Source organism: Trachypithecus francoisi, unplaced genomic scaffold (assembly GCF_009764315.1).
Source record: "Trachypithecus francoisi isolate TF-2019V2 unplaced genomic scaffold, Tfra_2.0 Lachesis_group10, whole genome shotgun sequence".
NCBI lineage: Eukaryota > Metazoa > Chordata > Mammalia > Primates > Cercopithecidae > Trachypithecus > Trachypithecus francoisi.
The window spans coordinates 4,561,687-4,622,634 of NW_022681455.1; the positions used below are offsets into that span (position 1 = coordinate 4,561,687).

Here is a 60,948-nt window from a genome sequence, read left to right on the forward strand (position 1 = left end):
TGCAGCACTAAGTTCTACAAGGCAACTAAAACAGGCAGTTTATAAACCCAACACCAGGCAGAACGCATAAATAATAATGATGGTTTATAAAAGCCATTTTATTGAGGACATTTTAAGCTTATTAAGAAGCAGAGACTAGTATGAAGAATCCTCCTGCATCCATCATTCAGTTTCAACAACCATCAACTTTCTACCTTACTTGTTTTATTGACCCCCCCCCCCCACAGAGATAACACACACAATTTCTTCTGGAGCTTAAAGCAGATCCCAGCCATCACATCATTTCACCTGTGAATACTTTAGTATGTATCTCTAACAGACAGGGCTTTTTAAAAATAGCCATAACAGCTGGGTGCAATGGCCTGCACCTGAAATCTCAGCATTTTGGGAGGCCAATGTGGGCAGATCACTTGAGGTCAGGAGTTTGAGACCAGCCTGGCCAACATGGTGAAACCCCCATCTCTACTAAGTATACACAAATTAGCCAGGCGTGGTGGCGGGCGCCTGTAATCCCAGCTACTCGGGAGGCTGAGGCAGAAGAATTGCCTGAACCTGGGAGGCAGAGGTTGCATTGAGCCAAGATCGTGCCGTTGCACTCCAGACTGGGCAACAGAGCAAGGCTCTGTCTCAAAAACAACAACAAAAAAATAGCCATAACACCATTGCCCCACCAACAAAACTAACATCTAATATACAGTCCATCCGTCCATCTTACACTGTCCTCAGCTCTCTCAAAAAATGTCTCTTTCCCATTGGTGGCTGATACTCAAAGGAGTGCTGACCTCACAGAGAATCACAGTGCAGAAACAAAAGGTTTGTTGTCTTTGGCCTTCTCAGCCGCAATGGCCCTTCCTACCTCCACCCTACCTGTCATTCTCTAGGCAGAACCAGGGGTTGGGGGGACATAGAGCATTGATGGAGCAGGCGTCTTAGGCATGGTCCTGACATCAACTTCTCCTCCAGATCAGCTCCTCATCAGAAAAGCCTTTCTCAGGCCGCTTTCCAGGTAGGCCCAAGAGATCAGATCACATACCTGGCCGGAAGAGCCAGCAAGGCTCACTGCAGACCCTTGGCAACTCTATGGGGCCACAAGCTTCAAGGATCTTGTGACATACTTAGGATGCACTCCCTGAAGAGCTTGGGCTCTAAAGGATGAGGGGGAAAGACACACCTGGTAATTTACATGTTCAAATAAACACTTCCCTGTTCTGAAAAGCTTAGCAGGCCCTGTGTGAGCAAATTCATTCATGCATGTGTCATGGAGAAGTTAGGGGCAGCCACCTGAGAGTCTGGGACTTTAGGTGACAAGCCAGGGCAACATGGAACAATCCTGTCAGACTTCCCTCCTAGAGCTCTGCACGCTGCAGACTAGGATCTGTGCTCAAGCTACAGGTTCTAACAGAAATAGCACCATGTGTTAATTATAAGTTTAAAAAAGGAGAGAAGAAATAACTTTGTTTAAACCTGATCTTCTCTGCTGACAAAAATGTTTTTAACACCTTTAGTAACCCTAGTTTCCAGCAGGTATAAAAAGTTAACTCATCTGCTTATAGATATTTAGGGGTTCCTCCCCATCTTATAAAGTAAGTTCTTGAGTCCAGGGGAATGGATTCTGAAGGCAGTATTGTGGGAGATTAAAATCAAAAGCCCAAAACTTACACTCTTCAGAGCTGTTTGACCTTGGGCAAACCAATTAGCCTCTTTGCTGTTGTTTTCCCACTTACAAACTGAGGATAAGACTATCTCCATCACAGGGTTGTTGACAAAGGTATAACAAGATAACATATTCTCATTCAACACACATTTATTGAGTGCAGGCACTGTTCTAGGTGTCAAAGATAGAGGCCTAAGCAAGTCAGACAAGGCTTTTGCTCTCTCAGAGCTTTTGTTCTGATCAGGAAAACACACATGAAGAGTAACAGAAATATCCAGTAGGAATAAATTCTATTCTGAGAATTTTTTAAAACACTGTGCAATGCAGAGGACGTAAGTGACTCTAGGGAGGCCTTTTCAAGGATCTGGTAACCAGCCTGAATGATAAGGAGCCAGCAACACAAAGGTCTGGGGAAAAGCATTTTAGGCAGAGGGAACAGCAAACACCAAGGATGGATGGAAGTCTGCTGTGTTCGAGAGGCAGAAAATGAAGAAGGGTACAAAAGGCGACCTGTGAGTGATATGGTTTGGATCTGTGTTCCCACCCAAACCTCATGTTGAATTGTAATCCCCAGTGTTGGAGGAGGGGCCTGATGGGAGGTGATTAGATCATGGGGACGGATCTCTCCCTTGGTGCTGCTGTTCTCATGATAGTGAGATCTGGTTGTTTACAAGTGTGGGGTGCCTCCCTCTCTCCCCCATGCATGCTCCTGTTCCTGCGATGTGAGATGCCTTGCTCCTCCTTCACTTTCTGCCGTGATTGTAAGTTCCCTGAGGGCTCCCCAGAAGCTGATGCCACCATGCTTCCTTACAGCCTGCGGAACCGTGAGTCAATTAAACCTCTTTTCTTTTCTTTTCTTTTTTTTTTTTGAGATGGAGTCTCGCTCTGTCGCCCAGGCTGGAGTGCAGTGGCCGGATCTCAGCTCACTGCAAGCTCCGCCTCCCAGATAAACCTCTTTTCTTTATAAATTACTGAGTCTCAGGTATCTTTACGAAAGTATGACAAAGGACTAATACAGTGAGGTAGGCAGTGTCTGAGTTTCATGGGGCTTCAGAAGGAGTTTGGATTCACTCTAGTGGTAATCTGAAGCCTTTAGATTTAGATTAACATTTCAAAATGATGACTATCCACTCTACTTTTCAGAGAAATGATTGGAAGGGATAAAAGGAAAAGCAGTAGGACCAGTTAGGAGACTTTTAGAGTAGCCCCACTAAGACAGGACAATGGCTTAGAGTAGGACTCGAGCGGTACAAATGGGGAGAAGTGGTCAGGTTTGGAATACATTTTCAAAATAAATCTCCTTACAAAATGTAAGGAGCAAAAGGAAGAAAAGCATGAAGGATGATTTCTGTGTTTGAGGTCCCACAGTGTGGTTAGATGATGGTGCCATTTACTGAGACAGAAAAGATGGAGAAGCAGCCATGAGGAGACAGAGAAACAAGAGTTCTGTGTTGGCGACACAAGCCTGAGATGCTTGATACACCTCTAAGTGATGTCAAGCAGGCAGATGGATTTAGGAATCTGGAGATCCAGGGGGAAATTAGGCTATCAGAAATCTTCAATAGAAAGATGGTCATGAAAGCTGAGAGTGCAGGTAGGATCACATAGGGAGAAAATGGGGAAAAGAGAAGGGGATCTAGAGTGGGGTTTTGGAATATTCCAACATTCAAAGGACAGACATTGAGGGGAGATACTGACCAGGAGCAGCTGGTGAGATAGCAGGACAATGAGAAGAATGGGACGCCATGAAATGGCATGGAATGGGATGGGATGGGATGGGATGGCATGGAATGGGATGGGATGGGATGGCATGGAATGGGATGGGATGGAATGGGATGGGATGGAATGGGATGGGATGAAATAGAATGGAATGGAATGAAATGAAAGCTCAAAAAAAAAAAAAATGCTTCCAAAAGGAAGGAGTGGTCAGTCATGCCAAATGTCACTGAAAGACTCAATAAAGAGGCTAGCAGATGGATCATGGGACTTGGCAGGTTGGAGGTCTTCATTGTGAAGACAGTTTCAGCTGAAAGCCTGACTGAAACAGACTCAGGAAAGAAGGAAATGTGGAAAAGCAAAAAGACAGCAAGACTCCCTCTCTCTGGGAGGGAGAGCAGAGAAATCAAGTGGTATTTAGACAGGCACAGAGATCAAGGAAGAGCCAAGGACATGTCAGCATGCCCTCCGGGGAATGTAGCAGAGAGGAAGAAAGTGATGATGGTGGACAAAAGGCAATTTTTGTAAAAGCTCTCATTGTGTTAATAATTTGTGTATAGGTGCATGTATTTATAATTTTTCTTTCACGTAGGGATTCTTCAGCTTAGAGAGTCTTTATTTCTGTTGTAGTAATATACAGTTACACTTTTTAATACAAAGAATATCTTATCTCCATTTGTGAGAAAATGGCCCAAAGGATAGGCTTAATTGGGTATACGAGATCCTCAGATGTGCAAATCTTCAGTCTTGAAATTATTCATTTTTAGTGTTCGGTGTGTACACCCGGTAACACACAGTCACTCCTGTTTATAACCTCAGCTTCTGGCAAGTTGAATTCCTCACAGTTCCCCAAAGGCCACATTGTTTCAGGCAGCTGTACCTTGCACCCTCACACAGGCACCTCACAGCAGTAAGGGTGCCTGACTGCTCTGGCTCTCTGATGTGTCCTACCTCAGGAACACCCTCTGGTCACTCTTGGAATCCTCTCTAACCTCTGTAGATTGCTTCTCGTTGTTTTCTTTTTCTAAAGGTAAGGTGGAACCCCAGAGAGTGTTATGAACCAAGGATTACAACTAAACCAATTCTGTGAAACTGAGGTCTGTTAAAAACAAAACAATCATGCTAAAAAAAATAATAATGTGTATGCTTGCCAAAAATATAAGCAATACAGAAAGGAATAAAGCAGAGATCAAAATTCAACTGAAACCACACCCTCAGAAACAACCATCATTAACATTTTGCACAATGTCTTCCAGAACACTCTGTAATCCTCCATGAAAGAGACCCATCCTAGGACAGAGGAATCACTCCCAGACGAATGTGTCGTTGTTCCTACAGTGGCTACCACAGGGTGCTTGCCTTGTTGTTTGTATCCCCAGTGCTTAGTACAAACACAGGCACTGTAAAGGACCCATACATTTTGGTCAAATTAATAAATAAGAGCATAAGTGGCTGCAGAGCTTAGCAACAGCAAGCATAATGCAGTTCCCTAACATCACTTACACAGCAAGAAGCAGAGACCCAGAAAGATGAACTCACCTAGCATTAAGGGAGAGGGTGGAGCACTGGAAGGCTTTGCTCCAAAACAGATCCAAATAAAGTTGCATTTCAAATCAATGCGGAAGATATATTTTTAATAAATATTGCCAAGATAATAAGTAAATAACATAAGAAAAAAAAAGGTAGGGCTTTCTTTCACACCACATTAAACCATATATAAGAACTAGAAGTCCATCAGTGTAGGTAAACATGGTCTTGGGATAAGCACAGAATAACAAAGATACAGATAGAAAAGGAAGGATCAATTGCTTAACAGCACAAAATTTTTAAGAACCTTAAAAAATTGAAAGGCAAATGAAAAAATACTTTTGAAGTATTGAATCAATAGCCTTTATCTTATATAGAATTATTATGAATCAATAAGATAAAAAGCACTAATTGAAAATAGGCAAAAGAAATGAAAAAGGTAATTCATAAAGGAAGAAAGAAATCGACAATACATATCAGATTTTATAGGACTATATGTTTAATAGGACCTAAGGTCACTAGGATTTAAGCAAAGCAAATTCAAAGAAGACATCTTTGTTGTCTACATGGTCAGAAAAAGCTTGAAAAGTGTCAGGCCTCTGAGCCCAAGCCTGCCCATATATATCCAGATGGCCGGAAGCAACTGAAGAATCACAAAAGAAGTGAAAATGGCCAGTTCCTGCCTTAACTGATGACATTCCACCATTGTGATTTGTTCCTGCCCCACCTTAACTGATCTATTAACCTTGTGAAATTTCTTCTCCTGGCTCAGAAGCTCCCCCACTGAGCACCTCGTGACCCCTGTCCCCTGCCCGCAAGGAAAAAACCCCCCTTTGACTGTCATTTTCCACTACCCACCCAAATCCTATAAAACTGCCCCACCCCTATCTTCCTTGCTCTCTTTTTGGACTCAGCCCGGCTGCACCCAGGTGATTAAAAAGGTTTATTGCTCACACAAAGCCTGTTTGATGGTCTCTTCACACGGACACCCATGACAAAAAGAATACCAATCATTGTTGATGATATTTTTTATAAAAATAGGTGTTCTCCAATGCTGGTAGGATTGTACATGGGAATAACTCTTCTCTGGGTCTACTTGGCAACACATGTCAAAAACTTTTCGGCCGGGCGTGGTGGCTCAAGCCTGTAATCCCAGCACTTTGGGAGGCCGAGACGGGCGGATCACGAGGTCAGGAGATCAAGACCATCCTGGCTAATATGGTGAAACCCTGTCTCTACTCAAAAATACAAAAAACTAGCCGGGCGACGAGGCGGGCGCCTGTAGTCCCAGCTACTCGGGAGGCTGAGGCAGGAGAATGGCGTAAACCCGGGAGGCGGAGCTTGCAGTGAGCTGAGATCCGGCCACTGCACTCCAGCCTGGGCGGCAGAGCAAGACTCCGTCTCAAAAAAAAAAAAAAACCTTTCAAGAGGGCCAGGCATTGTGGCTGATGCCTGTAATTCTAGCATTTTGGGAGGCCAAGGTGGGAGGATCATTTAAGACCAGGAATTTGAGGCTAGCCTGGGCAACATAGCAAGATCCCATCCCTATAAAATTAAAATAATTATTTTTTTAAAAAGCCTTTAAGATATGCCTGCTAATTTACTCACCATTTCCAAAACTAAGAATTTATCACAAAGAAGCATTCTGAGTTATATGCAAAGATGTTAACTGTGGTAATCTCTGATAACTGGTTTTTTTTTTCCTTTGTACTTGTTATTGTTTTCCAGGTGTTCTAAATTGAAAATGTATTTATTTATTTATTTATGTAGGACAAGATCTTGCTCTGTCACCCACACTGGAGTGCAGTGGCACAATCACAGCTCACTGCAACCTCTACCTCCCTAGCTCAGGCAATCCTCCCACCTCAGCCTCCCTAGTAACTGGGACCACAAGCACGTGCCACCACACTCAGCTGATTTTTTGTATTTTTTGTAGAGGCAGGGTTTTGCCATGTTGACCAGGCTGGTCTTGAACTCCCGGACTCAAGCAATCTGCCTGCTTTAGCCTCCCAAAGTGCTGGTATTATAGGCATGAGCCACCATACCCAGTCTTGAACTTATTAAAAAATAAATTAGGACTTCCAGGTAAAGATGACAGATTGAACACTGATATTTACCTTTATTTTCTCCCAAAACCAAACTAAAATAACAGTAATGTGATTTTTTTCTTTCTTTCTTTTTTTAATCTATTCTACTTTAAGTTTGGGGATACTTGTGCAGAACATGCAATTTTGTTACACAGGTATACACGTGCTACGGTGGTTTGCTGCACCCATCAACCCGTCTCCTACATTAGGTATTTGTCCCAATGCTATCCCTCCTGTAGCCCCCCACCCCTCAACAGGCCCCAGTGTGTGATGTTCCCCTCTCTGTAATGTGATTTTTAGCAAAGAGAACGGGGGGATGGGGGAAGGCGTAAAAAACCTTTTTTTATTTTTTTGAGACAGAATCTCACTCTGTTGCCCAGGCTAGAGTACAATGGCACGGTCTCGGCTCCCCGCAACCTCTGCCTCCCAGGTTCAGGCAATTCTCCTGTGTCAGCCTCCCAGGCAGCTGGGATTATAGGTATGCACCACCATGCCCGGCTAATTTTTGTATTTTTAGTAGAGACGGGGTTTCACCATGTTGGCCAGGCTGGTCTCGAACTCCTGACCTCAAGTGATCCAGTGGCCTTGGCCTCCCAAAGTACTGAGATTACAGGTGTGAGCCACTATGCCCAGCCAAAAAAAAAAAAATTGAAAGCTGGAAAATGAAGGAGAAGTAACTAACTGAAGCAAAACCTGAACCAACCATAGGTAAAGCTAAGACACAACCTGAATCTTTAACATCCTGAACTTCAAAGGCTCAGGAGGCAGCAACACCCAGCTCCTTTGGAAGCAGAGAAAAAGACGGGGCAGAAAACAGAAGGTTTGATTGAAAAGTCTGTTTGAGAAGCAGTTGACCCCACTAGCTTTCTTTCCCAGCTTCACAAAGGGCAGGAGCCTGGAGGCTTTTTCCCTCCAGAGAGGTAAAACCAAGCCTCTCCGGGCTGGGGAACACCAGGCAGAGATAAGGGCAGGAGTACTGCATGGAAGAAAAGGACTAAGTCAAAGCTGCATGCTGATCATCTGAGTCCCAGCCTTCCTTCCCCTCGTGCTGCTCAGAAGGCTGACCGCCAAGCTTAAATCCTCCAGGCAGAAGATTCAAAAACTCTTCTCTTGGGAATCCAACAAGTTCATGAGAAAATCATCAGACGGTTTCTTTTTTTTTTTTTTTTGAGACGGAGTCTTGCTCTGTTGCCCAGGCTGGAGTGCAGTGGCCGGATCTCAGCTCACTGCAAGCTCCGCCTCCCGGGTTTATGCCATTCTCCTGCCTCAGCCTCCTGAGTAGCTGGGACTACAGGCGCCCGCCACCTCGCCCGGCTAGTTTTTTGTATTTTTTTATTAGAGACGGGGTTTCACTGTGTTAGCCAGGATGGTCTCGATCTCCTGACCTCGTGATCCGCCCGTCTCGGCCTCCCAATGTGCTGGGATTACAGGCTTGAGCCACCGCGCCCAGCCAATCAGAGGGTTTCTTAACAAAACTGTCAAGCTGGGCCCAACACAGTGGCTTACACCTGTAATCTCCACATATTGAAAGGTCAAGGCAAGAGGATCACTCGAGGCCAGTTCACAACCGGCCGGGGCAATGTAGGGAGACCCCGTCCCTACAAAAAATGTTTAAATCAGCCAGGTGTAGCAGTGCACACCTGTAGTCCTAGCTACTCGGGATGCTAAAGTGGGAGGATAATTTGAGTCCAGGAGTTCGAGGTAATAGTAAGCCATGATCATGCCACTGCACTTCAGCCTGGGCAACATATCAAGACCACGTTTCTTAAAGAAACAGGCTGGGCGTGGTGGCTGATGCCTGTAATCCCAACACTTTGGGAGGCTGGCGGGCGGGGGGTGGATCACGAGGTCAGGATTTCGAGACCAGCTTGGTCAAGATGGTGAAACCCCATCTCCACTAAAAATACAAAAACTAGCTGGGCGTGGTGGCAGGCACCTGTAATCCCAGCTACTCGGGAGACTAAGGCAGGAGAATCGTTTGAACCCGGGAGATGGAGGTTGCAGTGGGCCAAGATCACGTCATTGCATTCCAGCCTGAGAGACAGTGTGAGACTATGTCTCAAAAAACAACAACAAAAAAACAGCCGAACTGAATCATCTTACAATTAATTCCACTGTCAGTAAAGCCCTCCACTCACCTACTACCACCAGCACCATGCAGAGCAGACTACAAACAGACTTTTGGTGCACCACTCTTAAACTGAGCAGGCAAGAATCCCAAGATAACTTGAGAAGCATTTACCCTGTTTCACTGATCTTAAGATGCATGTGTCCGAATGAACATCTCTGAAATCCACCTTACAAATTAATGGTATTACAACATCGTGGTCAGTCAGGAGGTAGCCATGATACAGCCATGCAAAATAATATCGTGGACACTTTCTCGTAGGATTAAGAGCATCAGCATCAGAGGTTCTCAGAGTCAATAAAATATGGTAATCTGAAAACCAGAGACCAAAGCAAACTGGAAAAAGGAGGTAAAAACAGAGAAAACAGCCGCCAAACCATTATTAATATCGTGAGAGAGATAATGGAATACAATGTATTCATTTTTAAAACATACGAAAGAACATTTAAATAATTCTGGAATTTAAAATAAGGTAGCTTGCAACAGAAGACTAGGTTGGGAAAATTTCCCAGAGAGAAGGGTAAACAGAAAAAGAGACAGAAAATAGACAAGAAAAAAATAAGAAAATTAGAGAATTGTCCAGGAGTTTCAAAAAGAGAAAATAAAGAAATCATCAGCAAAATTATTCAAGAAAAATCTCCCAGAATTGAAAGACAGTAAGTTTCTAGATTAAAAGGAGCCCACCAAGTCCCAGAAGACAAAATAAACCCACAACAAAGTGCATCCTTGTGATATATAGGAACACTAGGGACAGAGAAAGATTCTACAAACTCCGAGAGAGAGAGAGAGAACAACACAGGTCTCATGTAACAAGGCAGAATATAGTGGAGCAAAACTTCCAAATTCCTGAAGTCAAATGTTTTAAAACCTAGAATTTAATACTCAGCCAAACTATCAATGAAACGGTAAGGACCTTTTCAGACCTGCAGGGAAAGAGGTGAAGAAATTACCCAGATAATGGGTGGAGGCAGAACTCAAGATGGCAGATGAGTCACTGCTGTGTGGGCAACCCGGGCAGTCTGGAGCAGATCAGAAGATCCAGAAGAGATTTCTTCAAGAAAATGAAATTAAACATACTGAGAGGTATGCCCAATTGAAAGAGCTGGCATTGAATTAGTTACGAGTATACAGAAAAATAAGCAAATAGAACTGGAAGATAATTATTAACTCTATAGAAAATAAAAAAGTGCAACAGGAAGCAAAGGTAATGGTTGTGGACTGCGTGACTCAGCAAACAATAAACACTGAAAAATGAGCCAACCAAAATTAGAACTTAACTGGATGAAGAGAATGGAGAAGACTTCAATTGTGTTCTTGACCACCGAGTACAGTTGGCCCTCTGTATCCGTGGATTCCACGTCTGTGGATTCAACCAACCAATTTGGATAATCTGATTTCAATCAGATTATTTCCAATTGAAAATAGATGGAAAAACATTGTGTCTGTACTGAACATCCACTTTGAAAGGCCGAGGCGGGTGGATCACTTGAGGTCATGAGTTTGAGACCAGTCTAGTCAACATGCAGAAACCCCCATCTCTACTGAAAAAAAAAAAAACAAAAATTAGCCGGGCATGGTAGTACACACCTGTAATCCCAGCTACTCGAGAGGCTGAGGCAGAAGAATCTCTTGAACCTGGAAGGCAGAGGTTACAGTGAGCCGAGATGGCACCCCTGCACTCCAACCTGGGCAACAGTGAATGAGACTCCGCCTCAAAAAAAAAAAAAAAAAAAAAAAGCTATGCTCTCTAGTAGATAATCAGAAATAACATGAAAGTAAATAGAAATCCTTTAAACTATTTCTTCCTCACGTAAGATATTTTCTGATGGAATCATAAGAAAAGGGGGAAATGTACAGAAAACAGGAGGGCTTTGGAAGAAATTAGGATGATACTACAAAGTGTTTGGGGTTGGGAGCAACTATTCAAGGAATGTCCATTTCCAAGCTACCAATGGTGTATTAGTCCATTCTCACATAAAGAATGACCTGAGACCAGGCACAACGGCTCACGCCTATAATCCCAGCACTTTGGGAGGCCAAGGTGGGTGGATCACCTGAGTTCAGGAGTTTGAGACCGGCCTAGTCGACATGGTGAAACCCTGTCTCTACTAAAAATACAAAAATTAGTCGGGTGTAGTGGTGCATGGCTGTAGTCCCAGCTATTCAGGAGGCTGAGGCAGGAGAATCACTTGAACCCACAGGCAGAGGTTGCAGTGAGCTGGGATCGTGCCACTGCATTCCAACCTGGGCCACAGAGCAATACTCCACCTCAAAAAAAAAAAAAAAAAAAAAAGAACTACCTGAGACTGGGCATTTTTTACTTTATTTTTATTTTCTGAGACAGCGTCTTGCTCTGTTGCCCATGCTGGAGTGCGGTAGCACAATCTCGGCTCACTGCAACCTCCGCCTGCCAGGCCCAAGGCATTATCCTCCCACCTCAGTCTCTCAAGTCGCTGGGACAACAGGCGCCACCACCACACCAGGCTAATTTTTGTATTTTTAGTAGAGAGGAGTTTTCACCATGTTAGCCAGAGTGGTCTGGAACTCCTGAGCTCAAGCACTCCACCTGCCTCAACCTCCCAAAGTGTTCGGATTACAGGCATGAGCCACCATGCCTGGCCAAGACAGAGTCATTTATAAAGAAAAAAGATTTAATTGGCTCACCACTGGCTCTATAGGAAGCCTGGCCGGGGAGGCCTCAGGAAACAATCATGGTGGAAGGTGAAGGGGAAGTTGGCACGTCTTGGCAGGAGCAGGAGGAACAGCAAGAGTAAGAGGAGGCGCTACACACTTTTAAACAACCAGATCTCGTGAGAACTCACTCACTATCATGAGAACAGCAAGGGGAAAGTCTGCACCTGTGCAGGAAACAATCACCTGCCACCAAGTCCCTCCACCAACACTGGAGATTACAATTCCACATGAGATCTGGGCGCAGACACAGGCCCAAACCACAGCCAACGGAAAGCCACAAATACACCGCTGCAGTAACTTACTGTGCAGTTACTATGTCCAAAACCTGGGTGAACGCTTCCCACCATCTGAGGTTCTCTTCAGCCCTCCCCCGAGACTATCAAGTCACCAGCAACCTTCACTTGCCAAGCAGGGTGCCCACCAGCAACCTTCACTTGCCAAGCAGGGTGCCCACGGCTCTGTCCTAGCCTTCCGTGACCTCTCAGCAGCACTGGCTTATTGAACAAGTCTCTCCTTCATGGAACACTGTCTGTCCTGGCTTTCTGACACCATGTTCTGCTGGTGATGCTCCCTTCCCATTTCCCCAGCATACCCAGCCACCCTACCCTTCTCTGAGCTTAGCTAGCCACCGCAGACTCCTCGTGATCCTCCCACCGCTATTCTTGCCTGTCTCAGATCATTCTGCACTCAGCAGCGAGAGTGGATCATTAGAAACGTAGGTCAGATCAGACCATCCCTCCCCTTCTTTTCACTCTTTTTATTAGTATAAATGTATAGGGTACAGGAGTAATTTTGCCACATACATAGATTGTGTAGTGGTGAAGTCAGGGTTTTTAGGGTATGCATCACCCAAATAATGTACATGGTACACATTAAGTAACCTCTCATCATTCACCTCCCTCCCACCCCCTTTCCCTTCCAAGTGTCCACGGTCATCATTCCACACTCTGTGTCCATGTCTACACATTATTTAGCTCCCACTTATAAGTGAAAACATGTGGTATTTGTCTCTGTGTCTGACTTGTTTCACTTAAGAAAATGGCCTCCAGTTCCATCCACAGCAGACTACATGGTTGCAGCAGAATACATGATTTCATTCTTTTTTATGGCTGAATAGTATTCCATTGCATCGCATCCCTCTTAATATGCTCCTATGGCTTCCTACTGCACTTAAATCAAAGGCAAGCTCCTTACCCCAGAGCCTACCTAGAGTTGCACCATATCGGACCCCTTTTCCCCTCCAGACGCTCCCTGGCTGTGGTCACCTTGCTGGCTGCCCCTTGTCTTCCAGCTGTCAGCTCACACACCCCATTCTGAAAGAGGCCTCCCCATCACTCACTCTCACATCACCTGCTTATTTCCTTCCTGGCACTTACTACAAATTGGAATTCCTTTGTGTCCGTTTACGTACATGGTAATTGCGACTTCTGCCCTGTGACGCAAGCTCCATGAGGGTAGAGACTCTGTCTTGCTCAGGGTCTGGCTCAGAATTAGAACTAAACGAATATTATTTATAATCAATCAATTAGTAATTAATTAGAGGAAAAAATAGACTGAGAGACAGAATAAAATAAACAAAAACAAATGACCCTAGAGGAAACAGATAATGCACACAGTAGAAGAGAGCTTCAAAACTTTCTAAACTACCTCAGAGACATTACAGTTTACTCATCAAGAAAGAAAAGAAACACGAGATGCTCACCAAAAAAGTAGAGAACAAAATAAATCTTGAGTTTTTAAAATATAATTGACAAAATTAAAAATTCAATAAAAGAGCTAGAAGCAAAACACTGATCTCTCAGGTTATAAATTTAAAACGCAGAGATTTAGAAAAAATCACTTAAAAAGTTAAGAGACTTAAAAAGATCAATTCAAAAATCCTAATATCCACTTATGTTCCAGTAAAAGAGAACAGACAACATGCGAGAAGAAAACTATTGCGTTTTTCCAGAACAAAGGAAAGATGTGAAGCTCCGGGAATCACTAAGTCATGAAAAGGGTAAGTTAAAATGCACACACATGGCCAGGCGTGGTGGCTCACGCCTGTAATTCCAGCACTTTGGGAGGCTAAGGCGGGTGGATCATGAGGTCAGGAGTTCAAGACCAGCCTGGCCTAGATGGTGAAATCCCACCTCTACTAAAAATATAAAAATTAGCCAGGCACGGTGGCAGCTGTAATCCCAGCTACTCAGGAGGCTGAGGCAGGAGAATCATTTGATCCCGGGGGGCAGAGGCTGCAGTGAGCCGAGATCATGCCACTCACCACACTCCAGCCTGGGAGACAGCGTGAGACTCTGTCTCAAAAACAAAACAACGACAACAACAACAGCACACACATACACAACCCTGGAGCTATCATCATAACATTTTAGAATGCCAAATATAAAGTTTCCAGAAAGATTAAGTTGCCTACAAAGGAACCAAAATCATGTTGGCATTAGATTTTTAATCAGCAATGTTCGATGCCATAGGACAATAAAGTATTGCCTTTAAGTTTTGGAGAAATTTTATTTTAAACATAAAAGGTTACGTCTTCCTGAGCTATCAATCAATAATAAGAATAAAACCTACATATTAATGTATAAGCAAAGACTCTGATATTTATGACATAGTGATCTTCTCTGAGAGCATTACTCAAGTGTACACTCCAGCAAAACAACAAAGGAGTGCAAGGAAGTGACAGACACAGTAGTGTTAACCCAGGAGAGAGTGAAAAGACACCGTAGGGTGATAGCTGTGCAACAGCTAGAAAAAAATCGATCCAAATTAGAACCTAGAAAAATTAGAAAATTCAGCAAGCTCTAAACTAAGTGTATTCATAAAGAAAATTGATTCCCTGCAAGAAATTTTATCACTTAAAAGTTGATAATGTTAGTTATAACATGGATGCATAAAATAATAAAAGTAGGCCAGCACATATCTTTAGTCCCAGCTACTCAGGAGGCAGAGATGGGAGGATCACTTGAGCCCAGGAGTTCAACTCAGCTTGTAAAAAATAATAATAATAAAGGTAAATAATTAAATTATGCTGTCCCTCTTCCTGTCTCCTAAAAATCACTCTTGTTTTTTGAGAATTCTCCTCTCTTAGGTACCTGAGTTTGTAAGCGTAGGATCTCATTTCCTTCTCTAGTTATACAATCACATTACGTGGTTCTTCATTGAACAAATATTTATATAATCTTATTATAAACTACGGATATTGGCTTTCAGTTTTTAGAATCAACCTGTAGGCAAAGCATAAAGGACACATATGGTTATAGAAAACAATATGTGTTGTAAACCTAGATGTTGAAATGATAACAGCAGCCAAGAGACAGATGGAGCTGGAACAGTGAAGGGAAATGCAGGGGAACCAATTTTCTCATTTTACAGAGTGAGAATTCAAGGGAAACTCTAACCAATAGGTCAGGATGGGAAAGTCCAAAAATACTACTTAAAGCTACAGTGGTAGCCAAGAGAGGAACTAAAAATAAAATGTGACAAGCAGAAACTAAAGAGGGGGAAAAGAAAGAAACATAAAGTAATCATTGTTGTAATGGGGAGACAATAGACACTGTCTAAAAATTATAAATCAAGGAACAGAGGTAAAATCACATCATTTCGAATGTGGCAATAACTACCAGAAGAACCAAAAAGATAAAGTTTAAAAAGTTGTATCTCTAAGGAGAAAAACAGGCTGAGGTGGCTGAAGAAAAGGGAAGGCTCGGGCTTTTTTTTTTTTTTTTTTTGGTGTCTCTCTCTGTCACCCAGTATGGAGTGCAGTGGCGCGATCTCAGCTCACGGCAAACTCTGCCTCCCAGGTTCAAGCAATTCTCCTGCCTCAGTCTTCCAAGTAGCTGGGATTACAAGCATCTGCCCACATCTGGCTAATTTTCATATTTTTAGTAGAGCTACAAGGTTTCACCATGTTGGCCAGGCTGGTCTCAAACTCCTGACCTCAAGCGATCTGCCTGCCTCAGCTTCCCAAAGTGCTGAGATTACAGGTGTGAGCCACTATGCCTGGCCCTGGACTTTTCACTTTGTCTTTCATACCATTTTAAATATCTCTATACCATTACCATGAGAATGTATTTTTTAGTAAGTTAAAACATAAATGCAAAATTAATGTGCAATTTAAAATTAAGACAATGATTCTCTAGATATGAGTTAAATACCTTCAGGACTGAAGTTCATCATGGACCAGATGATCTGTAAGATCTCCAGATCTAACATTCTAAAATATCTGGAAAGGCTATGAATTTAACTTCACAAACTGCCAACATCATCTCTTCTGGAAGTACATCGCCAGTGCTCCTGACCCCAACCTTATAAGCAGAGGTAGTCTCCAGGGACATTTCTACTCCCTGCTCTGATTTAAAATACCAGCGAGAATCTCTTTTGAAAACAATCCACAGGACAATATTTTCCCTAAGGTCAGCTTTAGGAGAGGTGGTTCTCTTTCTTAAGAGCATTTATTCTGCACTGTCACGTACTGTAAAGTATTCCGTTTGATGCTCACAGTACACAACTCTGCAAGGCGGAGACAGTGTGTACCACTACTTCCATTTAACTTAGGAGGAAACTGGGCCCCAAATATGTAAGTTACCAGCCCAAAAGTTCTTCGCACTAAATAACAAAGACAAGAGCTCCAACATGTCTCTGACCCCAAGTACTCATCTCTCCATTAACCTGGTTGCCTCCAGCATCTTCAAAAGCCCAATAATCCAAAGACAGACAAATAAGCAACAGGTATATGAAAAGGTGCTTGGCATCACTAACCATCAGGGAAATGCAAATCAAAACTGCAGTAACATATCACTTCAGTTCTGTTAGGACATTATCAAAAAGACAAGCAATAAGAAGTGTTGGTGAAGATGCAGAGAAAAGGGAACCCTTGTACATTTTGGTGGGAAGGTAAATCGATAAAGCCATTATGGAAAACAGTATGGAGGTTGCTTTAAAAAATTAAAAAGGGAGGCCGGGCTCAGTGGCTCACACCTGTAATCCCAGCACTTTGGGACACCGAGGTGGGCTAATCACCTGAGGTGGGGTGTTTGAGACCAGCCTGACCAACATGGAGAAACCCGGCCTCTACTGAAAAAAAAAAAAAAAAAAAAACACACAAAACTTGTTGGACATGGTGCATGCCTATAATCCCAGCTACTTGGGAGGCTGAGGCAGGAGAATCACTTGAACCTAGGAGGTGGAGGTTGCAGTGAGCTGAGATTGTGCCATTGCACTCCAGCCTGGGCAACAAGAACGAAACTCCTTCTCAAAAAAAAAAACAAGAAAAATTAAAAAGGGGGCCAGGCACGGTGGCTCACGCCTGTAATCCCAGCACTTTGGGAGACTGAGGCGGGCAGATCTTGAGGTCAGGAGTTCAAGACCAGCCTGACCAACATGGTGAAACCCCATCACTACCAAAAATACAAAAATTAGCTGGGTGTGTTGGCGTGTGCCTGTAATTCCAGATACTCAGGAGGCTGAGGCAGGAGAATCACTTGAACCCAGGAGGCGGAGGTTAAGTGAGCCAAGATCGCACCACTGCACTCCAGCCTGGGTGACAGAGTAAGAAAGGAAAAGAAACAGAGTGGAATGGTGGTTACCAGTGGCTGAAGGGAGGGGAGATGGGGAGATGTTGGTCAAGGAGTACAAATTTTCAGTTATGCAGGATGAATAAGTTCTAGAGATCTCATATACAGCCTGGTGACTACTGTTAACAATACTGCTTTGTATACTTAAGACCTTAACTCTTCAGAGAATAGAAAAAGAAGGAACACTATGCAGGCTCGTTTTGTGAGCAATTGCAAGCTTGGTATAAAAACAATGTAAACAAGGTCAATATTGGAAAGAAAAATTGAAGGTCAATCTCCTTCATGAACATAAATGCATGAATCCTGAACAAAATATTAGCAAACTGAATCCAACAATTAAAATTTTTAAAAAATGACCAAGTTGGGTTTATTCCAGGAATGAAATTTAGATCATTAGAATATACATTAATGTAATAAAGCTTATTAGTCGGAGAAAAATTATGTTGTGATCTTTTTTTTGAGACGGAGTCTCATTCGGTCACCCAGGCTGGAGTGCAGTGGTACAATCTTGGCTCACTGCAACCTCCGTCTCCTGGGTTCACACCATTCTCCTGCCTCAGCCTCCCAAGTAGGTGGGACTATAGGCGCCCGCCATCACGCCCGGCTAATTTTTTGTATTTTTAGTAGAGATGGGTTTCACGGTGTTAGCCAAGATGGTCTCAATTTCCTGACTTCATGATCCGCCCGCCTTGGCCTCCCAAAGTGCTGGGATTACAGGCTGAGCCACTGCGCCTGGCCTATGTTGTGATCTTAATGGAGATGAGTAAGCATGTGATAAAATTCAAAACAACATTCAGTTGTTTTTTCAGACAAAAAGTAAAAAAATAAAATCACACACTAGAAACAAAAAGGAATGTTCTTAACATGATAAGCGTATCTTCAAAGTAATGAGCAAAAAATCGGTTTTTCAATTGTGAAATACTAACACATACTTTTAAAAATCAGGCATAATAAGATGTTACACAATCCTCAGTTCTACTCAGTGCTGCATTGGAATTCTAACCTGTGCAAAAATAAGAATACAAGCAAAGATAAGGAAAATAATACAGATTCAAAAAATGTATGTCATTATATGCAGGTATTATGTTCTATACAGAAAACTTCCAGTTATCTATACTTAGTCCATTCTCATGCTGCTAATAAAGACATACCCAAGACTGGGTAATTTATAAAGAGGTTTAATTGACTCACAGTTCAGCGTGGCTAGGGAGGCCTTAGGAAACTTACGATCATGGTGAAAGGGGAAGCCAACACGTCCTTCTTCACATGGCAGCAGGGAAAAGAAGAATGAAAGCGGAGCAAAGGGGGAAGCCCCTTATGAAACCATCTGATCTCATGAGAACTTACGTACTATCACAAGAGCAGGATGGGGGGAACCACCTCCGTGATGCAGTTATCTCTACCTGTTCCCTCTCGTGACGTGTGGGGATTATGGGACTATAATTCAAGATAAGATTTGGGTGGGGACACAGACAAAGCATATCATATACATTATTAGAAGTAATGAAAGAGTTTAGTAAGTTTCCCAGGCATAAAATCAACGTGTGCATCAATTGCATCAACTGCATTTCTAAACACCAGCCAAAAAACAGGTGCAAAATACAATTTTAAAATATATTATTTATAGTAGCAACAACAAAATAAGGTACCAAAGAATAAGTCTAGTGAAAGAGATACAAGACCTTTTGGCAGAAAGTTATAAAACTTTAGTGAAAGGTCTTAAATAGGACCTAAATAAAGAGAACAGCATCGCTTTTTCCATGGATGGGAAAATTCAATATCTTAAAGATCAATCAATTCTCCCCTAAACTTTCATATGGATTCCATGTAATTCTTTCTTTTTTTTTTGTTTTTTGTTTTGTTTTGTTTTGTTTTTTTGAGATGGAGTTTTGCTCTTGTTGCCCAGGCTGGAGTGCAATGGCACAATCTTGGCTGATTGCAACCTCCACCTCCCAGGTTCAAGAGATTCTCCTGCCTCAGCCTCCCAAGTAGCTGGGATCACAGTGCCCACCACCCCGTCTGGCTATTTTTTTTCGTATTTTTGGTAGAGGCAGGGTTTCCCCATGTTGCGCAGACTTGTCTCGAACTCCTGACCTCAGGTGATCCACCTGCCTCGGCCTCCCAAAGTGTTGGGATTACAGGCATGAGCCACTGTGCCCGGTCAATTCAATGTAATTCTAATAAAAATACCAGTAAGACATTTCATAGAACTTGGCAAACATTCTAAAATGTATAAAGAAGAGCCAATGACCAAAAGCTGAGACAAGGGAAAGTGTTTTGCCAGAAACGACATATTATAAGTAATTAGATTGTGTATTATTAGCATGAGGATAAAAAACAGACCAGGAACTAATCCACACTTAAAACAATGATATATGATAGATCTAGTATTGCAGATCAGAGGGGCTATCCATATAGAAAAAAAAAAAGTGAAAACGGATTTCTGTCCCATACCATACATAAAAATCAATTTCAGGTGTATCAGGAACCAAAACAGGAAAAGCAAAACTTTAAAACATTTAGAGAAAATACAAAAGAATATTCTAATGACCTGTGAGTAGGGAAAGATTTTTAATCAAGCAAGAACAATACAAACCATAAAGAAACAAATTAATAAAACTGACTAATAAAAAGAATGCTATTGAGTAAAATCACCATTAGGAGGGTAAAAAGATAAGCCTCAATCTGAGAAAACACTCGTTATTATAACCAACAATGAATCATTGTAAAGAATATGAAGAGTATGCTACAGAATAAGAAAGAAAAAAACGAGATGTACAGAAGGCTTAAACATGCATATCTGTGAAAAGCAAATATGAATGGCCAAGATATCTACAAAGACATACTCAACCTCAGTATTAATCAGGGAACTGCAAATTAGAATGACAATAAAATAGATTTTCGAAAACAGAAGCCCAACAAAATCAAGCATTGCCAAAAGTTTAGAACCACAGATACTCTCATACATTCCTGGCAGGAGTTGGCTCAACCACATTAGAAATTAGCATTACTTCATGCACCAGATACTATTAACTGGTTTGCTCAACTTCTATTCCAACTTCTCCTAAGGTGCCTTCCTATATTTCAAAGGGCAGAAAACTAAAAACCCCATCTGCAAGACACCTTATAGCTATAGGGTTCCATATACGATTGAAGTTTGACCCATCCAATGCTCTCAGTGAGACTTGAACTGAGTTAAATGAAGAGAGAGAGGCAGGGCTGAGGGTATTCGTTTTACTGGCAGGGATTAAAACGGTGGTTTCCCAATTTTAGAAGGTGATTTCAGAGCTGTGTTTGGTTCTGGAGCCGGCAGGTCTGACAGTGGCTTCTTGATTTAGCTGAAGTGGCCCCTAACTGTGCCCAAGGCACTGTGGCTTTGGAGTCAGATTATATTGGCAGCTTTCCAATTCAAAACAGAGCTTCCCATTGAAGGGAAAAGTGGCAGCTTTCTTGGTGGCTCAGTGTGGCTTTGGTGTGGCCTTGGGAATTATCACCAGAAGTTCAGTCTTGAGTCTATTTCTTTAACCCTCCCAACAATTCTGTAAACGATCAATCATCTATCATAAATCCCTTTCTGCTTTAATGAATGAGGGTGCATTCTGCTGTTTGTCCTCTACCTGAATCAATACACCAGCAAAGTTGTACTTGTATATACTATGCAGCCCAACAATTGTTCTCCTATGTATAGACCCTAAAGAAACTCTTGGATATGTAAACCACAAATACATACAAGAATACTTATTGCAGCACTGTTTGTAATGAAAAACTGGAGACAACACAGTATCTATCAAGAGTAGCATGGCTAAGTAAGTGGTAATATAATAAAGAGAATACTACACAAATATGAAAACGAATAACTTATCAGTGTGGATAAACTGCAAAAATAATGTTGAGTGAAAATAACTCACAACAGGCTATACACAGTATGATTTGATTTATATAAGTTTAAAACTAAACAATATATTATTTGGAGGCATAAACATATATATGTACCAGATAGATAGATAGATAGACAGACAGACAGACAGATATTTGGAGGTACATTGGTATATATATGTATTTGGAGATACATTGCTGTATATAAATAAATATAAAGAAAATACAGGAAGCATTTGACAGAGTTCAGGAAAATCACTACTTCTGGTAGGAAGAGGCAGGGATGTTATCAGAAAGGGTTATACAGGAGGCTTCAAGAGTACTGGTGGTGTGTCATTCCAAAGCTGTGAATGTGGGCTGGTATTCATTCAAGTTTGCATGTATATCATATACTCTTCTGTATATATAATTTATTTGATAATTTTAACCATGTTAAAGAAGAATAAAGAATGAGAAGGCAAGAAAAAAAATGAAAGTGTTAACACAACCAACCACATAATTTCAATTGTCCTAAAGATATACCCACACATAAATGAAATGACTAAAATATGAGGTTATTATTGCATATACAGAAATATATATGCAATATTTATATTATTGTATAAAGTATGAGGTTATTTGAAATAACAAGAGATTGGAAATAACATAAATATTTATAAATTTGGAACAATGGTACCTTCAACATAGTGAAGTAGGGTACGGTCGTAAAGTATATGAAAAAATTCTATCCATTGATGTGGTGTGATCCTCAGTGTGTGTTCAGTGAAAAATTCATGGTGAATAATAATGAGATTAACAGCCTTTTATTTTAAAAAAGAAAAAATATATAATGCTATTAAATAATATAATAGCATAATATAATAGTAATATATACATATAAATGGCCTTTATTTATACAAAGAAATGTTAAAAGAATTCATTAGAAATGACAAAAATGATTACCTGGTCAACTCTGGACACATGACCTATGAGTTAACCCTGCTCTGCAAGGAGCAGGTTTTTAAAATAAAAGATAAAAACAAGTAAAAAATGATTACTTACAGGAGAGCGGCAGAATTGAAAAAAAGAGATTAGAGACAAGCTTCTCTAAGTATATGTCTTCATATAGTTTTAATTTTTAAACCATGCAAAGATTTTTACATACTCAAATAATAAACTTAAACCCTATGGGAAAAAAATGAAGCAAATCCTGGAATTGAAAACAAACTAAACTAAATAAAACCAGTAATATTGTAAATAACCATCCAAAGGAAAGAGCTCCTTCGAGGGACTTTGAAGTTAGTACTTTATGCATGCTTGGTGGCATACTTCTGCAGAGCAATCTTAAATTTCATTTAGCAGTTCTATTGCTAGTAAAAATATTAGTATGCTATTTTGAAGCAGTCTCTATTTCCCTCTCTTTCAGAGATAATTTTATCTCTCTCTCAGAGAGAGAGAGAAGAAGAGAATGCAAACAACTAATTATGGTAATATTAGGAACTAAAATAACAGTATAGAGAGAAAAGAGATACACGGAGAAAATCAAAGGTGTTAAATAAAACAATGCAACGTTGAATTGTTAAATTTGGAAATATTGATACAAACTCATAATCTTTCAGCTATGTATTTCCCCTCTCTGCCCACTGAAAGGGCCTGTGAAAACTCAGCAGCCATGAGCACACACAAAGCACAAGTTTTGGTAACTAAATACCATTTTTCCACTGAAAGGATGCAGAACTCCTTGAAGAAATGGCTAACCCAGGTGTGGGTTAAGGAATGCAGAACATGAATCTGGGCCATCTTGTGGCAGAAACTAAGAAAATGTTCAAAAATTATAGGGACATGTTAAAAGGACCCAGAAGCAAGCTCAAAGAAGCTTCCACTGGACGCATTTTAGACAATTTCATATAAAAAACTACAATGACTGTAATTGAATAAAACACACTGAATATATTTTTTAAATCCATGAGCCCATAATGACAACAGAGTGACTATTATCTCAACTTCTGGCTCTGAAAATTGCAATTAAAGGGAAGGAAATAACAATTTATCTAGCATTTACAGGCAAATGCTAGCTAACAAATATAGAAGGAATTGTAAAATTAGAATTCCTTTTTTTTTTTTCTTGAGACAGAATCTTGCTCTGTTACCCAGGCTTGAGTGCAGTGGCACGATCTCGGCTCACTGTAACCTCCCAGGTTCAAGTAATTCTTGTGCCTCAGCCTCCCAGTTGCTGAGATTACAGGTGCCTGCCACCATGCCCAGCTAATTTTTGTAGAAAATCACCAGTAATTGTTTTCTCATAATTGATCCAAGCAAAAATAATCAATGGATGCTAAAAAGCCTTAAATACAAGTTGATGATGGTGAACTAGTTTTTCCCACAATAGCTAAGAATTATCCCACAGATTACTCCCCAGTCTCAAAGGTGAAAATGTAACTTTGCAATGGAGATAGCTGGCTGTCAGCACCTTAAACCAATAATAAATCATAGCATCACTAATAGTAGGACACTGGTCAGTATGTGCCTCCTTATGTGGCACAGTATGAAGTGCATAGCATCCCCCATGAGGTTTCTCACCAAACAGGTTTAGTTTTAATCCAAGTAAGCCTTCAGTTTATTGTAACTCCCAGATACAGAACACAGGAGAGAGAGGAACAAGACAAGTAATACTATGAAAAACCCATCAGACAAATCCAGAATGTGGACATTCTTAAGTAGCCCAATCTCTCTTCATCAAGTCGACATACTTGGGAGGAGGGGAAGGAATGATTGTTCTAGAAAAAGAGGAATGCTCTTGATTAGATCTTGTTTTGAACAAACCAGATATATAAAATACTTTGGGGACAACGGAGGAAATCTTTTTTTTGGAGATGGAGTCTCGCTCTGTTGCCCAGGCTAGAGTGCAGCAGCGCAATCTTGGCTCACTGCAACTTCCGCCTCCTGGGTTCAAGCGATTCTTCTGCCTCAGCCTCCCAAGTAGCTGGGACTACAGGCACGCACCACTACGCCTGGCTAATTTTTGTATTTTTAGTACAGACAGGGTTTCACCATATTGACCAGGCTAGTCTTGAACTCCTGACCTTGTGATCCAAGTGCCTCAATCTCCCAAAGTGCTGGGATTACAGGCGTTGAGTCACCACACCCGGCCTGAGGAAATCTTATACACTGGAGCATAATTATTAGTTGAGTTAGGTGTTATATTGTTATCATGGTTATGCAAGAGAATATCATTTTGAGAGATATATGCTAAAGTATTGAAAGGTGAAGTTTCTTGAGGTATATAACTTTTAAATGTTTAGAAAAAATAGTATATATGTGCATATACGTAATGTTATCATATGAAGCAAATATGTAGTAAAATGTAAAAAAAATTGTTAAATATGGCCAGGCACAGTGGCTCACACCTATAATCCCAGCACTTTGGGAGGCCAAGGTGGGTGGATTGCTTGGTCTCAAAAGTTTGAGACCAGCGTGGGCAACATGGTGAAATCCCGCCTCTACAAAAACTACAAATAATAATAATAATAATTAGCTCTGTGTGATGGTGCATGCCTGTACTCTTACTCCCAGCTACTCTGGAGACTCAGGTGGGAGGATCACTTAAGCCCAGGAGGCAGAGGCTGCAGTGAGCCAAGATGGCGCCACTGCACTCCAGCCTGAGCAACAGAGCCAGAACGAGGGTTCTGAGTATAGATATATGTATGAACTAAAGAAAGCAGCCAGGCGTGGTGGCTCACACCTGTAATCCCAGCAATTTGGGAGGCCAAGGCGGGCAGATCACCTGAGGTCAGGAGTTCAAGACCAGCCTGGCCAACATACTGAAACCCCATCTCTATCAAAAATACAAAAAAAAATCAACTGAGTGTGATGGTGCATGCCTGTAGTCCCAGCTACTTGGGAGGTTGAGGCAGGAGAATCGCTTAAACCCAGGAGGCGGAGCTTGGAGTGAGCCAAGATCGTGCCATTGCATTCCAGCCTGGGCGACAGAATGAGACTCCATCTCAAAAAAAAAAAAAGCAAGCAAGCAAGAAAAAAGATCAAGTTACCAATAGTTAGAAAATGACACTGAAAACAGACCTATCTCACATTCCTGTGACAGAACCATTTCACTCTGAATCCATTGTCAGAAGCTTTGCTAGGTTGTTTGGACAACTGAGAGATTCTGAGCTTCCTGGAGACTGTCCCTCTCTCACTAGCAAGAATACACCAAAAAAGATGGCCCTCTGAAGATAGTTTTTAAAAGGTTCAAAATCAAAGCCCCCTTACAGGGATTTAGCAATGACAGGCTCTGAAACTCAATTACTTGAAACATTTCTTCCACACCAAAGAAAGTTAAACCTCACCTTTGAAGGGTCTCAACTTTAATCATAATAATCAGTGATCCTGGGCTTAATCAGTCTTTGTAGAATAATTGGATTTCTTTCTTTCTTTCTTTCCTTTTTTTAAGAGTCTTGAGTTCAAGTGGCCAAGGCAAGATGGGTCAAAGTCAGAGTGGTGGTCACCGTCCTGGAGGTGGCAAGAAGGATGACAAGGACAAGAAAAAGAAATACGAACACCCTGTACCAACTAGAGTGGGGAAAAAGAAGAAGAAAACAAAGGGACCAGATGTTGCCAGCAAACTGCCACTGGTGACACCTCACACTCAGTGCTGGTTAAAATTAATGAAGTTAGAGATAATTAAAGACTATCTTCTCATGGAGGAAGAATTCATTAGAAATCAGGAACAAATGAAACCATTAGAAGAAAAGCAAGAGGAGGAAAGATCAAAAGTGGATGATCTGAGGAGAACCCTGATGTCAACAGGAAACTTGGAAGAGATCATCAATGACAATCATGCCATCGTGTCTACGTCTGTGGGCTCAGAACACTACGTCAGCATTCTTTCATTTGTAGATAAGGATCTGCTGGAAACTGGCTGCTCGGTCCTGCTCAACCACAAGGTGCATGCCGTGAGAGGGGTGCTGATGGATGACACGGATCCCCTGGTCACAGTGATGAAGGTGGAAAAGGTCCCTCAGGAGACCTATGCCGATACTGAAGGGTTGGACAATCAAATTCAGGAAATTAAGGAAACTGTGGCACTTCCTTTCACCCATGCTGAATATTATGGAGAGATGGGTATAAAGCCTCCTAAAGGGGTCGTTCTCTATGGTCCACCTGGCACGGGTAAAACCTTGTTAGCCAAAGCAGTAGCAAGCCAAACCTCAGTCACTTTCTTGAGAGTGGTTGGCTCTGAACTTATTCAGAAGTACCTAGGTGATGGGCCCAAACTTGTACAGGAATTGTTTCAAGTTCCTGAAGAACATGAACTGTCCATTGTGCTTATTGATGAAATTGGCGCCACTCGGACAAAAAGATATGACTCAAATTCTGGTGGCGAGAGAGAAATTCAGCAAACAATGTTGGAACTGTTGAACATGTTGGATGCATTTGATTCTAGGAGAAATGTGAAAGATATCATGGCCAAAAACCGAATAGAAACTTTGGATCCAGCATTTATCAGACCAGGTCGCATTGGCAGGAAGATTGAGTTCCCCCTGCCTGATGAAAAGACTAAGAAGCGCATCTTTCAGATTCACCCAGCAGGATGATGCTGGCCAATGATGCAACGACCTGGACGACCTGATCGTGGCTAAAGATGACCTCTCTGGTGCTGACATCAAGGCAATCTGCACGGAAGCTGATCTCATGGCCTTAAGAGAACGAGAATGAAAGTAACAAATGAAGATTTCAAAAATCTAAAGAAAATGTTCTTTATAAGAAACAGGAAGGCACTCCTAAGGGGCTGTCTCTAGTGAACCACAGCTGCCATCAGGAAAATGGATGGGAGATTTATGAATCCCTGAAAGGGATGAGGTTGGGGGAGTTGCCCAGAGGAATCCCTATTCCCATTGATTTTTATTAGCAAAACATCCTGTGTCTTTTGGAGTACAATGTGTAAGTGCCCATTGGGTGGCCTTCTTCTGTTGGTCACTGTGAAGCAGCCTGCTTCCCAATAAAGTGTGTTCTTTCACCAAAAAAAAAAAAAAAAAAGTCTCGCTCTGTTGCCCAAGCTGGAGTGCAGTGGCAGAATCTTGGCTCGCTGCCATCTCTGCCTCCTGGGTTCAAGCGATTCTCATGCCTCAGCCTCCAGAGTAAATGGGATTACAGGTGTGCGCCACCACACCCAGCTAATTTTTGTGTTTTTAGCAGAGATGGGGTTTTGCCACGTTGGCCAGGCTGGTCTCAGACTCCTGACCTCAAGTGATCCACCTGCTTCAGCCTCCCAAAGTGCTGGGATTACAGGTGTGAGCCACCGCGCCAGCCAGACTTCTTCAAAATAATATTTTCTGTATAAAGCAAGAGTAAGAAGGTGGCCAGGAGACTTATCAGCTTGAAATGGTCTCTATGAAGTCCCAGGAAGTGCAAGGAGACTTCTCCTTCCCACTCAGCTCTCCAGCCCGTGAAAACCACCCATCCCCATCATACATCCCCATCATACATACTGCAAGGTAAACCTGAAGTCCAAAGTCCTGACAGCTTCTCACCTTTTATCCCCCAGGAACTGTAGTCAATAACATCCACCCTGTATGAGTCCGTTTTCACACTGCTATAAAGAATTGCCCAAGACTGGACAATTTATAAAGAAGAGATTTAAATTCCACATGTCTTGGGAAGCCTCAGGAAGCTTACAGTCATGGCAGAAGGGGGAGCAGCCTCATCTTACATGGTGGTAGGAGAGACCGTATGAGAACACAAGAAAAACTACCATTTATAAAACCATCAGATCTCGTGAGAATTCACTCATTATCACAAGAACAGCATGGGGGAAACCACCCCCATCATCCAGTCGCTTCCCTTCCTTGACATCTCAGGAGTACAATTCAAAATGAGATTTGGCCGGGCACAGTGGCTCATGCCTGTAATCCCAGCACTTTGGGAGGCCGAGGTGGGTGGATCACCTGAGGTCAGGAGTTCAAGACCAGCCTGGCCAACATGGCAAAACCCCATCTGTACTGAAAATATAAAAGTTAGCCAGGCATGGTGGCAGGTGCCTGTAATCCCAGCTACTCGGGATGCTGAGGCAGGAGAATCTCTTGAACCTGGCAGGTGGAGGTTGCAGTGAGCAGAGGTCGCACCAGTGCACACTCCAGCTTAGGCAGCAGCATGAGACTCCATCAAGAAAGAAAGGAAGAAAGAGGAGAGGAGAGGGGAGGGGATGGGAGGGGATGGGATGGGAGGGGAGGGGGGATATGGGTAGGAACACAAAGCCTAACCATATCGCACCCCATTGGCCATCCACCCACCTCCTCCTCCCAGAAGCTCTTCCTTCCCTGTGAGTTGGCAGGTGAACTTCTGTTATTCCTTTCTGGCCACATCTCCCACCTCCTTTACTCTACTCTCTTCCTCTGGAAACTAAACATAAGTACTTCACAAGGCTCTCCTCTTTTCCTTAAAAAACTCACGTTTTTTATACCTTCAACTCTCTCCTTCATACAGATGATTCTGTATTATCAGCTCACCGCTCACTTCACTCTTGAGTCCCAGACTCAAATTTCCAACTACCTGCTGGAAATCTGCACTTCATTGGCCCATGGGTGTTTGAAACTCCATCTGCTCAAAACTGAAAGCAAGACAACGCCCTGAAAACCTGCTTCTTCTGCACTTTCCACTCTTCTGTTCCTTCATATGAGAAAATATCCGTATGAAGTACAGCACATATTCTCATCCCTGAGTGTACCATCCCCACTGCACGCAACTCAAAATGTCCATTCTCCTTAGCTGTTTTCTAGTGCCCATGCTACTGGTTCTGAACTCAGGGGATTATCTGCAAGCACAAGTTCCAAGGCCTCATCGGCAGGTTTGCAAACCACTGCTCTCGACACAACATTTTCTAGGTGAAATCAGACCAAGGGAATGCTTGTACCACATCAGACAGTCCCCTGTGAAACTGTTTTCACTGGGCTGTGATTTGTTGCGATACCCTTGGCTGCTTGAAGGCTGCTACAAACAGGCATATGATTAAAACTGCTGTTGTACTCATGCCAGAGGCGTAGCTAAGCACGTTAGCATTACATCACAGAGGGGGCCTTTTATGAGGCGGGGTCCCTGACTGATGAGCAAACAACCACAGGAGGGTCAGGCGAGAGGCCCAGTGAAGGGTAACACACATAGAGTTCAGTGACCCCCTTGTTCCTTGAGGAGAGAGGACCTATTCCTATCTAAGGACATTCCCGGAAGGCAACGGGTTTCAAACAATGTCCTGAAGAGACTCATCTCAGGAAACCAAGCAGGTAGGAATGGAAAGGAGGAAATGGGAGGGGAGAGGAAGTCAATCCGGGACCCCCATCCTGGCTTCAACCAAAAGCTTCACTCTCATATGCCTGATGGATGGAGCTGCAATGTTTTTGAACAAAAGATTCCATTTGAACAAAGAGCTCTGGGTTCCGTTACTTTAAGACTTTGGGTCTGGTTTTTTTTTTTTTCTCTTTTCATTTTTTGTTTGTTTTTTGCCATATCAGAAATTATAGAGAATTTAAGAGTTTTAAAACTATAATTAGGCCGGGTGTGGTGGCTCACACCTATAATCCCAGCACTTTGGGACACCAAGGCGGGCTGAGGTCAGGAGTTCGAGACCCGCATGGCCAACATGGTAAAACCCCATCTCTATTTTAAAAAATTACAAAAATTAGCCAGGTGTGGTGGTGTATGCCTATAATTTCAGCTACTCTGGAGGCTGAGGCACAGGAATCGCTTGAACCCTGCAGGCAGAGACTGCAGTGAGTCGAGATGGCGCCACTGCACTCCAGCCTGGGTGACAGTGAGACACTGTTTTAAAATAAATAAACAAAATAAAACTACAAATATAGAGGAGCAGACAGTGGCAAAGCAGATCAAGGACAGACTTCAGAAGGCCTTGAACTCTAATCTAAGGCATTCAGATTTTCTCCTCAGGCCAATGCGGACTCGCCAAAAGCTTTTGTGGAAGGAACAGAATGGTGAAAGCAATGCTGAACAGAGACTAACTTGGTTACAGAGTTCAGGATGGAGACTGGAGTTGGAAGATAAAACAGAGGCACCAACTGCCAGGTGTTTTCTATAACAAGGGCCTCAATCAGGTTTTCTTAAGGAAAAGATGCATTCCATGAAGTCAAATATCCAAGAAAGAGGTATACATTGCATACAATACTTTATTTGATCCTTTCCACATTCCCCAGGGGTGTATTCCTGTCATCACTGGAGATGAGGAAATAAGGCCCTGAGACTCAAGTCATTTTTCCAAGATTACATAGTAAGCAAATGACTAAACTGTAATTCAATGCCAAGTCTATATATATATTTTTTTAATTGAGACAGAGTCTCACTCTGTTGCCAGGCTGGAGTGCAGTGGCATGCAATCTCGGCTCACTGCACTCACTGCAACCTCCGCCTCCTGGGTTCAAGCGATTCTCCTGCCTCAGTCTCCTGAGTAGCTGGGACTACAGGCATGCGCCACCACGCTAATTTTTTGTATTTTTAATAGAGACTGGGTTTCACCATGTTGGCCAGGATGGTCTTGATCTCTTGACCTCGTGATCCGCCCTCCTCGGGCTCCCAAAGTGCTGGGATTACAGGCATGAGCCACGGCACCCAGCTGTCTGTTAAACTTTTTACTGTATTGTATGACCTCCAGCCATCCCAATCCCTTACCTGGGCATTCAAGACCTTAAAAAATCAGACATCTAAAATGTATGCATTTTATCATATGCGAATAATACCTAATTTAAAAGTTAAGCTGATCCTCAAAACACTTATTTTCTTGTTTTTTTTTTTATAGTAGTCATCCTAGTGGGTGTGAGGTAGTATCTTATTATGAAACCTCATTTGTTTTTAACTTTTTTGTTCATTAGTGTATTTAGGACTATAAATTTGCCTTTAAGTACTGCTTTAGATGTATACAAATTCAATCATGTAGTATTTTATTCAGTTCTATTTTTTTTCAGTCCAAATGTTATTTAATAGTATGCTATCTAGTCTCTAAATAAGCATGATTTTATTTTAGCCATCTTTTTAAAAACATTAATTCTGTGATGACATTGTAGTTGGAAAACATTGTCAGAATGGGATTGACTCTTTGGAATTTACTGAAGCTTCCTTTGTGGCCTAATATGTGATCTATGACTGCAAATGTTTTAGGTATAATCAAAAATTATGTTTTCTGTTTATGTTGTGTACATATATATATTTATTTGAGACAGAGTCTTGCTCTGTCCCTCAGGCATGATCTTGACTCACTGCAACCTACACCTCCAGGGTTCAAGGAATTCTCCTGCCTCAGCCTCCCGAGTACCTGGGACTACAGGTTTGTGCCACCATGCCTGACTAATTTTTGTATTTTCAGTAAAGATGGGTTTCCACCACGTTGTCCAGGCTGGTCTCAAACTCCTGGTCTCAAGTGATCTGCCTACCTTGTCCTCCGAAAGTGCTGGGATTACAGCTGTGAGCCACGACACCAGGACATATATTTTTAATTGTATTTTTCCCCTTTCATATCCATGAATGAACGTTTCCAACTGCAACTGTTAATATTTGTACTTTTTCTATGCATCTGATATAGTCGAGATTGTATTGTAAGGTGTTATATGTTTATGATGATTATTTTGATTTTATACTGTTCCTTAAACATTTTTAAACCGTGAAATATAATTTACATGAAGAAAGTTTATAAATCTTATCTACATATTTAAAGCAATACTTATAGACACCCATAAAACCACCACTAAGGTCAAGAAATAGGCTGGGTACGGTGGCTCACACCTGTGATAGCAGCACTTTGGGAGGCCAAGATGGGTGGATCACCTGAGGTCAGGAGTTCAAGACTAGCACAGCCAACATGGCAAAATCCCATCTCTACTAAAAACACAAAGCTTAGCGGGGCTTCGTGGCATGTGCCTGTAGTCCCAGCTGCTTGGGAGGCTGAGACAGGAAGAATCGCTTGAACCCAGGAGGCACAGGTTGCAGTGAGCCAAGATCACGCCACTGCACTCCAGCCTGGGTGACAGAGTGGGACCCTGTCTTAAAAAAAAAGAATAAAATATTGTTAACTTTTAATTAACAGTTTTAAAAATAAACCCATCTTTCTAACCTTTTCTGGCACTAATCCACCTTCTCCACCAACCCTTCCATACACCTCACGCTTCTTCGGGATAAGGCTGTTTGTCACTATGCACTAATTCTGTTGTTCATTGCACCCAATCATTCTGTTTGTTTGTTTGTTTGGACAGGGTCTCACTCTATTGCCTAGGCTGGAGTGCAGTGGCACAATCTTGGCTCACTGCAACCTCTGCCTCCCGGGTTCAAGCAATTCTCCTGCCTCAGTCTCCCAAGTAGCTGGGATTAAAAGCACTCAACACCCCATGCCCAGCTAATTTTTGTATTTTTAGTAGGAGACGGGGTTTCATCATGTTGGTTAAGCTGGTCTTGAACTCCTGACCTTGTGATCCTCCTGCCTTGGCTTCCCAAAGTGCTGCGATGACCGGCATGAGCCACGCACCCAGACGCACCCATTTTTATGGCTTCTCTTACACCTGGTGATGCCTCTCACGTGAGGGTCCCTTTCCCACCTCCCCTGCCAAAAACCTCCCCAGGCTTCAAACTGCAGCTAAGTGGTACCTCTATAGAGTGTCCTTCACTCTCTCCTCAAGGGGGAACCTCTGCCTCTATTCTCTGTATCTTTACACCTTTTTAAAACATTACTCTTAAGTCAGCTTTCATATTATTCTCATATTGTGGTTATTTTCTTTGTCACCTATTACATATAAACTCCTTGAACACAGGACAAGGGTCCTAACCTCTGAATTTTCCTTAGCTTGACTCAGTGGGAGGCATATGGTAAGTGCTCAACCAACATTTTAAAGAAATGAATAGAATCTCTTCTTTAAGCAGCTATGTTTCATTAGTCAAGATAGCTAGCATTTTTTCCCTTTAAAACATCTCTTTGGCCGGGCCGCAGTGGCTCATGCCTTAATCCCAGCACTTTGGGAGGCCGAGGTGGGCAGATAGCCTGTGTTTAGGAGTTCAAGACCAGCCTGGCCAACATAGTGAAACCCTGTCTCTCTACTAAAAACACAAAAAATTAGCTGGGCTTGGTGACATGCGCTTATAATCCCAGTTACTCAGGAGGCTGAGGCAGGAGAATCACTTGAACCTGGGAGGTGGAGCTTGCAGTGACCCGAGATCACGCCACTGCACTCCAGCCTGGGCAACAGAGCCAGGCTTCATCTCAAAAAACAAAACAAAAACACATCTCTTTATGTTCATTTCTTTTCCATTTTGATTGCTGCTCTGCAGAAAGAGAGAGAGAGGAAGGATGAAAGGAAAGAAAGGAGGAAGGGAGGGAGGGAGGGAGGAAGTAGGGAGGGAGGGAGGGAAGGAAAGAAGAAGGAAGGAAAGAAACTACATTTAGATCCCCTTCCCAGACCAATTACATGAGAATTTCTGGAGAAGTCCGACATCCTTAATTTTCTCATGTGCCACCAGGATTGAGAACCACCACTTTTTTGGTCCCTTTTAATTTGACCAGTTTTATCGCTAAACCTCTAAAACAGGGAGGGAGGGAGAAGGGAGGAAGGAACCCAATGGCTTTCAGGGCCTCGTTTCACAGGCCCATCCAATCTATTCAGCTACTTCTTCCAACAGGTGCCTCTGCTCCAAGGCTCCTCCAGGTCCCACAGACACACTGTGCTCCCATCTTTATTCCTTGTTCCTTGCACCTGGATATTTCCCTTCTCCCCTCCCCTACTCACATTCTAGCCATCCTTCCAAGCTATTCCCTCCTCCTCAAAGTTTCCCAGACCTCTGCTATCATCCCTTTCTAAATCCCTGTGGTTGAAATAAGCATGATGACCATAGCTAATAACACTGTATTGAATGCTGGAAATTGGCGAAAAGTGTAGATATCAGGTGTTCTCACCACACACACACACACACACACAAAGGTAACTGTCAGGAGATGGATATGTTAATTTGCTTGACTGTAGTATTCATTTCACTATGGATATGTATTGCAAAACATCATGCTGCACACTTTAAATATATACTATAAAAGAAAAAGAAGACCTTCGAGTTGGCACAAAATCTAACACAATGGACTTATCCCCACTACCAGTCCATGCACTTGTCTCTCTAAGATCACAAATTCCCTGAGAACAGCGACCATGGCTAAGATTCTGTGGCCACAACCCTGGCCTCTTACCCTGTGGAGAGATGGTTTGCTAATTGAATGCTTTTTCCAGAGGAGGCCCTTTAACCTAACCCTCTCCTGCCACAGAGTAAATGAAGAAACAAGAAGGTTAAGTGACTTATGGGAAGTCACACATCTTGACCCAAATCTAGCAACCTCAAGGCTCTTCTCTGGTTGCTTATTCACAGCCACCTGTTTTCCTCATTCTCTCCACTGATCCCCCCTCAGGAGCGACAGAAGGCCCTTTACCCTCACCTTTCTCTCTCAGCCTTAAGAACTGTCTTTCTCAGTGATAGGTCACTCAGCTGCCGTATTTGGTGGCAGAGCCCAGAGAACAGCACATGAACCTCAGCCCTCAGGGCAATTCAGCTGCTGCAGTTTTTTTCTGAAAGACCTTCCCTGAAGAGTCATTCTTTGTGAGGGAGAGGGGTGGGGGAACTTTCTGGAATTATTGCTGACATACACACCAAAAGTTGAGTTTGTCTTCTGGGTTAAACAGAGGAAGTATGGCTCTAAATTGGCCAGGAAGAGGCTTCAGCTGAGGCTACAGGAGGGCAGGCCACCAAGGGAGTATAAAAGAAAAAAGCAGGCTGGGCACAGTGGCTCATGCCCGTAATCCCAACACTTCGGAAGGCTGGGGTGGGCAGATCACATGAGGCCAGGAGTTTGAGACCAGGCTGGACAACATAGCAAGACCCTGTCTCTACAAAAAATACAAAAATTAGCAAGGTGGTATGCACCTGTAGATCCAGCTACTTGGGAGGCTGAGGTGGGAGGATAGCTTGAGCCCAGAAGGTCAAGGCTGCAGTGAGCCGTGACCATGCCACTGCACTCCAGTCTGGCTGACAGAGCAAGACTCTGTCTCAAAGAAACAAAAATGAAAGAAAAGAAAAAATATATAACAGTTATAACAGTTAAGTAGAAGCAGAAGCTTCCACCAATTTGGAGGAAAAGCAACCTTTATAAACCAATGTGAAGCCAAGACAGGCAGGAAAGAGCACCTCTTGGGTAGAGAGGCTAACAGGGGCCCTGGAATTCAGGCTAGGAGCACATGTTCATGAGAGAATTAGAATTCTGCACTCCAGCAATAATGACTCTGTAATCCCAAGTCACTGGTAGATGTTAAAGTGATTTCCATCCCCATGAGGTGCAGAGACACCAGGAATTCCCCCCTGGATTTCTTCCTGGGCAAGGCTGTTGCCAAGGTCCCCAACTAAAGGTAGAAAGGGTGACAGTGGCCAGGGGAGTGAGAAAGATAGCAAAGGGCTGGGCCCACACAGGTGGCCGCTGTTCCCATCTGCAGCAGTTAAGGCTTTGATTAGCAGCCCACAGCAGCCATGGCTGGGGAGGGCCACCTCCCACCCGGGCACAAGCCGAAGGACACTTGTGACTGGGGACAGCTGCAGATGGTGAGTACTCTCATGCCATGTCTTTCCACATTGGGATCTTCACTATCGTGCATACCCCTATTCACACCTGGAACCACTCTGCTAGTCCCCAAGAGGAAATTCAGACTGTTAGAATGAGATAATTTCAGAGCTTTAAATGGCTCCCATTTATGAGAAACTGGATGACAGAGCAAAGCAAAGCATTCACGACTCACGTGCTACAGATGTTCAAGCCAGGAGAACTAGCAGCAAGGGGTTCTTTCCAGCCTCCACTCTGCCATTTACCAAGTATGGACCAAATATGTGAGCCTGGGCACTGTGGATGTGGCTCGCCATTCCCACATCTGTAACATGAGGGGGTCGAGCAAAACGACTCTTTGAAAATAGACCTGACAATTCTCTAGTTACAAATCCTCATTTCACAATCATGAGGTGAGGGCTCCAATCACACAGCCAGGTGGGTCAGAGCAGAGCTGGAACCTGCTTCCCTGGATATGGTGCTTCTCTGCCCTACCCGACATCGCCTTCCTTGCACCTGTGATTCCTAGCCACCTGCTGTCAATAGGAGTGGCGGGAGGAGGATCCTGGAGCCATAGGCTAGACAAAAGGCCCCCAGATGCAGGCTGCAGGCTACAGGCTACGTGGGAAATTTCCAGATGCCAAGAGAAGGCCACTCTGCTATTTGTCAGAGCTCCCCCATGAAACTAATGAGAAGTCAAATTACATGGGCTAACTAAAGACCACTCGACTCTGTCTGTATTATTTGAATTTCATACCATCGAGCAGACATTTCAGTATGACTTAATTAAAAACTGAATACAGAGTCTTAAAACTTCTATCATTGAGATTCTTTTTTCTTTTTGGAGACAGAATCTCGCTCTGTTGCCCAGGCTGGAGTGCAATGACACAATCTCAACTCACTGCAGCCTCTACCTCCTGGGTTCAAGGAATTCTCCTGCCTCAGCCTCTTGAGTAGCTGGGATCACAGGCATGGGCCACCACACCCTGCTAATTTTTGTATTTTTAGTAGAAACGAAGTTTCACCATTTTGGCCAGGCTGGTCTCAAACTCCAGATCTCCAGTGATCCGCCTGCCTCAGCCTCCCAAAGTACTGAGATTATAGGTACGAGTCACCACACCTGGCCTAGATTCATTTATTTTGGCTTAATATTTAATAGGTAAATCGCAGATATCCCATTGGAGGAACATTCTCACATAACTCCTTGTGGATAATAATCACATCTAACATTGAAAGGATGCCGTGTGCCAGGAGTTTTGTAGATGTTATTTCATCTCATGCTTGTGGGACGTGTGGCTGTTACCAGCACCTTACAGATGCGAACACAGAAGGGTGGAGAGTGAGGTCATTTATTCATCCACACAGGGGAGGTATGGGGCCAGGATCAAACCCACGTGTGTTAGATAGACTGACTCCACAGTCCATGTCCCCGACCCCTGCACCACACTGTCTCTCAGTGGGTATTTACACCTGGCATTAATATGTCTCTCTAACACCATTACTGAAGTCAGGTTTTGACAGAGTAAGGAAGATAAGAGACAACATCAGAGCACCTGGGCTCGAGGCCCAGCTGCACCACTTATTACTTAGACGTTAACCTGTATGAACTGCAGTGTCTCATCCAAATAAGAATGATTCTAGATGATTGCTCACAGAACTGTTGTGAAGATTAAATCTCAGAACCCATGTACAATGCTCAGTGCAATGCCTGGTATATAATAATCTCTCAATGAAAACACATAATCATGGTTCACGACACCAGAGATCACCTGGGCCCCCGTCACAGCACTGCTGCTGGCCAGCCCTGGATTGAAGCTTCCTGGGCTGCCAGCTTCTGCAGATTTCAGCTACCCTGAACATTCCCTGCCTTAAAGGCAGCTTCCAGAAGGGGCACAGTTGATCCCAAGTTCAATTGTGAGGTAGACGACCAGCTGCCATTCATATGGAGCCGAGTGTGGATGCGTGGATAAGTTAGAGGATGAAGCTCTCCCTTTAGGGTCACACCACATGCTCCCCAGCAAACTTGAGGACTGACTACTACAGAATCCGTGAGTGTTATGGCTGGTTTAGAGACCTCAGTTACCCAGTTGCCCGTGTTGACAGCAGCAATCTTGATGCGCCCCCTGAGTCAGGGTTCCACTCAGCTCTATATGAGTTAAAATAGTTTTAAATTTATAAGTGAGTTTTTCACTTTTGTATCTTAAAAGGCAAAGGAAATGACCTCAGTTTTTATTTTTCCAAAACAAAGCCCAAAAGGTACAGACTCTCCAGCACCATCTCCAATGGCATCTTTCCATAAACCCTCTGCATAGGCATGCCCAACCACTCGCCACTCTGAAAATATATCGTGCTTTCTCACGCCTCCGTGCCTTTGCTCTCACCCCCCCTACCTGAGAATGAATCACTTCCTTGTCTCCTTTGAAGCATTTGGTTACTTCTTCCTCGCTTTCAGAACTTTTGTATAAGACGTCGGTTATGTCTTCCTACTAGACTGTAGACCACATTGAGAGGTGACAACCTGCTAGCACATCCCTCGCTCCCGGTGCCTCCTCGGCCTCGGTGTCCACTCTGGCGGCATTTGAGGAGCCCTTCAGCCCTCCACGGCACCGTGGAAGCCCCTCTCTGGGCTGGCTGAGGCCAGAGCAGCCTTCCTCTGATTGCGGGGAGGTGTGCAGAGAGAGGCGCGGGCGGGAACCGGGGCTGGGCTCCCGGGCCCGTGTGAGTTCCGGTGGGCGCCGGAGCGGTCTCGGCGGGTTCCGCACACGGAGCGGCTGCCGGCCCAGGGCAGTGAGGGGCTTAGCACCCGGGCCAGCAGCTGCGGAGGTTGCGCCAGGTCCCCCAGCAGTGCCGGCCCGCCGGCGCTGCACTCAAATTCTGGCCCGGCCTTAGCTGCCTCCTCGCGGGACACGGCTCGCGACCCGCATCCCGCCATGTCTAAGCTCCTCCCCCTGCGGTGGGCTCCCGGGCGGCCTGAGCCTCCCCAAGAGGCACCGCCTCCTGCTCAGTTGCGCCCGGTCCCTGACCACAGTCCAAGGGCTGAGGAGTGCAGGCGCCGCTGGGAACTGGCGGACAGCTCCGCCTGCAGCCCTAGGGCAAGATCCACCGGGTGAAGCCAGCTGGGCTCCTGAACTGGATAGGGACTTAGAGAACTTTTATATCTAGCCGGAGGCTCGTACGTGTACCAATCAGCACTCTGTGTCTAGCTCAAGGTTTGTGAATACACCAATTGGTATTCTGTATCTAGCTAACCTAGTGGAGACTTGGAGGACTAGCACTCTGTGACTCTGTGTCTAGCTCAAGGATTGTAAACGCACCAATCAGCACTCTGTGTCTAGCTCAGGGTTTGTAAATACACCAATCAGTACTCTTGTGTGTAGCTCAAGGTTTGTGAATACACTCTGTATCTAGTGTATTCTAGTGGGGACTTGGAGGACTGGCACTCTGTGACCCCGTGTCTAGCTCAAGGATTGTAAACGCACCAATCAGCACTCTGTCAAAACGTACCAATCAGCTCTCTGTAAAGTAGACCAATCAGCAGGATGTGGGTGGGGCTGGATAGGGAATAAAAGCAGGCTGCCCGACTCTGCCCGCGCAACCTGGTTGTGTCTGCTTCCACGCTGTGGGGGATTTGTTCTTCCACTCTTTGGGTCCCTGCTGCCTTTATGAGCTGTAACACTCACCTCGAAGTTCTGCAGCTTTGTTTCTGAAGCCAGCGAGACCACGAACCCACTGGGAAGAATGAACAACTCCAGATGCGCTGCCTGTAAGAGCTGTAACACTCACCACGAAGGTCTGCAGCTTCAGTCCTGACAGCAAGACCAGGAACCCATCAGAAGAAAGAAGCTCCAGACACACCATTTTTAAGAACTTTAACACTCCCCACGAGGGTCCACGGCTTCATTCTTTAAGTCAGTGAGACCAAGAACCCACCAATTGTGGACACAACATGAGGACAAGAACCCCCTCCTTGTCATCTTTGTGTCCACCAACTTACTAGAAAAGCTGAAAAAAGGAAAGGGGATGGTTCTTAAGGTGTAATGCAGACACATTTTCGTGACTGCAAATGCTAGCCTTCCAACCTCATGATAAATATCAGGTCACTTGGCTTACTTACTCTTTCATGTATTGTAATACATCATTATAAATTGCAGGTAACCAAGATATTGACATACATTGTGGTGAAGAAGAGCAAGTTTGACAACTTTAAGCATTGCTTTTTATTCCTTATTTTAAATGTGTTACTGCTTTTGATGCACTCCTTATTGATACTTATTGCTTCCTCTGCACAAGCACAAAATGCTGGCTCACTCTCAAATTCAATGTAGACCTGGGGAAAGTCATTAAATGCCATGAGCCTTGGGTTTTTCCCATGTACTGTAGTAAATTCCTCTTGTTGGGACTGTAATTGCAGGTGGTAATCAGAGAACACAGAGCCCCCAGAATGATTTTATGGGATTTCAAGCAGGCCACAGGCCAGCCTGGAGAAAAAGCAGGAAGAAGAACTGGCAATACGAGGGCCTGACCCGAAAGTTATTTCTGAAGAGAAACAACGGTAAGAACTTGCAGGAATCAAATTAGTTCGGATGTAGTAGGCAGAATTCTTAGACCCCCGTTATTTAAAAATAATGATTTTACCAATATGTAGTCAGAAATTGTTCAACATAAGTTTTCTGGTATTCCACAGTCATAATACTCTAGCTGTTCAGACAACGCCTTCTTTCTCGCAAGCTCTCTTTTTTCGTTCTCTTTAAATCTTCTCCCATTTGGCTTCCCTAAATTAATTTTTTGTAGCCAGAGCTTCCGTTTTATTGCAGTGGCTACTATTGTGTCTCCTATTGCTTTCTTTAATGACTTTTAATGACCTGAGACATCATTGGCTTCCTTTAATTTTCCACTTCCTCCAAGTCAATTGATAGCACATCCTGCACTCTGTGTTTACAAGTATCAGAGAAGGTAGCAATAATTATTTTTTTTCCTCATCTTCAGGAAGGGATGCCTGAATTCTTGACAGGGCCAGATAGAATGTAAACGTGGTTTTCTACATTGCTAAGAAATAACAGGCAAGTCTAGATACCACGAGAGCTAGCAACCTGAAGAAGTCATCTGTTCTTTCATTTATTTACTGTGTATGGTTTTGGGTGCACAAAAACCATGGAGCAAGATGCTTCAGGGTGTTTAGCAATGAGCAAGACAAAGACACTGACAAGGAGCTTTCATTGTGCAAGCCGAGTAAGACAGGAGCTTAAAACGATACCAACAGGTAGCATGAAATAGGCGCCGCACAGAGGGGCACAGAGCTACGGGAAAATCAAATGAGGGAAAGATTACATCTCATCGGGAAAGACTTGGTGGAGGTTCAGGTCAGTTCTGGGAATTATGAGTTTGAAGTCATTGGGGCATTCAAGGGAAGCATGAGCAGGCAGTGGGAACCTGGGACCGAAATCAGGAAGAAAAGGGTGCCTGGGATATAAAGGGTCCAAAGTCATTTGGAAGAGGTTGGTTGTCATGGCTGGAGCGGTGGGGGGGCTCACACCTGAGATTCCAGTACTTTAGGAGGCTGAGGCAGGAGGATCACTTCAGCCAGGGAGTTTGAGAAAGAGGTTGTCCTCAGTTCCCTAATTCCCGTTCTGGCTACTGAGATACTTTCACTCCTACAGCTTCCAGGGCCTGGTGCAGCTGGGGCTTTTAACTTACCAACACATGTTCTGCTGCAGCTGGCTCATCCAGGATCCACACCATAAGGGATTTCTGCTTAGGCGAAATTGCATTCAGTTTTTAAAAGACAAGAGGGTCAGGCACTGTGGCTAAAGGCCTTTGGGAGGCTGAGGTGAGGGGGTCTCTTGGAACCAGGAGTTCAGCAACAGCCTGGCCAACATTGTGAGGCTCCATCTCTAAAAAATAAAAATAAAAATTAGCCGGACACAGTAGCATATGCCTGTAGTCCCAGACACTCAGGAGGCTGAAGTGGGAGGCAGAAGCATCACTTGAGCCCAGGAGTTTGAAGCTACAGTGAGCTATGATCAGGTCATTGCACTCAAGCTTGGGCAACAGAACAAAGACCCTGACTTAAAAATAATATTAATAATAAAATTAAAAGGAAAGGGCTTTTTGTGGTTTTGTTAGATTTTTGTTTTTGTTGCTTTGTTTTGTTTTTTCTTATTTTTTGCATTGTCTTCACAGACGTCACCCTGTTAAATTTTTTTTCCTTTTTCCTTTTTTTGAGGCAGGGTCTCACTCTGTCACACAGGCTGAAGTGCAGTGGCTCAGGATGGCTCACAAGAGCCTCTATCCCCTGGGCTCAAGGGATCCTCCTGCCTCAGCCTCCCAAATAGCTGTGACTATAGGCACATGCCACCACACCTGGCTGATTTTTTTATGTTTTGTACAGATGGTGTCTCACCATATTGCCCAGGCTGGTCTCCTGCTCTCAAGCAATCCTCCTGCCTCAGTCTCCCAAAGTGCTAGGATTATAGGTGTGGGCCGCTGCACCAGGTCCCAGACATTCTTTCTGAATATATCTAAGACATTTGTAATAATAGATTATGTATCAGGCCATAGACCAGGAAATAATTTATTATTTCACTTTTTCTCATTTTTAAGAATGTCCAGTTTTTTGTTGGTGGTGGTGGTTTTTCCTGTGTTTCATTTGGTTGGTTGGTTTTTGTCGCCCAAGCTGGAATGCGGTGGCATGATCTCAGCTCACTGCTACCTCTGCCTCCTGGGTTCAAATGATTCTCCCATCTCAGCCTCCCAAGTAGCTGGGACTACAGCGTGTGCCATGACGCCCAACTAATTTTTGTATTATAAGTAGACACGGGGTTTTACCATGTTGGCCAAACTGGTCTCAAACTTCTGACCTCAAGTGATTCATTCACCTCAGCCTTCCAAAGTGCTAGGATTACAGGTGTGAACCACCATGCCCGGACCTCATAATTTCCTTAATTTTAAAAGTATAAAAAAGTTTTTTAATCCATATTCCCACTACCCAGAGGTAATATCATTTATAGTACCAGACTTTTATATTTGATTAATGCAACTAAGGCAAATTAATATTTGTGTGTTGATTCTACGTTTATTTGCAAATTTTAAAAAACAAAAATTGGATGATGTTGTAATATTGGTGTTTTCTTTTTCACTAAATTATATATCATGGCCTTTTTTGATGTATACACCTATATTATCATTTTAGGTTCCTGCCGGTTATTCCACTTTCTTGATGACATTCAGGTTATTTCCAACCCCCCCCCACCCCCACCCCCCCACCCCGGCCTTTTTTTTTTTTCTTTCTGAGATAGAGTTTTGGGCTTGTTGTCCAGGCTGGAGTACAATGTAGCAATCTCAGCTCACTGCAACCTCCACCTCCTGTGTTCAAATGATTCTCCTGCCTCAGCCTTCCTGGTAGCTAGGACTACAGGCGTGCACCACCACACCCGGCTAATTTTTTGTATTTTTAGTGGAGATGGGGTTTCGCCATGTTGGCCAGGCTGGTCTCACACTCCTGACCTCAGTTGATCCACCCGCCTCAGCCTCCCAAAGTGCTGGGATTACAGGCGTAAGCCACCGCACCTGGCTGGTTATTTCCCCACTTTTAAATCACTTTTAGATAATACTGTGATAATAAACATCTTCATATGTATACTCTTGTGCATGTATCTGGGTGTCTCTCCTTGCTATCCGTTTATAGAAGTAGGATTACTAGGTCGAAAGATGTGGTTAATGATATTAATACATATTGTCCTTGGATAAATTTAACATCGAGTCATTTAAAGTGTGGCCTCACCTTCCCTTCCCTCTAAATACTTCCCACTCATCATGTACCTCTTTCCCAGCTCTACACCTGTCTTGACCCCCATTCCTGCAAGGTCTAAGCTGCCTACTAGCTGCCTATTAGCTAATCAACAGAATATTCACTTTTTATAGCTTTTAAAATTATGACTCATTTTCATGAAGATTAAAATGACTTCCAGAGCCAAGGAATGAAGCTATAATGAAGACAACAAAGACAGGAGAACAATTATGGGGGTTGATCCTTGGCTGATAGACTTGACTTCAAAGTCGACCATTAGCACCCCGGGTGAGTCATTTTGAATTAAAATCAGATACTCTGCCCATCTGTAATGAGAGATCTTCTTGATCTTTAATGAGCACAATCTCTTCATTGAAACAGTCACCAGAATTTGCATTTCCAAGATCTCTTGCCACTTTCCCCAAAATACCTTCTATGGCCATTACACAGAATAAACTTATCTGTGCCTCCAAAGAAAACTCAGCTTTGGACCAAATTATCCCCACTGTGTACAACCAAATCACACTCCTTCGGTCTCTGTATTTCTGTCTGTAGTTCATTTCAATGCTTCTAGCAAATCAACATTGTGACCCAATAATTACTAAGTCAATTAATCTTTACTGCATTATTAATCACAAACCTCACCAACTAACTTTGCAAGGTGCATATGTGGGCAAGCTATGGAAGCTAGAGAGTTCCCTGGGAAAAGCTGGGATCTTATTTCATGTCCTCACATTCCTCTGAAGGAAAAAACCTGCAAACATGGAGTCAAAATCTTACAAATTTTGAAAGGCAGAGGAGTGGAAAAAATTCTTACAAATTTCACAAGGCTACAAAGCAAAAGGGGAATGTGGTCTTGAAAAATTCTTAAAACTTAACCAGAATGAACGACAATTGATCTTTCTTTCCAATAGTTTAATGTTTGGATTAGTGTATTTCCGTTGTAAAATCTGATTTTCTATTATCCATTTACACCTAGTTGGCATGAAATAAATGCTTGTTGAAGTGAATTAAATATAATATGCTCAGGTCAATGTCTTTCATACATTCTTTATAGGGTCTTATATTTGGAAAATAATATTGACAGCCATTTCTATTAATAACATTTACTTCATCCATAGAAAATGTAAAGACACTACCAAAGGGAGCCATCCTAAGATGCCTGAAACGAGTTATTAAATTCTGACTTAACCACAACCAATATTACTAATTTGTTTTAAATAACTTGTCCAACTCCTAGAAGGAAACAGTGATTTGGGGAGCAGAAGTAGACCAAGAAAATTAGTATTAAATGGCAGGAGTAAAGGGATACACGTTGGAAATTCTGGCTTCCTGGAGTGAACAGTCAAAAGCTCTCCTGCTAGAAAATAATTTCTTGAATTGAAAAGCATTCGGATCATGGTAGATTTTTAACCCAATTAAATGTCCTTCTCCTAGGTAGCCTATTTACTAAAGCAGTATGATAGCTGTTAATGTTATCATTTAATAAACATATTTCTTGTAAAAATGAACTCCATTCCAGCTATTACCACAGCATCAGTTAAGATTTTTTCTCAAAATGTTAGTTGGGATTGCTGCTTTTCCTTTCCAATTGATTTGCCTCTGCCCAACTGAGAAGCTAAAAAATACCAATAAATAGAGTTAGTAACACAGACTAATAAAGTATGCTTTTCATAATATGTCAATATCTTTTTTATTTCTCAGAATAACCATATTCAGGAAGGATAGAGAAACAATAAACTATTCTTTTAAATGCCTAACAGCGTTTTTTCAACTACGAACCATATTCAAACAACCTTATTTTTCATTATGATGCACATTGTCATTCTCTTCATTCAGAGTTTCCTTTTTTATTTTTTTAATTGACTATATTTTGCTAATCTTCTCTGTATCTTTCCAATTTTAACACGTGTGCTGCTGAAGCGAGCACTTTTTTTGGGGGGAGAGGGGCGTTGTTTTTTCATTTTTGTTTTTAAGACAGAGTCTTGCACTGTCACCCAGGCTGGAGTGCAGTGACGCAATCTCAGCTCACTGCAACCTCCGCCTCCCAGGATTCAAGCGATTCTCATGCCTCAGCCTCCCTAGTAGCTGGGATTACAGGTGTGCACCACCACACTTGGATAATTTTTGTATTTTTAGCAGAGATGGTTTCACCCTGTTGGCCAGGCTGGCATCCACTCCTGGTCTCAAGTAGTCCACCCACCTCAGCTTCCAAAAGTGCTGGGGTTACAGGCATAAGCCACCATGCCTGGCCCAGAACTTCCTAAGAAACACTTACACGTCACTGCTAGCTATCTCACTCTTCCTTGGGTGAGTTCCCCGGAGAGGGAAATGATTCAAACAGAAACAAAATGGCAACATGTGCTCTGTCCGCTTCACAGCAGTTTACCTGAAGAGTTTCGACACAGAATTTATCATAAATAAGAATTTCTGGGTTTGTTTTTGATTTTTTGGTTTTTTGTTTTGTTTTGTTTTTGTTTTTTGGGTTTTTTTTTGAGATGGAGTCTTGCTGTGTTGCCCAGGCTGAAGTGCAGTGGCCTGATTTCGGCTCACTGCAAGCTCTGCCACCCGGGTTCATGCCATTCTCCTGCATTCAGCCTCCTGAGTAGCTGGGATTACGGGCATGTGCCACCACACCTGGCTAATTTTTGTATTTTTAGCAGAGACGGGGTTTCACCATGTTGGTCAGGCTGGTCTTGAACTCCTGATCTTTTGATCCGCCTGCCTCAGCCTCCCAAAGTGCTGGGATTATAGGCATGAGCCACTGCTCCTGACCAGAGAAATACTATTTTTTAAATAAACAACTTTAGAGGCCAGGCACAGTAGCTTACACCTTTAATCTCAGTACTTTGGGAGGCCAAGTGGGGAGGATCACTTGAGGACAGTTCAACCAGCCTGGGCAACATAGCAGGACCCCATCTCAACAAAAAAATTTAAAAACACTTTGGGAGGCCAAGATGGGAGGATGGCTTAAGTTAAACAGTTTGAGACCAGCCTCAGCTACTTGGCAAGACCCCGTCTCAAAAAAATATAAAGAAATTATTCATTCATTCATTCATTCATTCATTCATTTATTGAGACAGACTTTTGCTCTTGTTGTCCAGGCTGGAGTGCAATGGCACAGTCTCGGCTCATTGCAACACTGCCTCCCAGATTCAAGCGATTCTCCTGCCTCAGCCTCCTGAGTAGCTGGGATTACAGGCGTGTGCCACCATGCCCAGCTAATTTTGTATTTTTAGTAGAGAAGGGGTTTCTCCATGTTTGTAAGGCTGGTCTCAAACTCCCGGCCTTAGGTGATCCGCCCACCTCAGCCTCCCAAAGTGCTGGGATTACAGGTGTGAGCCACCATTTCTTTATTTTTTCTAAATAAAGAAAAAATTTAAACAAATAACAAAAATATGATCATAGAAATATTTTAAAAGATAAGAAAATATTCTTCAGGCCGGGTGCAGTGGCTCACGCCTGTAATCCCAGCACTTCGGGAGGCCGAGGCGGGCAGATCACGAGGTCAGGAGGTTGAGACCATCCTGGCTAACACAGTGAAACCCCATACAAAAAATTAGCCGGAAAACATCAATAAAATGAAAAAATTATATTTAAACTATAAAAAAAAATAAAATGAAAAAATTATATTTGAACTATAAAAAAACAATAAAATGAAAAAAGTATATTTAAACTATAAAAAAAAAAAAATTAGCCACGCGTGGTGGCGGGCGCCTGTAGTCCCAGCGACTGGGGAGGCTGAGGCAGGAGAATGGCATGAACCCAGGAGGCGGAACTTGCAGTGAGCTGAGATCGCGCCACTGCACTCCAGCCTGAGCGACAGAAAATGTTCTTCAAATACCAAGTAAAGATTTTTTTTTTTTTTTTTTTTTTTTGTTGAGACGGAGTCTCGCTCTGTCGCCCAGGCTGGAGTGCAGTGGCCAGATCTCAGCTCACTGCAAGCTCCGCCTCCCGGTTTACGCCATTCTCTCGCCTCAGCCTCCGAGTAGCTGGGACTACAGGCGCCCGCCATCTCGCCCGCTAATTTTTTGTATTTTTTAGTAGAGACGGGGTTCACCGTGTTAGCCAGGATGGTCTCGATCTCCTGACCTCGTGATCCGCCCATCTCGGCCTCCCAAAGTGCTGGGATTACAGGCTTGAGCCACCGCGCCCGGCCAAGATTTTTAAAAAGAGTATGTGCCACAGTGACCAACCCATCCTGGTTAATCTGGAACTGTTACAGTTTTAAAACTAAAACTGTTTTTAAAGTCCACAATTCACAGCCAGGCACAGTAGTTCAGGCCTGTAATCCCAGCACTTTGGGAGGCCATAGCAGGCAGATGACTTGAGGCCAGGAGTTCAAGACCAGCCTGACCAACATGGTGAAACCCCGTCGCTACTAAAAATACGAAAATTAGCTGGATGTGGGGGCGCATGCTCATAATCCCAGCTACTCGGGAGGCTGAGGCATGACAATTGCTTGAACCCAGGAGGCAGAAGTTGAAGTGAGCCAAGATTGTGCCACTGTACTGCAGCCTGGGTGATAGAGTGAGACTTTGTCTCAAAAAATAAATTTAAAAAAGCCCACAGTCCTGGGAACACCCCACAGACCAAACTGAGGCAACTCATTACCCTAGAACAAGCAATCTTAGAATGAAAATATCAGAATCATCAGACCACTCCCTTTAATTGAATTAAGCAGCCTTTATTGAATGCGTACTGCATATAAAGTACAGGCAGCCCTTCACACCCACAGGTTCCACATCCACGGATACAATCAACCATGGATCTAAAATATTTGGGGATAAAACAGCAGTAAAAATAACAATACAACAATAAAAATACAAATTTAAAAACCGTATAGTATAACAACTATTTACATAGCATTTACATTGCAGTAGGTATTATTTAAGTAATCTAGAGATGATTTAAAGTATACAGGAGGATGCAGTTATATGCATTCACCATGCCATTATATCAGGGACTTCAGCATCTGTGGATTCTGGTATTCCTAGGGTCCTAGAACAGTCCCCAACAGATACCAAGGATGACTGTACTGTGCTGAGCAGAAATCAGTCAGGGTCCAGGCAGGAGATGGACAGTACAGCCAAACTGGGTGATTTGAGGAGAGTGTCACAAAGAGGCTATTTACAGAGGTGTGGGCATAGTTAGGGAAAACAATGAATAGAGAAGCATTCTGGGCTAGCAAGAGTGGGGGCCGCCAGCACCTGAAAGGGCAGAGGAGGCTGTTCAACCTGAACTCACCACAACCCAGCAGGAGGAGGCAAGCCTCCTTCACTCTACAGACTAGCACTGGTACCTCCCACTGGGTGAATCTGACGGCAAGGCGGAGGAAGGGAGCTTGTTGATGGAGTCCTCGTCTGTCAGCACCCCAAGCCACAGAGCAGGGCCGAGTGAGTCTGGGGGCACCCAGAGAACACATAAGCCTGGCCTCTGCTCTTGGCAACTTAAAAATCTAAGGGAAACATCAAGACGTTATTTTAGGCACATACTGAGAACTCACTAGTGCCAAAAACTGAGTGTTTAGGTCTAACCGGTCCTTGCAGAATTAAACCAAAATCAAGTTATTCATTCCTTGTGGCTCCTGACCTGACCTGGTCTGCTTTTGGTTGGAATGAATGAGCCCCGGGGGTCAAAAACAGAGATTTACGTATAAGTGAAATTATTTTAGTCATCTTACGTATCTATGCCAGTTTGAGTCCTGCATCTCTCCCCCCACTTTTTGTGTGTGCGTGTGTGTCAGAGAGTGAGTCTTGCTCTGTCACCCAGGCTGTGGAGTGCAGTGGCGTGATCTTGGCTCACTGCAACCTTGACCCTCCTGGGTTCAAGCGAGTCTCCTGCCTCAGCTTCCCAAGGAGCTGGGACCACAGGCATGCACCACCATGCCCAGCTAATCTTTGTTTTTTTTTTTTTTTTTTTTTTAGTAGAGACGGGGTTTCATTATATGTTGGCCAGGCTGGTCTCAAACTCCTGACCTCATGTAATCCCGCCTCGGCCTCCTAAAGTGATGGGGTTATAGGCGTGAGCCACCATGCCTGGCCTGTCCCCCTGCCCATTATAATTTCAAATGTGAGGGTGTCTTTCGTGTAGCATCTCAGGGCTTACCTTGTTGGGTTTACCCTGCAGTACTGTGCCCAACATCTTACCCTGAAGTAACCTGCTCTTATCAAAGGTAAGCATCTCTGTGCTTTTCCAAAATGTGTCTATTTTCGTCAAAGCCAAAAACAAAAGAGCAAATTACCAAGCAGCGTTTCACTGCATTTACTCTGTTGTCTACAACTCCCGACTTGCTAAGGGTGACTGAAATTTACAGGAGGAACATCACAGGAAATCTTCAGGAATGTGAGCCCCAAAATCGATCCCTCTCTTTGTAAAATGTGGGAAATAATGGGTAACTCATTGATTGTTGTAAGGATTAATTAATATAATTTCCAAAAAAATACCTAACACAAAGTAGGCTCTAAAATTAGTCTCCCCACCCTCAAACTTCCTACCTTACCCTAAGTGTATTTATACATTTAAATACATAGTTTTAGTCACTTTGTTTAATAATGTTACATTTTAGTAACTTAAGAAATATATTTTCCCCAAACCCTCCTAGAAACTCCAAATGTATCTCCGCTTACTTGACATAAAGTAACTATTTGCCAATACCAGGAATGAGGTGAAAGGAGTAGGACATTCCATTGAACCAAGGGTTTCCAGAGAGGTGTGGGGTTCTTCCTTTCAACCTCTTCGATGTAATCTAAATCATTCAGTAATGACAGTTTGCCCAAAAATGTCATACATTCAGGTGAGGAAGAAGGGTAGGAACCTCATGGATTTATGGAGAGGAAACTTAAGAACTCCTCTCAAACACCATAAAAAAACCTTCTTGTCCATACATGGGGTAGATTTGCAACACAGCCTTCCACAGACTCAAGCCCATCTGTTGTTAGGGGTATGAGTTAGGTCAGAACAAGGAGGAAAACTACCAAGTCATCTCTCTTCACACAAGTCCAGCCAAGTATTGACTGTTTACTCAAAGCTTTCATTTCTCCCTTCCTCTCTCTGTTCAGTCATTATCCCCTGCCTCCCACTCACCCCCTCCCTCCACCAAATGAAATTAAATTTCTCAAGTGCCTCCATCTGATACTGTGTTTAGCATAAGCCCTAGGTAGATGTGGATTCTCTTTCTTGAATTTTCCCTGACAAACCGCTTCCAGCTGCCCTCTAGGGTGGGATACCAGCGTGATAAAATACAGTGTCGTGTTTGCTGAGGATTTCAGCCGCCGCCTGGGGGCTCATGCACTCAATGAGTGCTCTTTAGCAAGGCTGGTGGTGACATGGTGACAAACGGTATGTTGACTTTTTTCTGTCTGTGGTTTAGGACTGGTTGGTTTCAGTCTTGCTGGCTCTTTCTCCTGGGTTACCAACCTTTTCCACATTTAAAGGCTGTGACTGCCTCTCCTCCAGGGTTATGGCAGCAAGCTCCTTGCTGTTGACCGAAGCCATTTGTTGGTTAGGGGATTTACAACCGAGATGCCCTGCAAGCACACATTTGATAGTTAACCCATGCTTCAGAATTAGCTTTTTTTTTCTTCTTTTTTTTCCTTTTTAAGGGTTCTTTCTTCAACTAAACAGTTTCTCTGAAGAGTGTTATCACTCCGCTCCCATGAAATGACTGCGACTGTTACTTCTTTTATCTCTGGTCACACCCAGCAAAATTAAGCTTGTTTGTGGATGATTAGCAGCAGGCTGGTCCACGTCTGAGCCAATTGGCTGGATGCTTAGGTGGACTTTGCCTCGGGCTCACCCCTAAGGCCACTGCCTGTGCCATGGCATTCCCAAGCCCCTGTCCCCCGTGTGGGCTTCCCTGCTGCACGTGGCTCTTCAGCCTCCGCTTCCTCCTCTTCACTCCCCCATCCTTGCACAGACTTCCTCTTCCATCCCGCTTGCTTCTAGAACATTTCCAATTATTGCTTCCAGGTCCTGAACACTAGTGGCTGAACTGAAAAACGGAAAAGATGATGAAAGCCAGGCACTGAGAAACCAGTTAATGAAACTCTTCAGAGGTCTCCAGAAAGGACTCATTTCCCTGCACACCTGACAAGGAATCTTGGACTCTTGCTTACTAAAGGGAAAGGAAGTCCATTTTACTGGAGACTTGTCAAGAAATTCCAGTGAGCCCCTGGGCAGAGGGCTTCAGTGGCCAGGGTAGCTTTCTGCTTTTGGTTGTAAAGAGATAGGAAAGTATCATCCTTCAAAGCGATGTCGTGGGCTCAGAGCCTTCTGTGCACTTTGCCATATTGTGCCCTCTCCAGTTCTCAAGGTCAGTTGGCCATTTGAAGTGGAACAATGACTTCGCTACAATCCAGCTTTAACTATTTGCACAGTTCCATGCCATTCCACTAATTTAGTACACACCAGGGTGTACCCAGGTTTCAGTCTGGTCTCGGTTCTACTTCCCAAGCCCAGTCTCAGCACACATCTTCCCAAAGATCTTTCCTCCCAGGTCCCAGTCTCCCTCTTAGGGTCAAACCAATTCAACTTAACCCTTATTTAATGTCTTCTCTCTGCCTACTCAGCCCAGTGCGGTAGTCAGGCACAGAAACTCATCAATTACAGCACATAGTGAGCAGGTCAACAATAGAGTGGGATAAAATTCCCTCTTCTCCAAACACACAAGCCCAGCTCTGTAGCATCTTTTTTCCACCCTCTGAAATTCCCCCAAACAGACTATCCCTTGTGTTGGCATGCAGCAAGATCCTAAAGAGGCCCTACAGCCTGTTTTTGCTCAAGCTTTTTTCAAGCCTTTTTCCAATCTACTTTCTCTGAAACTTTATTTTGTGTTCATATACACACACCAGAATCAACAAGGTGTACTGAGCATGCAAAACCCACATCCACATTTCTAGACCTTGATACCTTCTCAGACCTCTGACACATCTAAAGCCCAGACCAAATGGGATTATTCCCAGAATCTACATTGCTTTAGAGAAGAGAATATTCATCACACCTAGGCATGGATCTGAGACATCCTCACATGTTCACATGCAGAAGGCCCATTCCTTAAGTAATTAGAAATCCATCATCTAAAAAAAATTACCAAATCACATTTTGATTAGGATTAAAAGGTAGAGGCTGGACATGGTGACTCATGCCTGTAATCCCAGCACTTTGGGAGGCCAAGGCAGGTGGATCACTTGAGGTCAGGAGTTTGAGACCTGCCTGGACAACAGGGTGAAACCCTGTCTCTGCCAAAAATACAAAACTTAGCTGTGCATGGTGGTGCATGTGTGTGGTCCCAGTTACTCAGGAGGCTGAGGTGAGAGAATCACTTGAGCCTGGGAAGCGGAGTTTGCAATGAGCCACGATCATGCCACTGCACTCCAGCCTGGGCCATAAAGTAAGACTCTGTCAAAAAAAAAAAAAAGAGGCAATACTACAGTACCTTGAAATATCCAAAAACTCAAAAGCTTTTCTATTCTGAAAGCATCAGGCAATTTTCTTACAATAAATATATTTTTCTGATGAGGGTTTACTGGAAATATTACCAGAGCAAGTGTCTCCAACCACTTTCAGTCTGGAAAATGATAAAGATGGGTTCTTGGTGGCACAGCGAAACCAGCCTGAGATTACAAACCTCTGCTGGAGGTAAACTACAGGAGCGACCATGGAGACTTAATTCTGTGTTTTTCTGAGATTCTATAATTAGGTAATGTCATTTACATGCTTCTAAGTGAGGGAAGGAAATTCTTTGGAGACAAAGCGTAACGGTTCCAGTACTGGCACCAAGTGTCTTCCTGCTCAGCAAGTCCATTTTAAAGTCTTGTTCATGAACTAAGCTGAGTTCTCCTACAGAGGCAGGAAATGTGATGATTGGCCGGGCACAGTGGCTCATGCCTGTTATCCCAGCACTTTGGGAGGTTGAGGCGGGCAGATCACAAGGTCAGGAGTTTGAGACCAGCCTGACCAATATGGTGAAACCCCATCTCTACTAAAAATACAAAAGTAGCCAGGCGTGGTGGTGCATGCCTGTAATCAAAGCTACTTGGGAGGCTGAGGCAGAAGAATCGCTTGAACCCAGGAGGCGGAGGTTGCAGTGAGCCAAGATTGCGCCATTGCACTCCAGCCTAGACAGCAAGAGTAAAACTCCATCTCAAAAAAAGAAAGAAAGAAAGAACATACCTCTTTCAGCATCCCCTTGCAGGGTCCTCCCTTTCTCTGTGATTCCAACAGTATTCTCTGAAACAACACAGAAGAGTTGGCCTCCCTCCCTCGCCTGACATAGCTCTTTTTTTTTTTTTTTTTTTTTTTGAGACGGAGTCTCGCTCTGTCGCCCAGGCTGGAGTGCAGTGGCCGGATCTCAGCTCACTGCAAGCTCCGCCTCCCGGGTTTACGCCATTCTCTCGCCTCAGCCTCCCGAGTAGCTGGGACTACAGGCGCCCGCCATCTCGCCCGGCTAATTTTTTGTATTTTTTTAGTAGAGACGGGGTTTCACCGTGTTAGCCAGGATGGTCTTGATCTCCTGACCTCGTGATCCGCCCGTCTCGGCCTCCCAAAGTGCTGGGATTACAGGCTTGAGCCACCGCGCCCGGCCGACATAGCTCTTTATGCAGTTACAGTTCGATGCCTCACTCCCCAGCCCATTCTGCTGGCTTTCCTCTGCACACATTCCACCTTGCTGTCCCTCTTAATCATTAGCACCTATTTGGCAAATATGCTGGAAAAATATTTCCAAAAAAAGCTAAACGTGGTTGTTTGGAGTGATGAGACTACTGGTAACACTGTTGTTTGCTTCTTCTTTGCGTGTTTTCAACGGCTGGGCTTGGAACAAGTACAGGTATTCCTTTGCTCATTCTGTCACGATGCTCAGCATTGACTGTGCTATTCTGACTAGTGTGACTACTCCATTGCTGGCATCTCCTGTGTCCGGAACATTACACTTCTGGTAATACACTATACGATTGTATTTGTCTTTTTCAAAACCACTTAACACCTTCAGCTTATATAAATCTTGTAGCTAACTGAAGCCTCCAGGTCTTTTTCACATGAAGTGTTCACATAAATCATGGATCTCCCAACCTATTTTCATCTTTATGAGTAGTTAAGACATAAATCCTTCTTACAGTATTAAAGGGTGCTAGTGTATTAAACTACCTAAATAACAAGCATGCCTTTTAAAGGGGCTGCCGTGATCTAATTCAAATGGTAAGAATTCCAGGGTCTATGTCACGTGCCTCTGGCTCCCTCTGTCTCTCATCCTTCCATTGTGGATCCATGAAACATTTCTTGAAATGTTGCCTCCTGGCCAGGTGCGGTGGCTCATGCCTGTAATCCCAGCACTTTGTGAGGCTGAGGTAGGAAGATCACTTGAGGTCAGGAGTTCGAGACCAGAGCCTGGTCAACATAGTGAAACCCCGTCTCTATTAAAAATACAATAATTAGCCAGGTGTGCTGGCATGCACCTGTAATCCCAGCTACTCAGGACACTGGGGCAGGAGAATCACTTGAATCCCAGAGGCAGAGGTTGCAGTGAGCCAACATCGCACCACTGCACCCCAGCCTGGGTGACAGAGCAATACTCTGTCTCAAAAAAAAAAAAAAAAAAAATGCCTCCTGCAAAAATTAATATGCAAGAAAATTCAAGGGACTAGTAATCTGTGGAAGGGGGAGGAAGATGGTAATGTTTTATTTCTTTTGGGTGTCAATTACATGAGGTCATTTTATTTTATAATATATTGTCTTGTATGAATGAAATAGTACATGATACAAATTTTAAATATGTGATAATTTAAAAGTAATATGTAGAGTTGATTTAAAATAGGAAGAAATGGCTGGACATGGTGGTCCATCCCTGTAATCCCAGCACTCTGGGATGGGAGGCTGAGACAGGAGGATCACTTGAGTCAAGGAGTTTGGGACTGGCCTGGGCAACATAGCAAGATCCTGTCTCTACAAAAAATACAAAAATTAGCTAAGCATGATGACGCATGCTTGTAGTTCCAGCTACCCAGGAGGCTGAGGCGGGCGGATTGCTTGAGCCCTAGAGATTGCAAATGTAGTGAGCTATGATTGTGCCACTGCACCCCAGCCTGGGCAACAGAGCCAGACCCTGTCTCTAAATTAATTAGTTAATTTAATTTAATGAGAAGAAATTGTTGGGCACTGTGCCTCATGCCTGTAATCCTAGCACATTGGGAGGTAGAGGCTGGAGGATCACTTGAGGCAAGAAATTCAAGACCAGCCTGAGCAAGATAGCAAGACCCCATCTCTACAAAAACATTAAAAAATAAAAAATTCACTAGGCATCGTAGTGAGTGCCTACAGTCATAGCTACTCAGGAGGCTGAGCGGGGAGGATTGCTCAAGCCTGGGAGTTACAGGCTGCAAATGAGCTATGGTTGCACCACTGCACTCCAGCCTGGGCAACAGAGACAGATCTTGTTTAAAAAAAAAAAAAGTCGGGAAAAAAATTCTTAGTATCCCTTCAATTTTGAGGGGGAAAAAAAGGTAATGAGAAAAAATAAGGAGAAAACAATAGATAAGCAAATGAAAGGGAGGAAAAAAGATTTAAGATTGAAAAGGAAAATGAAATGAAAGAAAAGATAGAGGCCTGGAAGACAAGCAGAGATAGGAGGATTAGATGGAGTATTTGGCTGAAGAGGGATGACAGAGGTGGTGAGGAGTCCCTGCAGCGCTGCAGAGTGAGAGAGAGAAACAGCGAAAGCTACTTCTGGTCCTCCAAGAAACGTCAGCAAATCCATCCTATTCCTTAGCATTCTGCTTCAACCACCTAAGGCAGTCAGCTTCCCACTGCTGTTCAGCCTGTGTGGCCCAGAGCCAGGAAGCGTGTTCTCTCGCAGCTCTGGGTACAGATTCCCTGTACACATGAGTGTCTTCCTCCCGGTGACTCAGCTGCTCTGCTTTCCTCTCCTTCCCCAGGGCCTGAGCAGTAGCCTGCCTGATGACAATCAAGCAGAGAGCCCTGCAAGTTTCAAGAGGAATGTCAATGACTCTTCACTGAAACCTCCCAGGTAGGGGCATGCAGTGACAATCCAGGGCTTTCCTGGTCACACTGCAATCCTAACTTCAGGGTAAAAGCCATGTCCCTGTTCCCCCACAGCATGGCAAAATCAATTCCAGTTAGATTAAAAAGTTTCATATTTTTTAAAAAATGAAACCATAAAAATGTATGTGACTCAGATAAAGTAAAAAAAAAAAGTCAGTGGTCGTGTGTTTTTAAAAAGACAGAGAACAAATGGATAAATATTACAGAAGACCAGTCTAAATTGTTTAGTGCACACCATAAAATACTTTTTTCAACCTCTGGCTCCAAATCTCCAAATTTTTGTCCCCTTCCTTACTCCTTGGGCTGAATGGACAGCCTTTTAATCACTCAGTTTTAAGACAAACTTCATTCTGTTCATTCAGACTCCATCTCAGGTATGAAAAGTTCAGTAAGTGAAGGCAAAGATTAATTTTCTATTCATTTAAAGGCTTCTCCCCTCCACCTAAGGCCAGGCTCACAGCCCCTGTTTCGGAAGGTGGGCTGTTTGCTCCTTCTGCATTTTACTAGTCTTCTCTCTTTCTCTGCAGTTTCTTTTTCTTTTCTTTTCTTTTCTTTTCTTTTCTTTTCTTTTCTTTCCTTTCCTTTCCTTTTCTTCTCTTCTCTTCTCTTTCTTTCTTTCTTTCCTTTTTTTTTTTCTTCTTGAGACAGAGTCTTTCTCTGTTGCCCAGGTTAGAGTGCAATGGCACAATCTCATCTCACTGCAACCTCCGCTTCCTGGGTTCAAGCCATTCTCCTGCCTCAGCTACCCGAGTAGCTGGGATTACAGGTGATGGCTAATTTTTGTATTTTTCGTAGAGATGGGGTTTCACCATGTTGGCCAGACTGGTCTCGAACTCCTGGCCTCAGGTGATCCATCTGTCTCAGCCTCCCAAAGTGCTGGGATTACAGGCGTGAGCCACCCTGCCCAGCCCTCTGCTGTTTCTGACTCCTCTGGCGTTGTGGGGAAGGGAGGGGAAAGGACTAGGGGAAAGGTGCTTTTATGTAAATCATGGAGCTGTCCTGACAGTCAAGCTCTCTCTGGGAGGGTCCCCTTGTGTGGGCTCAAGAGACCTTTGAGGGTCTCTCCAGGGCACTGTTGTCTGATGCATCCTGGGTCATCTCAGAGTCCCACTCCTAGGCTCCTGCCCAGCCATCCCCATCACAGCCTGGGGGATGTGAGGCAGGGGTCTCCGCACCAGCCAGCCACCTTGGGCGGGGCACCAGTCAGACGGCCTGAGTCACTGTCTGCTGCATTCACTTGGCCCACAGCACATCCTTCCACTCCACATTCCAGATGGGGAGAGTGTTGCTGCTCTCTCTGTCCGCTTTCTCTTCATCCCGCTGGGACGGGCTGCTCCAGCAAGACTTTTGCGTTCAGAATTCTCTAGATGAAAAGGAGAGACCAGTTTCTATGTTCAGTCAGACTCCTAATTCAGTGAGGGGGAAGGGGAGGGCACAGGGATGGGAAGTTGGGGAATGCGGATGGAGGGAAGATAGGAATGGGAAAGAGGACGGTTCCACCTCGCTCAGAAACCTTCTCATTATTCTGTGCCAGTGTCAGCACCAGGATGCGCCTTCAGACCCCAGCATCTCCGCGAGCAGTGAGCAAAGCGGGGCACAGCAGCCTCCCATTTACAGGTAGGTCTTGGTTTCTCCCAGTGGCAAGCTTGGAGTCCTTCATCTGGCAAGGAAGAGCCCATAGGGGAATCGCCCACACCACACTCTCCCTTTACGTCTTTCCTGTGCGTGGGTCCATTTGGAGGTATGGTGAAGCTGTGGACTCCTTAGAATGATGTTTTTGACCGGGCATGGTGGCTTATGTCTGTAATCCCAGCACTTTGGGAGGCCGAGGTGGGTGGATTACCTGAGGTCTAGAGTTCGAGACCAGCCTGACCAACATGGAGAAACCCCGTCTCTACTAAACATACAAAATTAGCCGGGGGCGTGGTGGCGCATGGCCTGTAATCCCAGCTACTCAGGAGGCTGAGGCTGGAAAATCACTTGAACCTGGGAGGTAGAGGTTGCAGCGAGCTGAGATCGCTCCATTGCACTCCAGCATGGGCCACAAGAGTGAAACTCCATCTCAAAAAAAAAAAAAAAAGTTGTACATATTTAATGTATAAGTGCACCCCCATGAAACTATCACCAGAGTCTATGTTATAAACATATCCATCATCTCCAAAAGGTTCCCCCTGCCCTCTGTATTTATGTGCATGTGTGCACGTGATAGAGAGAGGGGCGGGGATGAGAGCACTAACAGTTAAGATCTACTTTCCTGGCAAATGTATGCAAGTTCTGTTAATTATAGGCAGCATGCTCTCCAGTAGCTCTTTAGAACTTATTCATCTTGTATAAGGGAAATGTTGTACTCTTTGACCAACACCTCCTGTTTCCGGCTCCCCTAGCCTTCGGCAACCATCATTCCACTCTGTGCTTCTATGCGTTTGACTGTTTTATATTCTTCAAGGAAGTGAAATGATGTCGCGGTTGTCCTTCTGCTTCTGACTTCTTTCACTTAGATGATGTTTTATGAAAACATGATATGGCAAGGTCTAACAGTGATTTCTAACTAGTGATGAGTATAAAGGTATTTTGCAATATATGCAACAGCTGTATATAATATGAAAACACGTGTGCTTTCTACTAGAGACTAAGTTACAGTTGTTGCTAGTACTACTGTAGTTTGTTGCCTACATTCATAATTGGGGGAAATGCAACATTTCAGCTAGAGGATAGTGAAAATAAGGATGGAATCGTTTTCCCTTTCATGTTCACAACGTGCCAAGGACGGATAAAGAACCCATGCCCTAGACTGAGTACTACCTGCTCGAGGGGATCCTCCCACAGCCTTCCTGGCCTCTGCTTGTATAGGTCAGGAGGGTGCAGGGGACATGGCTGCAGGGCCAGTTTGGTGGCCTCTTGGTGAGGTTTGCAGAATCACCTAGCAACTCCCCTAGGAGTGGAGAGACGTTAAAGCCAATCCTACTGAGCTTCGGGACAAGCAGCTCTGAAATGACAGAACGAGTTCCCTAAATGGTCTGTTACTGTGAGTCCTGTTTATGCTTGATGTTCACGAAATATTCTGGAATTGATACCCAAGAAACTGCTAACAGTGATGACCTCTGGGGAGCAGAGATGGAAATTGAGAGGAAAAGAAGGGAATTTCTTTTCATATTAAACTCCTTTGTGCTGTCTTTAAAAATAATAATAAACATCTTGTTTATATGATGAAAAACAAGTTATAAAGACAACTGTAAAAGTTTTTCTAAAGGAAACCATATGTGACTGATTTGAGGCAAGTAGAAGCTTTCTAAGTATAAAAGTAATAAAAGGAATGATAGGGGAAATTGATAGATTTAATTCACACACACACACACACACACACACACACACACAGATGCAAAACACAACAATGTCACAGACCAAAAATAAAAAACCTAAGAAATATCTGCAACAAAAATTAAACAAAAGGGGCTGGGCGCAGTGGCTCACACCTGTAATTGCAGCACTTTGGGAGGCCGAGGCAGGTGAATCACCTGAGGTCAGGAGTTTGAGACCAGCCTGGCCAACATGGTGAAACGTGTCTCTACTAAAAATTCAAAATTAGCGTGGTGGTGCATGCCTGTAATCCCAGATACTCAGGACATTGAGGCAGGAGGATCCCCTGAAACTAGGAGGTAGAGGTTGCAGTGAGCCGAGATCATGTTGTATTCTAGCCTGGGCAACAACAGCGAAACTCCATCTTTAAAAAAAAAAAAAATAGCCAGGTGCCTCAGCCTCCCAAGTGGGTGGGACTGCAGGCACACACTACCATGCCTGGCTAATTTTTGTATTTTTAGTAGAGACAGGGTTTCTCCATGTTGGCCACAATGGTCTCGATCTCTTGACCTCATGATCTGCCCGCCGTGGACTCCCAAAGTGCTGGGATTATAGGCCTGAGCCATCGCGCCCAGCTGGAAATGGTTTCTTAAATAAGACCCCAAATGGACAAATGTTTGAAAACATAAATTGAATTACATGAAAATTAAAAACGTCAACACAATAACAGACATCTTAGAAAAAATTTAAAAAGACAAAAGCCTAAAGGAAAGCGTTTGCAACACGAAAAACAAAGCATTAATATACAAAACATGCTAAAATTATTTTAAATAAACTTTAAAGAAAATACAATAAAAAATGAGTAAATAATACATATGATAATTCACAGAAGAAACAGATATAGTCAACAAATACAGGCTGGGCTCTATGGCTCCCTGCACTTTGGGAGGCTGAGGCAAATGGA

General features: G+C 43.6%; 1 long non-coding RNA gene and 1 pseudogene across 1 annotated transcript; both read left to right on the forward strand.

Annotated features, from left to right (window-relative positions):
- The first annotated feature begins 25,702 nt into the window (after positions 1 to 25,702).
- On the forward strand, positions 25,703 to 27,142 carry LOC117088292 (annotated as a pseudogene).
- A 2,276-nt stretch (positions 27,143 to 29,418) lies between these two features.
- Positions 29,419 to 58,477, forward strand: LOC117086654. The gene is made up of 6 exons (XR_004438512.1): positions 29,419 to 29,510; positions 40,257 to 40,397; positions 43,766 to 43,919; positions 51,603 to 51,796; positions 56,561 to 56,652; positions 58,222 to 58,477. It is a non-coding gene; the product is annotated as an uncharacterized LOC117086654 (long non-coding RNA).
- Positions 58,478 to 60,948: the final 2,471 nt, after the last annotated feature.